The 72,089-nt window shown below is 39.7% G+C and overlaps 3 protein-coding genes and 1 pseudogene across 9 annotated transcripts in view; 3 read left to right on the forward strand and 1 right to left on the reverse strand.

Annotated features, from left to right (window-relative positions):
• The first annotated feature begins 11,240 nt into the window (after positions 1-11,240).
• On the forward strand, positions 11,241-12,200 carry LOC145657637 (nuclear factor 7, ovary-like; annotated as a pseudogene).
• A 2,275-nt stretch (positions 12,201-14,475) lies between these two features.
• On the forward strand, positions 14,476-19,417 carry trim35-14 (tripartite motif containing 35-14). Its single transcript, XM_027004063.3, has 6 exons — positions 14,476-14,944; positions 16,978-17,073; positions 17,184-17,414; positions 18,058-18,080; positions 18,295-18,410; positions 18,526-19,417. The coding sequence occupies exons 1-6, from the start codon at positions 14,549-14,551 to the stop codon at positions 19,032-19,034; spliced, it is 1,371 nt and encodes a 456-aa protein (XP_026859864.3). The 5' UTR covers positions 14,476-14,548; the 3' UTR covers positions 19,035-19,417.
• On the reverse strand, positions 19,392-39,175 carry tulp3 (TUB like protein 3). 3 transcript variants are annotated; one of them, XM_027004059.3, is made up of 12 exons: positions 39,103-39,175; positions 32,135-32,176; positions 31,090-31,141; positions 24,597-24,759; positions 23,315-23,503; positions 22,651-22,796; positions 22,275-22,466; positions 22,074-22,186; positions 21,862-21,979; positions 21,673-21,771; positions 21,292-21,463; positions 19,392-21,140 (listed from the first exon to the last, which is right to left on the reverse strand). In XM_027004059.3, the coding sequence occupies exons 1-12, from the start codon at positions 39,117-39,119 to the stop codon at positions 21,007-21,009; spliced, it is 1,437 nt and encodes a 478-aa protein (XP_026859860.3). In that variant the 5' UTR covers positions 39,120-39,175; the 3' UTR covers positions 19,392-21,006. The 3 variants fall into 3 exon arrangements, with proteins under 3 accessions (XP_026859860.3, XP_081568582.1, XP_081568581.1); XM_081712456.1 differs by lacking the exon at positions 39,103-39,175 and adding an exon at positions 33,763-34,956 and having other exon boundaries at positions 23,315-23,500; XM_081712455.1 differs by lacking the exon at positions 39,103-39,175 and adding an exon at positions 33,763-34,955.
• A 12,585-nt stretch (positions 39,176-51,760) lies between these two features.
• The window catches only part of slc38a4 (solute carrier family 38 member 4), a 25,248-nt gene continuing 4,919 nt past the window's right edge, over positions 51,761-72,089 (forward strand). Inside the window, exons 1-14 of one of the 5 annotated variants that reach the window (XM_081712458.1) lie at positions 51,774-51,914; positions 54,837-54,893; positions 63,557-63,844; positions 64,105-64,195; positions 64,567-64,682; positions 65,803-65,876; positions 66,028-66,120; positions 66,418-66,499; positions 66,651-66,733; positions 66,849-66,907; positions 67,211-67,459; positions 67,679-67,758; positions 67,908-68,008; positions 68,225-68,349. In XM_081712458.1, coding sequence (XP_081568584.1) covers positions 63,633-63,844; positions 64,105-64,195; positions 64,567-64,682; positions 65,803-65,876; positions 66,028-66,120; positions 66,418-66,499; positions 66,651-66,733; positions 66,849-66,907; positions 67,211-67,459; positions 67,679-67,758; positions 67,908-68,008; positions 68,225-68,349 — 1,365 coding nt within the window. In that variant the 5' untranslated portion in view covers positions 51,774-51,914; positions 54,837-54,893; positions 63,557-63,632. Of the gene's footprint in view, positions 51,915-54,836; positions 54,894-59,826; positions 59,981-63,252; positions 63,275-63,556; positions 63,845-64,104; positions 64,196-64,566; positions 64,683-65,802; positions 65,877-66,027; positions 66,121-66,417; positions 66,500-66,650; positions 66,734-66,848; positions 66,908-67,210; positions 67,460-67,678; positions 67,759-67,907; positions 68,009-68,224; positions 68,350-72,089 lie in introns of those variants that run through there. The other 4 variants (XM_081712457.1, XM_035534262.2, XM_081712459.1 and 1 more) reach the window with 4 other exon arrangements.

Below are 72,089 nucleotides of genomic sequence, written 5' to 3' on the forward strand. Positions count from 1 at the left end.
CCAGTTGTCCGGCTCTTAGAGCCTGTTGCTTGTATCTGCTCTCAAATGCCTTTGTTTCTGCATTCTCAATGCTTTTAGCTGCTACTGCTGCTTTGTCAGTTTGCTTTTCTTTTGAGTACACTCGAGTCAAGTGGTGTATGAGAATAAAGACTCTTCTGACTTTCACGTGCCTCTCACTCCCTCCTTGCTGCCAATGTCACACTATAACATCAAATCTGCTGTTTCTTTCTTTCACTCTCCCTGCCTTTTCCTCTACAGTGGAAAGGAACAAAGATCAATTCTGAAATTAATCTCCTGCTGGAGGGATTAAGCCTCAGATGAGTCTCCACATCCTAAACTCCCAGAGATATACTGCCAATACCTCACAAAGAACACGAAGTGACAGTGGGGGTTTTCTTCCTTTTTTGTGCTATTTGTTCGCATATTCCACATTAACACTCTCATTAACACATGTCCTTATGCTCACCTGTCCATACAGAAGGAGAGGATAAAACAGAGAGGCAGCTATTGTAAGATACTATATATTTAAAACTATATCTAAGATTTACAAAAACAGTAATAAAATTTCCCATAGCATTAAAAAAGCTCTATCTATCTATCTATCTATCTATCTATCTATCTATCTATCTATCTATCTATCTATCTATCTATCTATCTATCTATCTATCTATCTATCTATCTATGTCTGTCCTTCTATATCTCTAGATTGTAAGAGGTATAATTCATTCTATATAAACTGATCTGCATGATCTGTAAAGTTTTTCAATTGTACAATTGTTGTTGTTTTTGTTTCGTTTTTTTAAGTTTATCTTGACCATGTTTTTGGGGGCACATTTTAAATGCCATATTATTAAAATATAATTACAGATATATATTAGTCTCTCTAAAATTGCATACTCAGCGACAGAGAGAGAGAAATAATTTCCATAGCAGCATAAAGTTTGGCCTTACAACTAGATGCCGTTATATCATAAAGAGAGGGCAAATTCTTCTTAAACCTGTATTTGAGTAGAAAGAACCAAAGGTTCTCCTTCTCATTTTGTCATGCCCAAATATGAATGACAGAGGTGTAGTCAGAGCATTCCGTAGACCCCCTGTAGCTAGACTTAGCATGAGTGTAGTAAAAGCGGAGTAGAAAGATTTACAACAAAACATAACCTCAGTAAGACAGAAATACCTTCATTCAGTCATGCAATTACTTGCAGAAACTAAAATCACTACAAGACTATGAATTCTAGGATGATACTGTTTAATTCATGAATAAAAATATGAATGCAATAATCCCAAATGCCTTTTCAAAATTCCAACTGCCTTTTCACCATAATGAAAATCTGTTGGAACTAAAGCAGAACTGCAGGGCTCTGCTTTAGGCTTACCTATTCATTTCTGTGCTCATTGCCTGACTGCACATGAAGCAAATCCCTGGAGGATGATGTTTTGGTAGTCAACCCTATATGTTCATTTGTACTGACAATCGATCTGAACTCAGAGGTTCATGTGATTGAATGCATGATCATATAAACAAGAAGCCCCATGGCCCAGTTCTCTGTAATGTCTAAATCTCTGACCCTTAAAATCATGCTTATTTTTGTATTTGCAAAATGGGGGGAAAAAATCAATTTCTGGAATAATGGATATGTTCATGTAAAGTTCAAGCGTAGCTTCAGCACAACCTCTCTGCTAGGCTATACCCGAATTGAGGTAGTGGATTTCTGTCTCTGCCTTTTTAGTTGCCCCTATTTTGCTTGGTTTACACAAACTGTGGCCCAGGGACTGCACTACTGCACCTAACGTATAGCTAGTATTTGCAATTATCCTACTGATACCTATAGACTACACACACAGGGGTAGCACAACTCAGGCATGTGTTTAGATGTTAGCATCTCACTAGTGAACTGATCTACCAATGGATTATACTTTCCTCACACATCGAAACTCAAGTCTCGCCTGATCTGACACAAGTGTGCCTTCCCAAAGGGGATAGTTGAGCTAAACTGCAGTATGCTCCTCCAGCCTACCTCAACAGTAGGCAGGAGAAATGGGAACGTTCAAATATGCCTCCTGGTTTTATACCTGGAAGCATGTTTGTATGTGTTTGTGTCAACGTGAGACAAATCCAGAGCGAGAGATATAGATTGTATGTGTAGGCTCCACTAATGAGGCCCAGAAAAGATCTACTTCTTAACATCAACGGTCATGATCATGTGAACTTTAACCGGGCAGTGATTCATCTGGAGACTCTCAAACAACAGACAGTCGGAAATCTCTAAACAAATACCACACAAACACATCACTTGTGCGCCTGAAGGGAGAAGAAGGGAGTGGAGATGAGGACATGCACGTGTGTGTGTGTGTGTGTGTGTGTGTGTGTGTGTGTGTGTGTGTGTGTGTGTGTGTCCACATGTGTGCAAAGTTTCTAAGTTTCAGAGTCCATTTAATTAACAATGATCTATCTCCAGTTATTTTTCCACTGTGAGTAATCCATTGAGGGCGCTTCACCCTTCCCCGCCAATGCGAAATATGTGATCAGGGCAATCTCTATAATCAATAGTGCTAATATCCATAATAATCTTCTTATGGAGAGGGGCTCTGCTACACATTCAATAACGTGTGACCTTCAGTGAGCCCCAGACTGACTACCAACACCAACAAAACAATTATGCCTCTCACAGGCTCTCACCTAACCACGCAGCCATTATGAACAGAAGGGAATGTAGCTGCTCACCAAACAGTGAGCTGTACAGGGATCAAAGCCCTGCCCTCATTGCATCCAATTAATAATTACAGAGCTGGCCTTCACATTTTAAAGTCTTTGTCACTCCCAATCTCATTCTCTCTGTCAACAGAACTAAAATAAAGAACATAGGTAAACTAATGAACTCCAAACATTCATTACAGGGACAATGCTTTCCATAAAAGTAAGTTGACTAAATGCTGTCACGCTTGTCTAAACATTTCAGTATTTGTTTCCATTCCTACAAACAGCAGACACGGATGCAGTGGGCCAATTTACTATCTCAGAGGCTGTCAATTCCCCCTCATCTCCCAACTTCAGTCTTGTTGTATTTTGGGAGTTAGAGAAATGGTATTACATTACTAGGAACACAGCAAAATCTCCAGTGCTCAAATAACTGGTATACTGCTCATGTATGTCGACCTGGAATTAAATGAGCACTATAGGGATCAATTCATTAATCAAGATTTTGCTGTGGATCAACATGCATTGTGCATTATGACAAACTTATAAAACATCCACAATTCATATTACACCAACACTGTTACAGTGTAAATGTAACATTAATTACAGTGTATGCACTGAGTAACCATGCACTAGAACTCTACTCTGTACAGTGTACACTTCAATACTTTATCATTATGTATGTTCAAGGTATTGAGGCACTGTTACACACTATTACACCACTTCAATACGTTATCATTATGTATGTTCAAGGTATTTGAATTTGAAGTTGTCAAAGGCTGATGAAGTATTTTGAAGCATGCATCAGTGTATAAGTACATTCACCACAAATCATAAGAAGGCTCGGATCTAACCTCCAAGGTTCACACAGTGAATCTTAAGATTATACATTTAAAAACCATTTGACTGTTTGGATATTTTTTTCATTCATTTAGCTGACACTTTTATCCAAAGCAACTTACAACTATGACTGAATACAACTTGAGCAATTGAGGGTTAAGGGCCTTGCTCAGGGGCCCAACAGTGCCAACTTGGCAGCAACCTTCCAAGAACATGTGAAGTACCTTAACCACTGAGCTACCACTGCATAAGTTTTAATGAGTGAGCCTTGGAAATTACATGAAATTATTTGGTATAATATATTAGAATTCTATTCCTTGTGTGCTTCTAGATATGATTGAATTATCTGAATAATTTTCAGGCTGCAACATTCATATCAGTACATCATTACTGACGCCCACGGGGCTGGAACATGTAGCGCCTGAGGCCTAACAGATGTAGCATTAGGCATATTGGTTTCCCCCATTTTGAAGAATCGTTATAAAGACAACATTGCCTCTACCATTCATAAAATCAACACTAATTAAGAAAGATCGATATGCCTGCTAATTTCATTCCAAGGTAGAAACAGAATAATTAAGATTAATATTTTAGAATCTTACATACTTTACCAATGAAAGCAATTAAGATTCTCTCATTAGTTGGTTTATCGGGGCTGGCAAGTGTCATGGAACGCTCGCCTCCTGCGAGGCATGTGGTTTGTTCATAGCCACACCTGCACACACCTGTATTGTGTTATTCTTTGTGTATTTAAACTCTTGTCGTTGTGTGCAGTGTTGTCGGTTATTGTTGGCGTAATGTGTGAACGTTAAATGTTTTTCTTGCCGTTGTTAAATGTAATCGTGTTTGTTTATGTTTCAATTAAATGTTTGTCCATGTCGAAGAGAGTCTGTGCGTCCTGCCCCTCGCCCTGCGGCACTCGGGGCACCACACGTTACAGCAAGAAACTAATATAGCAACTATGAGAGCTACTATCTAATCTAGAAAACTCATAGACCAATTTAATCAGAGGTCTTTCAATCAGAAACATTAGGTTTTCTTTAACCATAAAATGTTTCTGGTTAGAAATCAAATTTAGTACTTTGCCTATCACTGCAACATGTTTTGTCATTATCTACAAAGGACAAAGAAAAAGTCAATCCCATATTCTGTAATTTTACACACATCTGGAAATATATAAGGCATGATCATGAAGACATGGGTAAAAATAGGACACAACACCTTTAAGACATGTGGGACAATGATCAGGTGATAATTGAAAACAAACTCCAAAATGCCCTATTTATAATCAGTATGGGATATAAAGGAAAGTAAACTTAAATGTTAAATGTTGCTATAGAGGCCAGAGAAGGGGGAACATTATTAATAGGATCCAGTCTAACTTAGTTGTAATGACTAAGTGGTATGAACTTATACTGAATTTGTACTGAACATATACTGAAAAGACACCAATTACATTTACATTTACAGCATTTAGCAGCCGCTCTTATCCAGAGCGACATATATTACATATGTTTAATGAGGCGCTTTCTCAAATCAAGGAGCCTCATCAACAGATCCTGTAAAAAAATCAGTAAAGAAATATAAAGAACCTGCTGGACAGCCAGATTGATCCTCTACCAATGACTCTTGAATTTTGTTTTAGGGACATCACTGCTGTTCTTCTTGCTATTGCTAAGATTGTACACTAACTAATTAGATCCCAGACAAAGTCACTTCACACCATCACACAGTGCACTGTGTCTACATTATAATATTGATATATAATATAACCTCCTATTTTTTTCTTTCTGTTCCTTTTCTTTTTGCTTTCTTATGCTCAGTTTTTACAATGGCATACCAGGAAAATCAATTTTAAAATAATTAATAAAATAAGGATTGGAGGTCCTTTTCTCTAAAGAGCAGAGTATATAGCAAGCAATCAACAGTAAGTGGTTCTCATTGTTTTAATAACTTTGAGCCTCTGAACTATTTATTCAATCATAATATACTTCTCTTTAAATATGTCAGAGGGTATTCATTTAAGGACTGTAATTAATGTTTTATGTTTGAGTACAAATAATGAGAGTCATTATTAACCAAAGGGTTAATAACCTTGGAACTCCAAGGTTTCGGATGCTCAATCCTCTCTCTTGTAATTATACTTTCATATTAGTGTCAATATAGTTGATGAATAATTCATAGTACTTTCTGAATCATATGGCATTAGACTAATAACTGATAAATAACTTAAAAACAAACCTGGAAATGAAGAGGATAATGTATTATTAAAGCCCTGGATGCATCAACTGTCCCATATTAATTGCTCTCCTAGATTAAAAGGTATTAAGATACAGAAGGTAAAAACTGACTTTAGATCATTTGGTATGATCTTTCCACTCGCCCTAAATGCAACAAGCCAAACAAATTACCGAACAAATTATCCATGTAATACTGTGTCAAGCATCTGGGAACCATACTGGGAGCTTTAATTGGGAGCTGAGACATTCCAGTCCAGGACCCCTGGCAGCGTGTCTCTGTTTCTGCCACACTATATCCGCTGACGGGGACGGTAACCATCCAGTTACCTGAGCAACGACTTCCCCCTCTATTCATCGGTGAGAGAGGCTGTGAGCAAAGAGGAGCGCGAGGGTGGTGGGAGAGTGAAAGGATTGTGAATGGGTCTGCCTTCAACACCGGCAGAAGCCACTGTGCTCAGTCCCACACACAAACAGTCCCATTCAGTGGTTCTCTTTACCCACCCCCTCCAACACTGGCCCCACTGTTCACTTAATAATACCTCTGTATCTGCCCCACTGTTTACCAAATAATGCCCCAGTACCCCACCAGCACAAAGCTGAATTCTCTGGCTAGGGTTCTGCATGACCACCCTAAGTAAATCCGCTGCGACCACAGCAGGAGTTTCCGGAATTCTCAGTCCATACTTTAGCACCGACCTGCACATTTGCACACAGCTCTCTGCACTGTGCGAACGACGGCAATTACAGTATGTGTGTTTAATATTTCAGAAAGCAATAAAGCTGACCTTCATTAGACTTCACAGGCACTTCAAGAAGTCTTTTTCTTTTTCAAGGTCTGTCTGCAGGAGTCGACTACAGGAAGAGATGTACCACGCTGCACTACTCTGATGGGACCTCAGAAGCAGTGTGCACAGGAAAAACCTGACAGTCTCCCCAGTATGAAATAACAACTGCAGTGCTAAATTAACACTTACAATACTCATTTTTGTCCAGCTGGGCTTATAAGCTCTGTAGGTGTTAATTCAACATGGGGATTTTGCTGTGTGCCTTCTTCAAAGGCACAGCAGCAAGGGGAAAGGGGAAAACAGCAGCTCTCTAGAAGCTACCAATCAATGTCCCTGCTGCTCCATCTGAAATTCCAATCAGCAGCATCTGGTTCTTGATGTGTGAAGTCTGAATCTACGGAGCTTCTGCCACCAATCCACAGCCACCCAAACACTCCTCGCGCCGCCCTGGTGAAATAGCACAGGGTATCATTATTTTCAGCATGCATGCTGAGTAAAGTCAGTCTGAGTAAAGCATGTTAATTTTATATCAAAAGCTTGTTTTAGCTTAAAAACAATGTCGGTTGTATCCAGTTCCCACCCACACCACAGCACATTTTCAAGCTGCCAATCATGCAACATAGCAGGGCAGCACAAAACTCGCAGAGATGTACCAGTCCCTTTCAACTGACTAAGGTTGTCCTATATCTGCTGAGGACTATGACATACTTCACAGCAAACTACCACTGCTCTTGTGGCCTGTTGGCCAGTGTCAAAACACAAGGTCATGATTATAAAGCAGAATGTAAAGCTGAACTATTTACAAACCCCATAAAGTGCAGTTATTGTTATTTAAAACTGAAAGTATCTTAAAATGACATTCACTAACCAATGCTTATAGCACCAGTTGTATTTAAAGCTGGCATCTCTTTGGTTGTCCCTCTAGGAACATGACTGTGTTATAAACACTATAGATATGCTAATTTTAAAAAAATAAATAAAGAAATGTTATGTGGTTGATCATTCATTTAGGTTAAAATAGCCTGCTATTAATGCTACTAGTAGCCGCTTTCAGTATACTTAGATGTGTTATGCCAACATCCGTACAAAAACTAACTGTACTTTCTTTTCACTTGTCATCTCCACTGCTCCCGCCATCTTTGACAAGTCGCTCCAGACCATTCATGACACGCAGCTGGCTTGCGGAAAGGGAGCCAGCTACAGAAACATGCTCACCGCTCCGCCACCCTCACAAAACCGCCAGGTCACCTCGACATCCGCACTCCTAAAATAACCGGCAGCACTGAGTCACACGGCCCAGCCGCATTCAGTGCCCACGCGCTCGGTGAGGCGTCTGCTCTCCTGTACGAGCCTCCTGTGGGCCGCAGAGACTGAGTGCCGACTCTCCTTCTAATGGAGCCCAGTCTCACACAGCTCTTGGAGAACACACTCATCTTTACATGCTGACAGCGGACGCAGCCGCCTTCTGCTCAGATAACATCACCAAAGAGAGACAGGTGGGGAACTAATAAAGACAAAAACAAACCAGGAAGAACCATCTGATGATTATTCTGTATGTGTGTGTGTGTGTGTGTGTGTGTGTGTGTGTGTGTGTGTGTGTGTGTGTGTGTGTGTGTGTGTGTGTGTGTCTATCTATCTATCTATCTATCTATGTCACTGTTTTAAAAGAGAGATGAAATGGCACCAAAGAGTGGATGGGTTTGAATTGCGCTGCTGTTCCGGTCAGCTTCAGTTTATTCATCTGAGGTCACTCCCTTAATCTCTATTTGAAGTATTTGGTAAGGTGGGCGGGGCTTGGGGAGGCTTGTGGGAAAAGAGCACACCAAGTAACTTGGCTGTAACTGGAAGTATGGAAGCTGGAAGTATGGAAGCTTGAAGCGTGTGACTCACAAATCTGGTTCTCATCCAACCACCTAGAGCCTCCCCCAGACTTACCACTCTCCCCCCACATGTCCCTCTGCATGTGTGCATGAGTGCACACCCTCCCACCACAGAATTACAATTTTCAATTATCATGTTTGATCAGACTTCTGGTAAACCTTTTAAAATTGCTTTAGAAGGAACTTCTTAGAAATACCATTGCTTATTAGTGCTTTTTTCCTGCTTGTTCTACTTGTCCTTGGCTCATCAGATCTATCTGCCTTTGGGCAACATTGTGAATCCCTCCTCAGTTTCCAGAACTAGAACATGACTGCAATGGAGAAAATGGATCTTTAGTAAGCAGGAGCAGGTCTTGGGAAATTGTGCAATTAATCCAATTTGCATGGAAGTCTGAAATAATGTAAGATGCAGAAAAGGCAACTTGGTCTGATCAAATAGACATTTAGTTCTGGTAAGTGGGTGAAGATAGCCGTCACAAATGCTGAAATGCACAGAAATAGCATATCAATACGCTCCAATACATTTGCTAATGAGAGTTGCTTTGAATATTTCATCAGAGACTGAGTTTTGATAAGACCAACTGCCACGCCATCGCTCAACTACTAAATTAAGTACACTAGTGTGAAGAGAATCAAGAGTACACCGGTGTGAAGAGAAGCAGTTCTAGTTTCTAGTTCTAGCTCTAACCCCAGTGTATCAATAATTCCAACCATATAAATTACTCTAATTTAACTAAAGCCAGTGCATATTTTCCTCATACAGGCTTGCAGTCAAGGCGTGGCATACATTACTTCTTACAATGATCAATTTCTTCCTCTGTAAAACTTGCACTGTGACAAAATAAAAGTCATGTCATTTGGGAGGGAAAAAGAGTCAAAAGAAAATTAAAAACAGTGAGACACTGAAAGTAAACTGTGAAATTAGCCTGTGCCTGAGCGGGTTTACTCTGGGCACTTGGGGTTCCTCCCACATTCCAACGACAATGTGTTTCTAAATTGGCCTTGTGTATGTGAGTGTTCTGCAAGTGGTTGTTCTGGTTGGATCCTGCATGTGCTTCTGGGAAAGGCTCTGTGACCCTGAATTGGATTAAGTGGTTTAGAAGATGAATGAATGTGTTAGTAGACACCTCTTTCTCTGTTCACTTACTTCCTGTTTTACTTTACCTTTCGCTCCATAGGAGCAGTGCAAGTATACTACAGTTACGTAATAATAACTAAAATTGTAACAAACCTTAGTGTTACATATTTATGAGAGATGTATGCACAATAAGACTAAAGATATAACACTACCATTATTGTATTGACATTTTCTAGATAATATGTACACCCCGCCATCACACACGCACACAAACACATACACACACACACACACACACACACGCGCACACACACACACACATACACACACACACACACATACACACACACACACACACACACACACTATGTGGAGACCTTTTTTGATGCCAAATCAAGAGCCATTTGGCATGGATACACACTGACATCTAGTGGACTTAAGAGTGGTGGTTTGAAGAATACAAACCCATAAGGTTTCTTATAGCAGAGGCCTTAAACTCATGAATCCAATTTCTAGTCATGAATTTTGTTATTACTGGTAGCTAACTGAACATTTATTCTAATTCACTGCCTACACTGCCATCACATCTGACTCCTTGGTAAAGACATAAAGCTTAGTTGTTGTTGTTTTTTAATTCAGCAATAAAAGGTTAGACTGTAACAACTAGAACAAGCATGTACTGGAGCAAAATGTAATATGCAAAAGGTTATAATGCAACAAGTTAAACCAGAATGCTTTTCCTTTAAAAACAAATAGCCAAGTCTTCATGGTGAACAGGCAGACAGCTTTTTACAGATGGAACATGATAATGTTGTTTTAGTGGCCAGTTTTAATGGCTGCACAGAGTTGGCCAATAGTGGAAAATGTCTGTGAAGTTCATTTTTGGGTAATGAAACAGATGCTCTCAGTGGGGTTTAAATATAGACCTTGACCAGGATGAAACATCAAATTTATGGTTCCTTTCCTTGGTAGACCATTTGCAGATTTGCAGAAGTTAAAAAAAAAAATAGATTGGTCATATTCTGTAAGCAAGGCTTTTTGCTGATACTTTTGTAGACCCATCAAAGTGAATCAGTTCACCATTACCTTTAGTTAAAAACAACCCCATATCATGATGGCACCTCCATCCTGCTCTTCAGTAAATGGGATGCAGTCCTCCTTAAACCTTTCTCCTGCTCTTCAGAGACATCTCATTGATAGATCTCTCTATATCTACAAGCTTGACACATCTGTCCACATATCTCTGGTAAACCACTCTGGTAAAAACATTCAGATTCTGCTAAAAACTGCTATCATGGATGATTTTCTTTTACAATATGGGTTTCACTATACATTTTCTGAGCACAAATAAAGCTTTGGATATTCTTCCTGTAGTGTTCTTCTAGAAAGAGGCCTATTCTTAGATATGTCAAAGACTGTCTCTCTGTCTGTCAAACCCATGCATTTCAGCCACAGTCTAAAGTAACAGGTATTCCTTGGACTTCTAGAGCTTTATCAAGTACAATATATCTTTTTTCCTGATTGCCTAGAGCATTTTTTCTTACTTGCATGTTGCCTTGCCCTGTTTGGTAATGCTTCCAGTAAAATGAAACCAAAAACTGTACAGGGTGGGGATTTTTGCTATCACTATCCAGCTACTATTATAGAAAGAAAATAGATGGAACTGAACTCAATCGTGCTTTTAAAACAGCAGATAAGTACAACAAATATTCTCCAGTAATGGCAGAAGGACGCTCACTCCTGGAGGAGGAGTTCAAGTGCCCTATATGTTGTGACATTTTTAAGGGTCCTGTGGTGCTGAAATGCAGTCACAGTCTTTGTGAGGAATGTCTGCGGGAGTACTGGGGCACTCAGGCCGTGTTGCAGTGTCCCGTGTGTAGGACACACCAGCTCACCAGACGAGCCCACCAGGAGCCTAGCTTTCACCAGCCTCAGTGAGAACTTTAAAAACAGATAATGTGCATCTGCGGCAGTTGACATCTGCCCTGAGCACGACGAGAAGCTCAAACCCTTCTGCTTTGAGGATAAACAGCCCATCTGTGTGGTCTGTTACACTTCAAAGAAGCATGAAAATCACAAATGTTCTCCTGTCATCGAAGCAGTCTAGGTACTGAAGGTGAGGAATTTTTGAAATGAAACTGTGGTCTGCTAAAAACTGATCTTGCATATTTTGTCAATAATTCCTAAGGATGCTGTTTATGATTCTAGGAGAATTTCAAGGAGCAAATCGGGACTCTAAGTGTAACCCTTGATGGGATGAGTGAAGCACAGGACAGTTATAAAGAAGAGGCTGAGCAAATTATGGTGAGTAGGGCTATCAATTTAGGTCCTAGCACTATATCATCAAGGTCTTGATAAATAAGGCCAACAGAGCGAGTGATAATCTTCTAAAGTTGCAGGTAGTCTTAGATTCATAGAATCTCTTTTTTTCAGGGTGAGATAAAGATAGTAGAATACAAAATCAAGATAGAATTTGAGAAATTTCATCAGTTTCTCAGAGAGGAAAAGGAGGCCAGGATCACTGCACTGTGGAAAACGAATAAAATAAAAAACGGGCACATTCAAGCCAGAATTGATAAGCTGTCCAAGGACATTTCGGCTCTCTCTGAAAATATTGTATTTCTCTGGCAGCAGATGAAGTATGAGAACATTGCATTCCTGAAGGTATTACACAGATAATCAGTGAATATGAATTAATTTGCTTCCTTTCCAAGGATTATGAAAGCACCAATGAAACAAAAAATTATTTAATCTTCGCATTAGGAAATAAATTGTCCTATCAGAAGTAATCATGGACTCTGACTAATCAAGCAAACCAAAAATTCAATGAGGGCATGTGTTCTAACTGAACATCAAAAGAAAGGGCAAACCCACAAAACCAGTATTACACTTTATACACTACTCACATGCAGTCTGACAGCATGCACCCACTGCTTCTCATTGATTAATTCATTATGGCTGGACTGCCCAAATAAGCTGACTAATAATTTTTCTCTCCTATTCTTCCGATACTATAAACTGAATGCAAATTCAAAAAAGCAATAGAGTTTGGATATGACATAATAGATCTTACATAAGTTTGATGGCAGCTTCAGTCCTCTAAAAAATCTTTGACTGATGTCAATTTATGGTATTTAAAGTTGCATTTTTACTTCGTTATGTAAAATTTGGTGACACCATGCTACTGACATTAAAGCTTTTTGTTAATGCAGTTTCCACCAAGCACACAAAATGTAAATGTATTCTCATATAGATTCACAAGAGCATTGTAACCAATGCATTACCGTTACCTTCCAGACACATTAACAGCATACAGTAGTAGGCAGAGTATTGCTGAAAATCTTGAGTTGATGCATGAAGGCCTAACATTGCACATTTTCTTGTATTTTCATGTTTTTTAGTTCTTGTAGACATACTCTGAAAACCTTAAGAGGTAAATGTGTTATCTTCTGAACAGTGCAACTGAGTACATTATTTTTTGTCTGATTTTTGCTTGTTCATGAATTTTACAATCAGTGAGAAACATAATTAATTTCAAATTGATTCATTTCTTAGTCTATTTTGATTTTAAAAAGGCCTACCTAACATTTACATATTTAATTATTGTTACAGATTAGAAAAGCCTGTACCTCTCATGCAAAAACTGGATTCAGAGACAAAGATAGATGAGATGAATTACATTCAAACCCTGTTCTTCTCGGTTTGGGCCAGAATGCAGAATCTAATTCCAAATGGTAGGTGTCTTTCACACTGTATCCAGTTTTCATTCTTTTGCCCAGTTCTTAGAAATCAATTTAACTTTCTTTTGCTTTTTACACACCACTTAAACTAGTTTATATTGTTTATATAGTTTATTTTATTGAAGTGATTTTATCAAGAGTCAGTCTCTCTCTCTCTCTCTCTCTCTCTCTCTCTCTCTCTCTCTCTCTCTCTCTGTGTGTGTGTATGTGTGTGTGTGTGTGTGGGTGTGGGTGTGGGTGTACTCTTCATACATGTAGAAAGAGATGGAACCAACATCCAAGGGGAAAAGGTGCATATTGCAAAAAGGCCTGATATTTTAAAAGAGTCACTATATGTGGTTGTGAAGTAATTCCGCATTTTTAATCAAGCACTAGTGTGTCTGCCTAGTTGCATCATTTAAGACTTCCCTCAAGGACCACTAAGCACCATATTTTAGAGACATTCCTAATGTTTAACGTGACTGCATGTTCAATGGTATTGTAATAGACGTATAATTTAAGTATGTGGGTTATGCTGTCACCAACTTTGATAAATACAGGAAGGTCCAGTTTAGTGGCAAGAGTAACCAGCACCACACCACAAGGTGTGTTGAAAACGTGGTTTGAAAAACGATCAAAATGTATTTAGCCTGTCCTGTCACGCAGATTTAGACGCTTCGATCTCCTGTAGTTACCTCTGCCACTAAAATCACCTTGGCCATTTTTTTGTTTACCAGTGTGTCTCTTGACTTCACTACCAGAACGCAGAATTTTGTAATGGATGTTTGAAGTTGAAATAGCCTGACCAGCTATTCGTGCAAAGAATTACCAATTATGTGGCAGAATTATACTCCACTTCTCTAATAAATCTAAAGGCACTTCTGCACTGCATTTTTGTAAATCGCTCTCGATAAGAGAGGCTGCCGAATGTCATAAATGTAAATGTAATTCAAAGGTTTATCTTCATTGATATAAGGTCTCTTAAACTCATTTTGTATTTTATATATTTCGTTTGATATGTTTTTATGCTTGCATTTCTACCTGCCTAGAACACTGAATAATTACCCTGTGTAATAGAACTGTGCAAAAAAATCTGGCTTTCTCTGCTTGGTAACGCTTCCGGATAAACGAAACCCGAAATTGTATGGGGCGGGGTTTTAGCTAGCCTATCGGTAAGGGGTGGGGGTTTGCTAGCCTATCAGGATCTAGATTTTGATGTTTCGTCACACCTTTCTGTTGGAGAGGAAGGGGAAGTGTCCTGCTCCTAAAAACCAGCTTTCAAATAAGTACAACAAATATTCTCTAGTAATGGCAGAAGGACGCTCACTCCTGGAGGAGGATTTCAACTGCCCCATATGTTGTGACATATTTAAGGGTCCTGTGGTGCTGAAATGCAGTCACAGTCTTTGTGAGGAATGTCTGCGGGAGTACTGGGGCACTCAGGCCGTGTTGCAGTGTCCCGTGTGTAGGAAGGAGTGCTCACCAGACGAGCCCACCAGGAGCCTAGCTTTCACCAGCCTCTGTGAGAACTTTAAAAACAGAAAATGTGCAGCTGCGGCAGTTGACATCTGCCCAGAGCACGACGAGAAGCTCAAACTCTTCTGCTTTGAGGATAAACAGCCTATCTGTGTGGTCTGTTACACTTCAAAGAAGCATAAAGATCATCACTGTTCCCCTATTGTGGAAGCAGTGGAAGACTTAAAGGTGAGAAAGTTGGTTAAGATGCTATACCGGCAGATGGACACTTTGTACATGATAGAGGCATGTAGACCTACATGGTACTTTTGTAAGCAGATGCAAAGGTTTTGTGTTGGGAAAAGGCATACAGCAAAAGAAAACTGATGACGGACCAGAAGTTATCTTGGATTTATTTTATAATTATTAGCTGTTTTCCAATTTAGAATGTATTAGGTTTGTTTATAAATTACGGGTTTGAGTGACTAACACAAAACAACTGAATGGTGGCTAGAGAGTCCACCTGATTTTATATGTTTATACACTCTTTCCCTGACTCAAGGTTCTGGGGATTATGAAATTAGTTGATTAGTTAGGCTATACTGTCCACAGTAGCCTGAATTTGTGCATATGTGTGTCACCCAATAGGCTTTCTGGCTGCTGCTGGTTTGTTAATTTTGAGGTGAATGATTACTTGTGATATATACCTAATGGCTGTGTCAACTGAAGGCCAGGGCATAGATCCTGTTTGGTCTTGTGTCTACAGTTGTGTGCTCTAAACCTGCAAACCTCTTAGGTCCTAATTAGTGAGTCACTCTGTTTAGATGCGTCTATATAGGGTTGGCCCCAAAACTCAAATACACTTGGCTTCCAGTTGAAAAGTCCAGTGTTCTAGTATGAAATACCCATTTCACTGCTAGTACATCTTGTGACCAAAAATGAATGACTCCAGTTCCCACTCTCTTGACCATAGAGGCATTAACTCCTATCTGCCAAGGGCTGATGTGGCTATTGGTTTTGTTCCAACCATCAAGGACACACCTGGTACAACTAATCTACTGTTTGAAGACTAAGATTAACAGATGAAGCAAGTGGATCTAGGTGTACTTCAGTTTGACTGGAAAGAACCTGTTGTCACTGGCCCTTTGCTAAATAAAATTGGCACAGTCCACATGTTTGCTCTGTGTGTGTGTTTGATAGTGTGTGGTAGTGTGTGTGCATGTGCAGGTGCAGTTGGATTTAAAATGGGTTTGTCTATATACAATGCATATTTCACAATGTGAATCTCACTCTCAGCAAGCTTTGCAACCCCACTTATTTATTTATAATTGATTTGATTTATTTATTTTTACTTGGTTGTCTTTACATATAAATAACACCCTCTCTCAATTTCCATATTGTACTTGAAAGTGACTTCAATTAGTGGGAAACCAAGCACTAATAAGGGGTAAGATAATTTCATATTTATTGTACCAAAATATAAATACCAAATAAAAACCTTAGAAAAATAGAAGAGTGGATGAATTACTTCCTCAAGTACTTTCAGAAACAAGATTACAAGTAACTATTTCACACAAGACAATAACAATTAAAGCTTAATTTAACAAAGCTTCACCAACAATAGTTGCACTAAAAATCAGTGAAATCCTTGACTCTAAAATTTGCATTCCAGTAGTGGAATTCAACCAGATTTTCAGAACATAATGCAAAGGTATACACTCCTGAATAAAATGCAAATATTAATAATCCCAGTTTTTCCTGCTGTCTCTCTAACAAAACGTACTGTGAAATATAGTAGTAATGTTCACCACACTTTTACACCTAAAGAATTGAAAATGCTAAATTTTTAGAGCATATTACTCAGTATGTTTCCAAACAAAATATTCTAAATGGGCTCAGTATCCTAACAGGACTGCAGCAGTCAGGCATTCATGTTAACTACTGATGTTTTGTAGTCTTTGTTTTGTTTGTAGTAAAGAGATTAATTAAAATGGAGTAAAAAAAAAAAAAAAAAACTAATGAATTTGCACCTTTTTTATCACTTATCTAAAGCCACTTAAAATTGTGAGTGAATACACTATGAGCACCTGAGGATTAAGGGTCTTGCTCAGGGGCTCAACTTGTCACTGGTGTGGCTTGAACCAGCAACCTTCTGAGGAGTAATCACCTACCTTAACCACTGAGCTACTGCTGCCCTGGGACCCTCTTTAATCAAAGTTATCAGATTAAACTTTTAGTATAGTTTTTTAACCATGAGTCGTGTGTTTTATGCCTCATTACAGGCAGAAGTGAAGTCAGGCATTTCTGGTCTGCGGCACAACCTTCAAATTCTGAATAAATCTAAAGCAGAATATGAACTCCTGGCAGAAACTATAAAGGTACCTGCAGTTAAGATTTTATTTTACACACACACACACACACACACACACACACACAAACAAACAAACAGGTACTTAAACAGAACCATGTCTGCTGCTACTGCTTTTAGGATGAGAGACAGAATGTGGAGAAGATGCTTAGGCAAGAGTTTGACAGCCTTCATCAGGTCCTTAAAGAGGAAGAGGAGGCCCGAATTTTGGCCCTGAGAGAGGAAGAGATGAAGAAATATGAGAAGACCAAAAAAAGAATTGAGAAGTTGTCGTCTGAAATCTTAAACCTCTCTATGACCATCCAAGTGTCCAGCCAGAAGATGGAGATGGATGAGATCACTTTTCTCCAGGTAAGACACAACTGTCTCTTAGCTAGTTCTCCTCTGGCTAGAGCATGGCTTACTGCATGTGCCTAGTCAGTCAGGTTGGACTGCAATCAAGATATCCATAGGAATTAACATCCTACTTTTTTGACCGATTTTTAAGTAATAACCATAATGAGGCCCTCAAAGCATTATCATTGCAACAGACATTCAGAGATATTCCAAATTAGTTTTAACTGTTGGTTTGCATATGGAGTATGCGTAAAGGTCATGTGGAAGAAATGATACATTATGAGGTGTCTGAAGCAGGTCTTTTTATTCAAATATATGAATGGGAGCTTCTCTGACAGAGCTGCTCAACCAAGACTACAGAGCAGAGGCTTTAAATACTACACAGGGCAAAGGCACAATGTGGTGAAATGACAGATTAAGTTGCATGTATAAGATATCCATTCAAGCCTCTTTATCCAAAGTCCCAAATGTAAGAGGTGGACGTGTAGCAACATCCGGTCAGTTCGGAATATGTAAAAGAGGATAAGAAGAATGTTCCTGCTTCTGGAATGGTAACAAAAGAAATGCACAATCTAAATTTAAAAATTGAGCAGCATTGGGGTTGTTTCCCATATGTAGTTTTAATTACTATATTTTTTCTCTTTTTTCATTATTTCAGCACTATGCCAACAATCACTATAGGTGAGTAGGGTTTATCTCTTCTCTAGTCGCTCCTTTGTACTTTTCTCTGTCTGCAGTATATTTATTCTGCTTGTAAGAACAATTTGACTACATGATGAGTAGTCTAATTTCTTAATAACTTGACATCAGACTCAGTGGCCTTACTTCAAGCTGCTCGGTGGACTAAGTTGTCATGTGTGTTGGCTACATGTGTTCTGTTCACTTTGTGATTTAGCCCAGCCAAGTACATGCTCCCTGAGCCTGACATGATCTCGGGAATAGACACAGCAAAACATCTGAGATTCCTGAATCTCAATTTACGGGCAAAGATGTGTGAACTTCTCAAAGACCGTGAGTGTCAGCGCAATGATGATGCACAACTGCTTACATCTCAACTGTTACAATTCATCCTCTAGTACAAAAGTCTAAGAGCAAATGAGGATTAATCCATGTGGTCTCTCATCAGCTCCCCAGTTGGTGACTCTTGACCCAAACACAGCTTCCAATAAGCTGGTGGTGTCTGAGGACATGTGCAGTGTGTTCTACGTGGAGCAAAAGTTGACAGTGCCTGATAACCCAGAGAGGCTGTATGTGGGGGTGCTGGGCTCTCAGGGCTTCAGGTCAGGCCTGCACTGCTGGGACGTGGAGGTGGGGGACAATGACCACTGGACAGTAGGTGTGGTCAAGGAGTCCATAGAGAGGAAGAAGCTACTGAAGATGGACCCGTGCAGTGGAATGTGGAGTATTCGCTTCACCAGCGGGAAGTATCGCGTCGGGGTGAAGGCTCGGAAGGAGCTCAGCCTGCCAGAGAAGCCACGGGTCATCCGAGTCCTGCTGGACTGTGACAGCGGCACAGTTACATTCTCTGATCCCTCCAAAGGGCCTTCTGTGTACACCTTCACTGATACATTTACAGAAACACTGTTTCCTTACTTTAATACTGCGAGTACTGTTTGCCCACTGCGCATCTCCTAACCAGGAGGCCTTACTACATTTTTTATTGGTTTTTATTTGGCTCTATTGCATCAGTGCTGTTTTTTGAAGTGCCACAAGATGGCAGCACACACAGATTTTGCAAGTGTTAAGAGAATGCAAGCCCTACTATTCCAGTGTAAACCTGAAATTTTAGATGTATATAAAACAAACAGGAATGGCAAGCAAATTGCCATTGTCCTTTGATATTACTGAAAAATCTATACAATAAAGGTGAAATACTAAGTAAATAAAATCCCCAATTCCCAGCATATACACTTTCTGAAAATGACTTCAACATGAACTGATCTGAGTAAATGCACTCAGTGATCTTTAAAATATAATTTCAGAAAATATTACTTCACAAAATAGGGCTTTTTATTTCCAGTAAACTTCGACTGATTAATCACATACAGTACATAATGTAAACACACACAAACCAGGATTACAGGAGTTCACTAATTTAAAGGGAAAGAACCGTGCTTTAGTTCCCCATGATGTGGACTCGATTGTCAATTATACTGCATCCAGGCACTCTTTGCACTACACTTACAGTTAAGGCCATTTTTAAATTATATTTACCAGCCATTATTACCAAAATACTACATTTTCTCATTGGTATTTACATTTCATGAGGGAAACATTGCACTGTATTTTACTGATAGAAAAACCTATCAAGGCCACACGAACATTTAAAGGATAGATCACAATTTCACTCTGCAATATTTGAGGCTGTCACAAGTTAACATAGGTAAATAAATATATTAAGGGGGCAGAGGGCATAAACAGGCTGTGTGTAATGGCCAAAAGAGGAAACACATTTAGTTCTTCTGAAGGTAATATTCCTTACAATTACAATTGTGGGGCATAAGGCGTCTCTATTAGATCCATTCACTTCAATATATGGTATAGGAGCTCTTCAGGCAGCAGAGCTTGGACACTGAAATGGCCAGGAGTCATGGTTTGTAAAGGGGAGAAAGTAAACAAAGGATTCCAGCATCGCAACACTTTAAAACAGACAGCAAAGAACTAGCAAAAACCACTCTGACACTGATGTAAAAAATGTCAGTCTTTAGAAAAGGAGTACATTTTAAAAAACAAATGTAACTTAACAACTATACAATACCATTTAAAAGGTTTTAAAAAACATAAAAACCAAACCAGTCACAACCTGAACTCTACATTTAATGGTCATGCTTTCATTTCTGTTCCCAGGAAAGGTTATTGTACAACCACGATAACCATACAAGAGTCAACACTGGTAGAAGTGATGACATTCCATTCTCTTAATTTTTGCAAGGAAACACAAATCTCTCCCTTTTTGCTTTTGACAGTTGATCATCTTATTTCCATTTTGGACATTATGCCTCTATGCCTGATTGTATATCAATAGGAACCACCCTTCCCAAGCTGTCTGAACAGCAGGACATATTTTTTTACTTTCATGAAAAGTTGACTTTTAGGAGAGTTTTGTGCTAACAGTACAGAGAGAGAAAAGGTGTGCTCTGCTGGACCGAATCTCAGTGATGACTGGGAGGAAAAAGGTCCCTGCTAGGAAATATGTGGTTCTGTGTTCAGTTGCATAAAACCTAGGAAGAATGTTATGGGGAAAGTTAAGTGAGTTGCACAAAAAAAATGATCCCCCTTATATGTTTTGTTAAAATATTCCCTTAGGTTCATCACACGGTAGCAAAAGGTTAACCTACAAGACCAAGGTCTCCATAGCAACAATGTAACATTGCTGATGACAGGGAAAACAAACTTAAACACTGAGAATTGAAAGAAACTACAGAATAACACCTAAGGAATACATTTCATATGCTATAAGCAACACACTTATTTAATTACTTTGAATGAGGGAAATGTAGCTCTTAACAAATCATCCTAAGTAAAGATGATGTTTTATGCAACGGGCCACTGTTGGTCTGTGTAAAGGAGTGTGTGAGAGTGAGAGCGTGGAGGTGGCTGGTGTGTGTCACTCGCAAGCAAGTTTGCTGTCAAAGCTGGACAGGCCTATGGCAAAGGCCTGCAGGGCGCACATGGGGTAGTTATAGTCCAGCGTGAACACGTCCTCTGCCACACGCCCAAACTGCATCACGATGTAGTCCGCTGGGGAGACACACACGAAGAGAAGAGCCTTCTCAGAATCCAAACAGACAAGGGAATACTTTAGAGAGGAAGACGGATGGGGAGGGACAGAGGGAAACAGCCATATGAAGACACTACAAAGGGGCAAATGAGCAAGTGTTAGTGAACTCACGATCGTTGTCGTGGACAATCTGAAAGTTCTTCACAGAGGCCTGCGTGACCCTTCCATGGAAGTTAAGCACGTAGGACTGAGTGTCATCGTTCCACACTGGAGCCTTATTGTGCAGCTCAATCAGATTCTCCATTGCCCGAGTCTGCCATTTGCTCAATAATGACTCCTGATCCTATTAACAATAAATACATATAGGAATTATGAAACTATAATTTAAAACATAATCTCTCATACTGAATTTGTCAAGAAAAAAATCTGGACCATTTGCCACACCTGAACAGCCATGAGAAGAGTGGAGAGGGTGGAGAGTGTCTGTGTGAGAGTGGGTGATTTGTGCCCATCCACAATGAGGAATAGAGCCTTAGTGTATATTCAACTCACATTAGTGGGGCGAACAGGAACGCGCTCAAAGTTCATATTCATGCCAGGGATGATGACTGTCATCTTGCGTGGCCCTTTAAATCCCAGCACATTGGTCTCCTACAGAGAAAACATGAGGCACATGTGTTCATTCAGCTGAGACACTGGGCAGTTTTGTGTGTGTGTAAGTGTGTAACTACATATACTCACATAGCAGATAGCTGCTAGCTCTTGCCTTGTGTTGCTCTCCTCCAGTAACGCTCCTGGGTTCTTGCTAGGGTTTGTTCCATTATCATATACTGTGAACTTGGTCCCCATCAGATTCGACCTGTGGTGGAGAAGACGACCCATGAGATGGTCCGTACACATTGAAAGAGGGAGCAGGTAGAAGGTATTTTACTTTGGCAGATTCCTGCACTCACCTCAGTTTCCCCACAAAGCTCTCGCCTTCACGAGAGAGGTCCGTGGCATCCACAGAGATCAAATAGTTTGAGGTCTTGCTCTTTTTCCTTTTTCTACCAGCCAACAGGAATAGCTGAGAGAAAGAGAGAGGCAGACAATGTGAGAATAAAAAGGCAGAGCAGCCCGGGTGGCACTTCTTGACTACTGCATGCCCCTCTGACCTTCTTGCCATCCTCTCGCTCCAAGTGCATGAAGTAGGTGGGGTACAGGCCGCGGTCCATGCCCTTCTTATCTCTTGTTATCCGGCACTTGACAGTAATGCCCCGCGGGGCCGGCCGCAGCACAAACTCCTCCAGGTTGTCCACCTCAATGGAGGGGGCCTCCACCATGGGTGAGCCCACTGCCACACACTCCTGATGGAGGCAGAAACAGCAGGCTGAATCACCTCACAAGCATGAGAGTGTGTTTAGGTATATGTGCCATGTGGGTATATCCAGTTACATACGCACACACGGCAGGGCTTTTGTGTGTGTGTGTGTGTGTGTGTGTGTGTGTGTGTGTGCGTGCACGTGCGCACAAAGAGACACAGGGTCTCACAGTGCTGGACTTGGTGCTGGAGGCGGAGGCAGGACGCATGGACTCTGTGTTAGGAGAAAGTGAGCGGACTCTATCTTCAGACTCATCATCATCATCATCATCATCACCATCACTGACTTCATCATAGTTCATACTACCTGAGAGTCCTGAGGAGGGAAGAAGTTGAGAATGACAAAACACAGAGAGATTCTCTGATATATGCCACATCAGTGCCATATATCACTCTTAACCTCAAATATTAGAGCATTCGAGGATAATAATTTTAAAGAAGCTAGGTGGGCTTCAAAGGACAGTCTCTCTAATTTTAATCCATGGGAAACCATCCTGAAGGTTACATTTGTTTCTGCTAAAGTTTTAAACCTAAGACGATTTTTATATTAATGCACTAAGAAGTCTTTGACTGGCAGTTGCCCAATAAAAATTAAACTGCCCATATAGTGTCATATGGGGAGTATTAGGATTGAGCTGTTCACTCTGAGTGTCCGCAGAGCAGAGCTGTGTAAATGGCAAACCCAGCTAAATTGACTCACTCTGCGTACCCACAGCAAACACTGGCGGCTGGGCCCTGCAGGGCTCTGTGAGCTTCTGTGTATACCAGCAGGAGCATGGACTAGCCATTGTGTGTGTGCTGTTGAGGCATGCATGTGTGCGTTTATGTAGTCACCTCGCCTCTGTAGTAGTGTGTGTATGTCTGTTTTGGGCTCCAGCAGCGCGTCTGTGTCTCCGTCTCTCTCTGGCTCCTCAGCTGGAGGGGGAGAGGGCTTCTCTGGTTGGCTTACTGACAGCACCTGTATATTGGTCCCTAGATCAGGTGCTTCTGATCCCAGGAAGGTTGCTGGCCCATCAATACCTGCTGGAGAAGTGGATTGTTTTAACACCACTGCCTGGGTTCTCATTTAGCATAGGAGAAAGGTGTGTTCCTAGATTGATTTGGCAAACACACTAATGTTTTGATGTTCTTTTTTTTTCTTTTTTTTTACTGCTTTCTGTGTATGATTTGTGTGTGTGTGTGTGTGGTGTAAGCTTTAATATGCCCTAATGAGATAAGCTAGGAGGATGTAGAATCCCCTTGCTTGCCTGTACACTCTGCATCTCTTTGACTGGTCTGATGCCTAAAGCCTGCCAGCCAAGGAGTCTCCTGCACTACAGTAACCACCCTACAGTCCACATGCTTCAAACGTTCTCATACACACAATAGCAAAGACAAAACACCACCACACACAAACAAGCCTGTCATTTAAAGATATGTGAATCTGGTGGCTCCCACTGAGATCTCAGTGTGACGCAGATGCCTAATCAACCTCCGCTGGGCTAAACACACTCACAACCCAGACTCACACCACCATGTTCATTCCTGTTCATACCCTCTGGCTGCCGCCTAAGGCCACTTTCCTCTCTCTCATATCCCACCTCTAATATCTCTAACGTCCGAAGTTGTAAGTGGTATGAGAGGATCCAGGCTGACTTTGACTCCTCTCCTTGCTGCCTGAGGGTCCAAGAGAGTCCAGATATCCTCACAGTCCCCCCACTCCATGCTACAGCTGTGATCCTCCCCTGAGAATGGCCCTGCTCTTGCCACAGGCCTCACACCTGTCAAACACTCAGCCCTCAGTGCAGGACCCTACACTCCTCCACCCTCTACTGACTGAACATTTCTGACAATTTCAAGTCATCTCGAATAGTCTAGATATAAACACTCAGCATTATGAATATCATCAAATCATCCTAAGACATCAAAGGCTCATCTAATAGGCCCTGATTGCTGCTAGTTCATGAATGGCATGGTTTACAGATTTTGAGTTTGCTGCCATTATCATCTTAGAAAACAAGCAGCATTCATGCATATGCCATTAATTCTACCTTATAGCATGCACTACAGGTCTTCATTCAGTATTTTTGAGCTATATACAAGTAACACCTTCTTTAGTCCCTCCCCTGTCTCTCACCATCAAGGATGACATCACTGGTGACGCTGAGGCGCGACTCAACAAGTGGTGCCTGCTCCTCACTGCGGCGGGGCCGAGAGCGTCGCGGACGCACCTCTGGGTTCGGCTGCACCATCAGGGGCTCCTGGCGTTTTCGACGTTGTTTCTGCTCCAATAGCGCCCGCTACACACCGGATGGCAAACAGACATTTAACACATTAACACTCTTGTGACAGTGACGGACTGGGACCAGGCTCCTGTGTCCTGAGCACAAGGTATATACACAAGGCAGATCCTGTTTGAGAAAGCAGTGTTTAGTGAGCTGACCTAATTGTGATGTTAAGGGGAATTCTGGTTTATTTGCCGGAGACACAGCTGAAAGAGGTGTGAACCCTTATAAACCCCAGTAACCACAGAAGTGCATTGCCACGAGTCATGAGAGTCTAGAAGTATGCTGAAAACCCTGAGCTGATTCCTCTTACGCTGATCATGCAGGTCAGCGTGAGTGGAAGAGTTATGTGGTGGCTAAGGATAAAGCAAAATAGGGCTATATAAGTAAATAAATAAATAGCGTTTGGGTACATCCCTTCAGAGGTAGTACTGAAAGCAGGTACATGTTCCTATGGGAACAGACATGGAAGACTGTGTGTCTCCTTGAAATACTTTTATTTCTCTTCTTAAATATCGCTCTCTCTCTCTCCCTCTCTCTTTCTCTTTGCAAGGGCATAGTTGTACACTGATGGCCACTGCAAGGAAGTCTAAATATAAATATAGTACAACAAACATCAGGACTCTAATTCTCATCTTCTATCATTACCCAACTATAGCTGTGTACTGTGAAATCACATTGCAACCTTTGTAGCGCTAACCTAAATACTGTGGAGTTCACGGGGATTTAAAATATGGCTGGTGATTTAAGTTGCCATTATTATGGAAAATCAATAACAGTAGATTGGAACTATGAACTAATTCAGTCACAGTGAGTGGACAGGCCTATTGGGGCATTCAAGGTGTGTTGCAATGGTTTCCTATGAAAGGGATCACCTGACAGTTTTTCCACTAACGAGCTGGACTTATTCCTGGTTAAATATGCAACTTAAGACAGAAGGACAAAATTAAATAGATTGAAAGCTTTTTAAAAGTGCCTAACTTTTGTAATGTATAAAATAGAATATAATCTCCATCTGATTATCACTGTAAAATTATTTTCTCATAAAAAGTCTTGAACAACAAAGGTAAAAGATCCACATGCTCTCAGGATAAATCTCATTAATGGAAACTAAGATAACCAAGTCCATCCGGAAGTTAGGTCACAGAAAGCTTATTATTTTCAATAAAACTAAAAGAATTTAAAGTAAATTAATGAGACAGAGATGTTAGCTTCACAGCTCAGGAAGTGTGGAACTCAAAATAGAACATAAAGCAGTATACACATGCATACAAACACACTGTGCACGTTTACTTCAATCACACACACACACACACACACACACTCACCTGATTAATTTTAACTTTCTTCTCACATACACACAAAAAAACTGGATGATTTACAATAAGATGTGCAGTGTATACATGAACGCACCCCCCCCCAGCCGTATGACTACATAAACCATCTTTTCCCACCACTCTCTTATTGAACAAGCACACATATTGAGATTTGGAGAAGTGGACATCCTGTGAGAATCAGACAGGACTGCAGGAGTCTGTCAGGCTGGTGGCAGTGCTGCGGTACGCAGGGTTACAGCCAACACTATTTTTATGTCCCCAATCTACTGAAGTTATGTCCAGCTATGCCTGTCCCTCAAATCAGCAAAAGCAGTCTTTTCCATCAGCAATCTCATGCTCTCATATTCATAGGCAGAGAGAAAGAGAAAGAGAGATGGCTTGAGAGAGCGTGAAAAAGCAAGAGACAGAAAACTGAGTATGTGAGAGAAAAAGAAAATTAATGTGGGTGTGTGTATAACTACTGTTGGCAAGCAGAAGAAAAACGTAATGCAAGCAGTGAAAGACAGAGATACGATAAAGACATCTTAGAGACAGCACGAGAAAGGAACTGAGAGAGAATCTGAATGAGAGTGAGAGCGAGGTGAAAGCAGGGGAGATGGCAGCCTCAGTCTTAGGCTGTACCATTCCAGGCACACAGGGGAGAACTAGGGTAATTTCAAACAGGAAAAGGATGCCTGCATGCAGTACATAATCAGATTAACAGAGCTGGAATATTCAGAAGAATTTACAGCAATTTCACATTCAAGCATGTATGGCTTTTGTCACTACGTATGCCTGTCTAGGGATGGTCTTTCTTGTGTAATTGTAGGTGGCAGAAAGACATGAGTCTTTTACAGGGACACTTGATGCACAGCACCAGAATCAAATATTATCAGAGAACATAAAGGGCTGGGCATGATTTAATAACTTAATTACTGGTCCAATTACATTATTCCATATTTCAATATTTTTATAAAGAATTTAATTAGTAATTGCAGTAATCACATACAGCTCTCTACAAAGCTCACTGTTATTGTAGTGTCCATTGTTGGCCAGAAGAGGATGCCCTCTTGCCACCCACCCCTTTTGAGTCCTGGTTCCTCTCAAGGTTTCTTCCTCATGCTCTAGGGACTTTTTCCTTGCCACTGTAAAGGTGCTTTGTGACAACGGCTATATAAAGACATTTAAATTATAACTTGCATACACAAACACACCATCAGTCCCTTAACTGCCCTTCACATCCACTCCAAAATCTACAAGCAAAGCCACACTCAGCAAGGATATCATTACACAGAGAACACAGATAATAAGGCATTATCACTTTAGCATACCTGGAGTTTATCTGAATTATGAAGATAATATTAAAAATTAATAAACATCATGCTGATTGTACTGTTATAGGTGCAAATGAATAGCATTTATAAGATCCTTAAAGAGCCAGCCATACAAAAAATAACCTTGGTCGGATTTGGTGTGAATCATATGAGATGATAACTGCCAAAAGTAAAAACCCACATGGAGTTAACTTTATTAGGTACACCTACTCAGTAGCTATATCCACAGGCTACCTTTTTTCCCTATTCTTTTTTTGTACGTTCTTTTTACTTATAAGTTAACTGTCTGCAGCCAACTTTATGGCTTCAAAATATTTTGCAATTGAGGGTCAAATATTTTGAGAACCAAAAAGTAGAATCCATAATGAAGAAATCAAAAGCATTTTCATTTATATCAAGAGTTTAAAAATAAATAAAGTTAAAAATAAATAACGTTTTGTAAATCAAATATTTCATTTCTAGTATTTTGAATCCTTTTCAGTTCTACATGCGTCTCTCTGTGTCTCGTTTTAAGTCCAATAAGTTTCTTGCTTTTGACCTGCCTTTGACATGAGGTCAGGACCTAGTGGACACTAAAAAGTGACTGATGGCTCAAGGTAATGTGACCCACAACCACGGAGTAAAGGTCATTACACACCAAACATAATTTTCCCTTGTGATTTATTTGGGCGATGTCAATTCGATTGCATGTATAATGACGGTATCTTAAACGCTAATCGTAATTTTTCGGACAACAAAAATGCGATAATTTTATTCGCCCTCTATTCGAACTTTCACCAGCGACAAAAAGTCATTAACCAATCACCATCGCTTCTGGTGTTGGCATAGCAACATACAAAGAATGCAGCTGGTTTTGATGACAACAAGCTGCTAGTCGCAGCTCTGGGTCTACAGTCAAAGGTTTTGAGACTCGCACAAATTTCGGTTTTTACAAAGTTTTTTTGGTGACAATTTGCATTAATTCTAGATTGTGAAGAGTGATCAGATGAATTGCAATTAATTCCTGCCATGAAAATTAACTTAATCACAAAAATTACTGCATTTCAGCCCTGCCACAAAATGGCCTGCTAACATAATTTCAATGATCATCTCGTTAGCTCAGGAGAAAGTGTTAACGAGGACAAGTTAACTGATATCACAGTCTGGTTGCTTTAAAAGGGTGGTGGTCCTTGAAGTTTTCTTCTGTTAACCATGGTTACCTCCAAGGAAACATGTGCAGTTATTACATTGCATCAAACACAGGCAAGGACATTGCTGCTTGTCAGATAGTGCCTAAATCAACCATTTATCAAATCATCAAGAACTTCAAGGAGAGAGGTTCAACTGCAGTGAAGAAGGCTTCAAGGCACCCAAGAAGGTCAAGCAAGCGCCAGGACCAGCTCCTAAAGAGGATGCAGCTATGGGATCGGGTCACCACCAGTGCAGCACTCAGGAATGGCAGAAGGTAGGTGTGAGTGCATCTGCATGCACAGTGAGGCAAAGGCTTTTGGAGGATGGCTTGGTGTAAAGAAGGGTAGCAAAGAAGCCACTTCTCTCCAAGAAAAAACATCAAGGACAAACTGACATTCTGCAGGAAGTATAGGGATTAGACTGCAGAGGACTGGGGTAAAGTCATTTTCTCTGATGAAGCACCCTTCAGACAGCCGGACAAATGATTGTCCGGAGAAGAAAAGGTGAGCACTACCATGAGTCCTGTTTCATGCCAATAGTGAGGCATTCTGAGATTATTCACGTGTGGGGTTACTTCTCATCCAAGGGAGTGGGTTTGCTCAAAATTTTGCCTAAGAACACTGCCATGAATAAGGAATGGTATCAAAACATGCTCTAAGAGCAACTTCTCCCAATTATCCAGGAGCAATTTCATGATGAACAATGCTTTTTCCAGCATAACGGAGCACCGTGACACAGAGCAAAAGTGATAACCAAATGGCTCGGTGAACAAAACACTGAAATCCCATTGAGAACCTGTGGTCAATCCTCACAAAGAGGGTGGACAAACAAAAACATGGAAACTGTGATCAACTCCAAGTACTGATTAGGCAAGAATATGTTGCCATCATTCAAGATTTTGCCCAGAAACTGATATCCAGCATGCCAAGGCGAATTGTAGAAGTCTTTAAAAAATAAGGGTCAACATAGTAAATATGAAATCTTTGCTTAAACTGGATGCATTTGTCAATATAAAGTTAAAAAAAAAAAAAAACCATGAAATTCTTATAATTGTACTTCACTATACCATATAAACATCTGACAAAAGGATCTAAAAAAACTGAGGTAGTAAACTTTGTGAAAACCAAAATTTGAGTCTCAAAACTTTTGGCCATGACTGTACAGAGACAGCAAAACTATCCTTGTTTCTTTTTTTCCCCCCAAAATCTGATGTACCCAGTATAGGCATGTTCCTTTTTCTGTGAGCAGGAAAATAACGTCTTCATCACGTTGATATTTTGTTCATCTTGGCCATTTTTCTCCCGGCGAAAAAAAATTAACCAGACAGCCAAATTTCCCAAATAATTTGCGATGCGTTCGCTGTGTATAGTTTGTAGACTAAAGAATTGTGTATGAATATTTCACATTTTCGCTTTGCTTTTTCACTTCACATTCAGTGTGTAACGGTCTCGAAATTCACACTACCCATTACGTCAGCACCAACTTGCCACTTAAGACTACTGGAATGACAAAAAGCAAGCACATGAAATCTGTCTGTTGCTACTTACATAGGAAGCATTCCTTTTTTATTTTTAATTATTAATCAATGATACCTGCAACATTACCTCGAGGAAATGCACAGAACCTTGGCCATCACCAAGAATGAGCTGTAAATTAATATTATTATATAAGATGAAGTATCTTTAAATTATAGCAAACTAATAGAGTCCCCATTTTATTAGTCAAAATATATACAAAAACAACAAATCATGTCCACATGGTTACTGTGTGAATATTTATCTTACAAGCCTAAGTGTTTGTGTATATTGTAAAAAAGATGTACACAGATAGGGAAAACACTAAGTAGAATCTGAATACTACAACTGAGTGTGCTGGATTACAGTTGGAACTAAACTTTGCATTGCAACAAATCTCCTGCATCAGATGTAGATACCACTTTTATTTTGTAAGAATCGATAAAGTTCGCCACCTACCTAAAGACCTAGCTAGCTTTAATATATTAGTTTTTCTAATATTTTAATTTGTACAAATAACATATTAATGTATTAGTATGGCTTACAATGCATTAATTGCTTTTTTAACAGCTGATTGACTACCTCTCACTTTTTTAGCAGCTGGTTTTAGCATCTGATTCACTAATTCCCACCCATTCTGTGAGAAGGCAGACCAAAATTCTAGCAAAAAACATTTTGTACTGAGAAAAAGCAAGTCTGAAAAACACATGTATGTAACTGACAAGGATTCATCCAAGAACAAAATTAATCATTTATGTGAGTAAATTACAAAATGAGTGGTTCAACACAGAAAATAATCTATTTACAAACCAACTTTTCAAACTCTTGGCATAGATAAATGCCCTCATTTACAAAGTTCGCGGTTATGGATTCTGTTCAATATAATCTAGACTATTTAATCAATGACCTGATCACAGGAAATAAAAAAGGGCTGGTGGTGTCTGTATATTTTATGTATATATAGATCTGATCAGTAGATCCAATCAGCGTTAATGGAAAATAAATAAATACCTGCTTCTCCAGCTTCTGCTGTCTGAGGCTGTTGCTGTCATCATCCAGTGCACTGCAAACACAAAACCTTCATTAAACATTTAACTACACTTAAGTTACAAATGCACATCCTGTGACTGCCAGTCATCTATGTCTTATTATGATGTAGTCAGCAGCACAACAGTAAGTCTTCATTGTCTTCAACTGCTAGACCACAACAGAGGATCAAAAGCATCCTCAAGCATTCATAAATGTTTACTTTCAGACCTTCTGGATTTCAGACCTGCTGAATTAGTAATTTAAAGTCTTGAAGTTGTAGAGTTTATAGGATTTGTGAGTGGGGTGCAGTTTTCAAGTTGGTAACATGTTAGTGACATGCCAGTTCGGTTGCAGGTACATTTAAATGGGGATCTATGAGTGTGATAAAAAAGTGTTTGAGTATTTGAATGTTTTTGCGGTGTTAGTGGAGAAGCCTGAGCTTGATTTGAGGCATCATGAAATTGCTAGGGAGGACCGTGAGAATGCCTGAGGATGGCTGATGTATGGGCTACAGGGTGTTATGGAGTGTTTATGTTGTTATGATCATGTCAATCAATAACAGAAAGATAAGACCAAATCATCATTCTACATATAAAACAAAACCATCAAAAAACCTGACAAGCTTACAAAGTAATACAAACGTAAAAACATAATAGAGAATATTATTTCATTAGGGAGCTGACCAGTCAGTGGAGCTCTAAACTGACTTAGTGGTACTTGGTAATGCTAGTAAGTCGCTCTGGATAAGAGTGTCTGCTAAATGCCGTAAATGTAAATGTAAATGTAGTAAGCGATAGGTTTTAGCATAAGTGATAACAGATGTTACATTAGGGCATGAGCATAGAGACCTGTAACTAAAGGCAGTAATTATTTCTGGCCTTACAACCCTCAATACATCATTTTTTACAAATCATATTTGCTAATTACAAAAGGTGATTATAAAGAAAATAAAGAAGTTAACTCTAGCTGTTCTTTAACTTTTAACATGAATGAGTCGGTCTAATGGACAGGTGTGTTTCTATCTCACCTGGCTGTAGAAGTAGAAGAGAAGCTGGAGGAGCTCGAGGGTCTTTGTTCCCAACGTAATGTCAGACAGACACAGAATAGAGAACACAAAATGATAGTAGGTTAGTCAATCATAGGGAAGCTATGGTGAGTATCTGTCACTTCTTGGCCCTTTCACTGAGGCAGCAGGACTGACATCGCCCTGTACCTCTGTGCCTTCTGTTCCAAGTCCAGCATGCTGCTCCTCAGGATGGGACTCCCCTTTAAACCTGCAGCACTAAGAGAGTCGCGTCCTGACTTAAGTCTCCGATGTCTAAATGTTTCATGGTGTGTGTGACACAGGCAAGGTGGCAGAGCACGTTCCTGCTGGTGTGGCACCTACTTTGCAACAATGGATACCCATGTCAACATGTCAACATTCTGTGCAGCCAGCATCCTCTAGCTCTGACAGAGCTCTGACAGCCACTTACTTTAAACACAACACTACCCATACACCCACTCACACACTCACCCACCAACCTTTACCTATTTGCTCACTGGAAGACTAGCCAAACATTCCACAGTCATTTTGTATTTTATGGTCATTGTATAGAAAGAATAGTGAGAGTTCCAATCATTCGTATCACAATATCCTGTACTGTAATATGCCCCTATCACATATACTCTCAGTTGTACTCGGAATAAATTGTAGCCAGGGCTGAACAAAACTTCCCCTCTTCCCCTCAGCCTAGGTGATAAGCATAATAATACTGACTGATCCAGAGAGAACCACTACATTTTAGGACTAATAGTAATAGGGAGGGGAGGGGAGAGGAGAGGAGAAGAGAGGAGAGGATGAAATGGACTGTGTCCATATGTCATTGAGGCAGTAAGATGCATCACAGACAGCACTGACAAACTTCTCACCAACGCAGTGAACCTCACACTGCATGTAACCCCATAATAGTAGAGAGCGAAACCATGAGCATCCAGTGGTTTTAATGACTCTGGTACCATGTTTTAGGATAGATATCCCTTCAAATGTTATATGTGAAGACTACATTTGACCCAATACATGACCTGACCCGTGACAGTCACCAGTATAATATAGGCTCATAATTATAGTGCCAGTATAAGGTTTTTGCATTTTCCCTGCAAATAGTTATTATCCGTTTTCACATATGTAAGTTAATACAGCCAAGTGAGCTTTTCCAAGCTGAAAATGATGACTGAAGACTGCATCGTGTTGATCTCCCACCCAAAAGAGTCACAATACACAAGCATCAGTGACACAATCACTACTAAAGTGAAGACAAAGGCTGCATGTTATTACACAGAAACACACAAAGACACACAGCCTCCACCTACCCACACACAAGATCAATAGCTGGAGCTATAATCTATAGCTCCAAGTCATTAAATTCAAACTTCAAATCTCACTGTCGCAGTTAACTAGAGTGCATAGGTGAGTAGACATCTGACACCTGCGTAGTTACAGCAAACAAGTCCAAACCTGACACAAGTTTAGTATCCTGGTCCAAAATAAGGGACGTCGCACATGATACATGGAGACATCCAGTAAGGCAGCAATATCACATCACCCCAATCTACCACCTCCCTCTGACTCAGCAGCATCCCCCACCACACCCTGTATTGTGTATGCGGGTGTACCTGTATGACCAGCGACTGTAGACAGGCTGAGAAGGAGTCTTCACAGAGTCCATGGTGTGTGTCAATATGAGTGTGCCAGCGTGTGGAGACCTGATATGCACTCAGACTGGGTGAGGCAGTTCCACCTGTGCTCAGGTCCACCCACACCCCTACCCCTACCCCTGCAGGTGAGCTCTGAGATCTGGCAGTTGCTATGGCAACAATGCCTCTCAAACATCCTTTGAAAACCCAGGCCACCATAGAGCAAAAAGCCTTTGGTCTGGAACTGTGAGTGTAGCGAATACATCTTGTTCAAACAAAAACACATCTGACAATGCCTGTCATATTCCAACGGTCAGTTCAATAATAAAAATAGCAGGACTCAGTTTTCATGATTTAGGCTTATATCCAGTGGAACTCTGAGTTGGTGTGTGTGATTGTGTCCTTTATTCATGCTCATCATCAGTTAGGCAGCAATACCACAGGTTAGCTGTAACTCAAAGTAAATTTCAAATCAACGCCATACTCTGCCTTCAGCTATAGGACCATTAAGAGTTTACTTCTCTGTTACCTCAAACAACCTGCTATAAACCTGAGATCAACTGAAGGACAGAAGTTCTAAAATGTTTTTTTGTATCATCATTATCTAGCATATTTAGTTTAAGCATTTGTCAAATATCCAATAGTTGTAATTCCATTCATTTCCATTTAAGGAGTGCCTGAGGTTACACACAGAGGAGTGACGACATCCATAGAAGGAAACCATCAGAGGGAGCTTCACGATGTTGCTGGGATACCTGGACTTCAGGGAATATCTTTCTGCGTATGAGGTTGCATATCAGTCAATTTTTAGCATTACCTACAGACAGTCCCCTCTGGAGATAATTAACAAACTCTGTTCAAACAAAACAAGACCAAAAGGAAAAACATTCCAACAGCAGTCTCAGCAGAGTCCAAGCCTGTGGCCCCTTTGCATGCTGCCATAGCATCAGTTCATAAGAGAGAAGAAAATCAGGCTGACAGAAACTAACATAAGAGTTTCTTGTACAAAGTAGACAAGAGAGGAAGCACTCTAATCAAAGGCTAATCAAAGTATTCTCTGTTTGGTTAACCACAGAACATACTCAGATACATACACAAGCAAACTTGCTGGGCGCCACTAAGTGACTCAAGTCTGTTTACTGTACTTGTTTGGCTCTCTCACAATAGACAATGTCTTATAGCATACAGCAAATTGAAGCTACAGTGGTGTGAAAAAGTGTTTGCCCCCTTCCTGATATCTTTTTTTTTTTTTTTGCATGTTTGTCACACTTAAATGTTTCAGATCAAACTAATTTAAATGTTAGACAAAGATGACACAAGTAAACACAAAATGCAGTTTTTAAGTGAAGGTTTTTATTATTAAGGGGAAAAAAATCTAAACCTACATGGCCCTGTGTGAAAAAGTGATTGCCCTCTAAACCTAATAACTGGTTGGGCTACCCTTAGCAGCAACAACTGCAATCAAGCATTTGCGATAACTGGCAATGAGTCTTTTACAGCACTGTGGAGGAATTTTGGCCCACTCATCCCACCCTAACCCCCTGTTAAAACATAAATGAACTGTGGTTTATTACATCCTTGGAAAGCTAAGTTAAATTTCTCTAGCCACACCCAGGAATGATCACTACCACACCTGTTCTGAATCAAGAAATCACTTAAATAGGACCTGCCTGACAAAGTGAAGTAGACCAAAAAATAAATAAATAAATAAAAAAATTAAAATAAAAAATCATCCGCAAAAGCTAGACAGAATGCTGCGAGCCAAAGAAATTCAGGAACAAATGAGATAGAAAGTAATTGAGAGCTATCAGTCTGGAAAAGGTTATAAAGCCATTTCTAAAGCTTTGGGACTCCAGCGAACCACAGTGAGAGCCATTATCCACAAATGGCGAAAACATGGAAGTGGTAAACCTGGCTGACCAAAAGGGGCTGGCTGACCAATACTACCCCAAGAGCGCAGCAACAACTCATCCAAGAGGTCACAAAAGATCCCACAACAACCAAAGAACCATAGGCCTCACTTGCCTCAGTTAAGGTTAGTGTTCATGACTCTGCCATAAGAAAGAGACTGGGCAAAAATGGCCTGCATGGCAGAGACGAAAACCACTGCTGAGCAAAAAGAACATAAAGCCTCGTCTCAGTTTTGCCAGAAAACATCTTGATCCCCAAGACCTTTAAGAAAATACTCTGTGGACTGATGAGACAAAAGTTGAACTTTTTGGAAGGTGTATGTCCTGTTACATCTGGCATAAAAGTAGCACAGCATTTCAGAAAAGGAAGATCATACCAACCGTAAAATATGGTGGTGGTAGTGCAACAGTCTGGGGCTGTTTTGCTGCTTCAGGACCTGGAAGACTTGCTGTGGTAATTGGAACCATGAATTCTGCGCACTTGGGTTCTGCAGCAGGACAATGATCCAGAATACACCAGCAAGTCCACCTCTGAATGGCTTAAACAAAATTAAGACTTTGGAGTGGCCTAGTCAAAGTCCTGACCTGAATCCAATTGAGATGCTGTGGCATGACCTTAAAAAGGCGGTTCACGCTCGAAAACCCTCCAATGTGGCCGAATTACAACAATTCTGCAAAGATGAGTGGGCCAAAATTCCTCCACAGTGCTGTAAAAGACTCATTGCCAGTTATCGCAAATGCATGATTGCAGTTGTTGCTGCTAAGGGTGGTGCAACCAGTTATTAGATTTAGGGGGCAATCACTTTTTCACACAGGACCATGTAGGTTTAGATTTTTTTTTCCCCTTAATAATAAAAACCTTCATTTAAAAACTGCATTTTATGTTATCTTTGTCTAATATTTAAATTTGTTTGATGATCTGAAACATTTAAGTGTGACAAACATGCAAAAAAATAAGATATCAGGAAGTGGGCAAACACCTTTTCACACCACTATATAACCAGTTTAGGTTACTTCAGTCTAAAATTCCTGCCATCCCTCATCACCACAGATTAGGTTTAATCATTCTTTAATTTCCTTCTTTTTTTTTACTAATGATGTCAACAGGTTTGTGGAGTTAGTCATATCATTTACATTGTTTGCAATAAGAATGATTTCATTACATTTAATGGCCAAAAACAGCCATGTAGCCACTAGGCAACCAGAAACAACAGCATGATTAGAATCTATCCACTGTACTAAGAAACAGAATTAATATCCAGTCTGTAGGACTGACTGAATGGTGAGGCATGGACATTCTGGTTATTAGTTCTTTCTGACCTTATACTTAATGAATAAGGTCTGAGCCAGCCTCTCATCTAAGGCAGCTTGGTTTACCATTTCTCATTCTCTAGATGATGTTTTGGGAACTCCTACTACTCAGCTGTATAGGCTGGACTACATCTATCACTATGTCTGCTCTAAACAAATTTGAAGGTGGTACTACTGCAATGTGAGTCACCATATCAGTAGGAGGAAAAAGACAGGGGGTGGAAAAGTGGTTAAAAAATAAGACTTTTTCATGGCACATATAACTGTGCCTCCTTGGACATAGAGAACCAGTGGAGATGAAGGTGAACACGGTTGAGTGTGGTGCTATAGAAACCTCCCCATCACTTGCTCATGTACATTACTGTTCTGTTCCATACTATGAATGGACTGTCTACATAAACAGAAATTCTGTACAATTAACATAACTTTGTGCCCCTTCGTATGTTTGGAGTAAATAGAAACAACTTTCTGATGTTCTAAACAGACATCACTGCAGTTCCGATTCAAGCTCCAAGGCATAAACACTTTCTTTCGGATGAGTGTTATTTAAACCTTTTGAGCTGAACAACCAGATTGTTAGCGGGAATACACTGCCAGCATTCATGTCTAAATCATTACAGATGGGAAGACTCTTGGAGCAGAAGTAAGAAAAGGTCAAGGGCTCCAAATTTTCACAGTCCCCTTACAGGAGCTTGGACAAAGGACAAGGACCCAAATAGGGATACAAAAACATTACTTTCATGACCACCCCTGATTCTACAGATACTATGCAACATTCTCTGGAATACAAAATGGTGTGTTTCGAAAAGGCAGGGGCAATGGATAAATTCAAACCACAGCCTGCAATTAAAATCACTTTCAGCTATCTTGCATTCCATCGCCCTTCATCAGGATATGGTGTTTCAATTTTTTCCAGGACACAGCCATGTCAAAGGTAATCTAAGGACCAGCAAGAAACAGCGGCAATAAAGCTAAACTTCCTCACAGAACAGCAAAATGCATTCAGAAAATAGATACCACTAAACGGTATGCTTGCTAGCCATCTAGTCTGCTTTGTCAGCTACAAGTACCACAAGAAAACTGAATCAGGTTACACAATCATAGTTAGCTATCTTAACACACTAACCGCAAAAGAAATACAGTAAGATACTAGTTATCAAAGCACACCTATGTTCTATATTATACCTACCTGTTTCTGTTGATGTTCTATCAAAACAGCTAACCCTAGCTATCTTAGCGTTACATATTTCAAGTCATTTTGTAAAATTACAGACCAAAATATTTTCAAAAATGTTAAAGCGCAGCTGGTAATAGCGGAGCTTGACGCAACATTTTTTTGTCAGCATCTATGCTTGTATCATAGCTAGCTATGAATATGTATTAAACCAGCATCGCATTTTACAGTAATAAAAGAGTATAATAATAGCAATATGATTAACTTCTAAGTTCATGGTCTAGCTATAGCTATCTGATCTCGTTAAGTCAGACTGTTCTTTTTATCAGCTAGATAAATTAACCACAGTCAGATAGAATATCTTAACAGTCAGCTAGCTAACCAACAGTACCTGGGTTGCAAGCTATTCGGCTATGGGACTGGACGCGAAGTACCTAACCTATCGCTATCTATTAAACCTCGTATTTATAAATAAACAAATAGATAGATAGATAGATAAATAAATAAATAACAGAGCATCAGGTCATGCATGTTCGCTGGCTATCCATATGTATTTTTCCTTTCTGTACCGAGTAAAATACGTTGTTTCCTTAGCTATTGTTCTATATGTCTACATATTCAGGAATATTTGTTCTCACAAGTTATCTAGTTAACAACAGAAAAGGGCAAAAATGCTTGTAGGCTACCCAGCTAACCTAACGTTTACTATGGTTAGCGAAGTAGCTAGCTAGCTAGGATAGCAATATAGCTAGTTTAAGGTTAGCTGGACAAGCCGCAGCTTGTCGAACATGCAATAGGACTCACTGAAAAAGTTAATAAATCTACTGTAGCTATTAAGTTAAATCTCGTGATGACTCCTCATTGTGCTTTATTTTATAAGTGTGCGGAAATTCCACTCTCATCAACAAATTTGTCAGCGTTTACCTGATATAGTAACTCATGTTTATCCACGGTTGCTATGGATCCCCAGCTGTTGCCTTTCCCCTCCCAGTGCAAATAACTGTCCTTGTGAAAAAAAGCCGCCAGTTAGCTCTACTCTATCAGCAACACATATTTACAAGACACTTGGCCATTGGCCGTAGTGGAGTGAAAGACAAGTTGATTGGTTGTAGTGAATCTGTTGCCAGATCAACAAGAATTCCATATGTATTGATTCCATTTAAGATTTTATTGGGGAACATGAAAAAGTAATGCTCTTCGAGTTTTCTGGATGGAAATTATCTCAGGAATGTAGCTGGTTAAATTATAGAAAAATGGTTCAGGCTTATTTGTTATTTCACAGTAACGTTTTGTTGACATTATATTTTCAAAAGCATTTACTCGGTAATTTTTACTAATTTGGCTTAATATTTGCTCTCTTTTTTACTGTGCATATTACAGTTACAGTCTGAAGATTTCTGTGGCTCAGAAGAAAAAGGGTGAAAAGAAACTTTTTAACATTGCAAAAAATGAACCAGCTTCACGAAATTAAATGGATCCTGGTGTAAGCTAGGTGCTGACAGCATGTCCCGTTAACCCTGAGGTTACCAAATCTTTTAAACTAAAACTACCTTTCTCTCGGCACAGCTCACAGTGGATTTTAACAGAAATTTGACACAGTGATATTCAAATTATAAACTGATCAAAATATGGTCATTTTGGTGTAATTGTTGTGCATTTTGTTTTTCAAAAGTGTTTGGGAAGACTGACATTCAGATTTGTTACTCTGTTGTAATATGTGCAGCAGTCCTAGGAGAAGTATTAGAAAAGTAATAATCATAATAATTAAAGCATGATGTATAGCTAGTTTTTGTAGACTGGAGAACTCAGCACAAACTACTAGTGCTTCTTCACCTTAACAGAGAATAATATGATATTTCATCTAAAAGAATTAAGTCAAAAAGTCATGCATGACAAGTTTTCTATAATAGAAGATATACAACTACTGTTGTATGAATACAGTTGGTATTAATTGCAACACCTAATGAGAGAATACTGCTTTCTGTCTGATGACGGTACAATTGCTGATTTGAGTCTCTGGGCAAAAAAGTGTGTTCTTTGAGACTACAAGTAAAATGCAATAGGAAATGTAAATTATAAACCCTAATTCTATAACATATGGAAAGATTTTATGTTATCTGCTTTGGATTCATCACTAAACATTCAACATTCAAAATGAAGGGAATAGATGAATGTGATGAGGATAATTTAGCTGAAGGGAAACGAGGAAGGCTTATGTCTAACAAACTGTTAGCTTTCACACTGCAGGACATGCACAGCCGCTGGAGGTGAGGTGATATGCTTGTTTGTATGCCTTCTGAAACTACGCAACACTTTTTTTTTCTATTAAAATGGTGGCATAAATAATGATAGAGGTTCATGGCATAGATAAAAATACAAGCAATTACCTTGAAGCTGGAATTTTGTCTGGACGTTTGCCTATTTTTATACTGACTTTGTGAAAATTTGTTTGGGAGTGATAGCTAATAAAAGACCCTACGGGCCCGAGTAAGACCCAGAATTATTTACAATAAGAACTTGATGCAGTGGGAGCAGGCAGTATTATGGCTTTGAATGAAAGGTACCATGATACAATGAAATTATTTAGACACTAACAGAGCTCATGTCCATTCCATGCTAGACACTTGTATAAAGTGTAATCAAGGACATTAACATCATTATCATGGTTTTAAAGATGTACTTTATTGTAACTTTGCATATCACTACTGACACGTGACTGCCACAGATATAGCACAAACACACACCCACAAACTGCAAAACAAATACAAATTCTATTAATTGTTCTACATCATTCAGTGGGAGGTGTAGATAATTTAATGCATGCATTTGATGAGGGATAGTATGCAAAGGTGTGTTGATTTACTTACTTCTTTTTATCTCAATTTCATTGTTATGCCAATTCTCACCTGTTGGCTATTTGTCACGGTAAGCTGGCAGTCCAGGAGGAGGGACACACCCACTCATTCACTCACACACTCAACATACCTGCCATGGTCCCATCCACCTAACCTTTTAGATGGAACACACCTGTTCCCCATTTCTCCCACTTTTGTTTTCTCCTATATAAGCCCATAGGTTCCTACTCTTTGAACTTTCTCTTGCGCCCTCTGTGCTGCTACTGTGCCACAACACCTACTGACCCTGGAGGGTGTGACAAGCACATGCATCCTCTGAGACACATGAAGCCAAGCATCATATTTTTTCTGAATGGCTGACCACCATATCACATGTTCAGAGTGCACTTGGAAGAAACCTCTAACTGCCTTGGAGGGCACAAATACACATATGTCCATGATTAGCTGATGTTGCTGTGATTGACAGGGACAGAGTAATGCCATCTCACCCACATCTCACCCACCAACAGTACAAGCAGTACCATTCTTGCTCTCTTGGACTCCTGGCCATAGATGGCTGTGGCATCATTGGGGTTCAAAGCAGTAGACTCTTGATGGTGAATGCTTTTCTGTTGCACCACTTGGGAGCCACCTGCTTTCTTATTGTGTAGAGAGCAGATGGCTGGAGTTATAGGACCTGAGTGTTGATTGCTGATGGGATTGGTAGTTTACATTTCCTGCCATGACTGGCACAGTGTGGTCATGACAGGCCTCAGTCAGTTGTGGTTGACCAGCCAGGGGTACAGATCTAAGTTCAGTGCCATGATTGACATGCATTTTGTATTCAGTTTGTCGGATATCTTTTCTTTTATTTCCTCTATATTTATCTTTTGGCACTGCAGCTTTGCACTGGACTAGGAAAACAGTAAACCACCAAATGGCATTAAACATTTTTAATGTCCTAGGTTTTTAATCATTGCTCAGTTATCTTGTAACACTTTGGTATCAGAAGTGGAATCGGGCCTCAGCTGAATGTATGTGAGATTAAAAGAACTCTTTGCAAAATAGGTCAGCGAAACATACAATCCAGCAAATATCAGAACTTGTAGTTCGTGAGAATGGTGAGCACAGACATGGCAGTGTTGGTCAAAGAGCATGGCAAAAAAGAGGCAGCCAGGTTGGCAGAGGTCTACCTTTCAGCACAGGAGGGAGTTCGTGGCAACAGTTTCAACCAGTGGAACCCAGAACTAAGTAGCAAATTTGTTGGGAGTGATGGGGGGGTTATGGTCAAGCCTAAAGAAAATCCAACATTTATAGCAGGCCGTCAGACAGATTTATCAGACAGGAGGAGAGGTGTTACTGTTGCGGGGAGAAGAGACACACCAAGCCATATGGTCAAGTGAGGAAAGTGAAGAACACTGTTGCCTGGTATGTGCCTACACCAGACGTATCACATTCAGCTGAACCCATGTCTAAGAATTTGATCCAAGTTCTTGTGAATTTTCAGGCAGCTCATGACCTTGTAGATACTGGATGTCCACAAATTCTAGTTCTAAAGAGCTGGTATCCAGAAGCAGAAGAGAGACCAGACCTTAGTTAAAGTGTGTTGTGTATATGTGGATGTGAAAATGTTCCACACCACAGAGGTGTTTTTAACAGTTAACAGTCAAACATTTTCCAAACAGAGACAAAGAGTATAAGGGACAGTCGGTGTGAGTTGCCTTTCGCTGAATCAGTGAATGAGAATGAGCCAGGGAAGTCACCTAAGTCAAGGAAAGAGAGACACAGGAGAAGGTTGGTGGCACTGAATTAAGCCAGTTGAAGGTTTTGGAGGTAATTGCCTTATCTAGCTGTTTTCCATAGTTGGTGTACCAAGACACATAATCACTGATCAGGATATTAATTTCCATTCAGAGCTTTTCACGCAGGTCTATCAGCTGCTAGCTATTAAGGGTATTATCACCACCCCATATAACCCCCAAACATCTACTGTAGCATCTATTGTATTCTACTGTAACAGCTGTTGCTGTTGCCAACCGGGGACTAGGAAGTCACCAAATGGCATGACCCATAGGAAGTTCTTCTCAAGACAGGGAAGGTGACTTATGAGATCTGCATGCCAGAGAGGGCTAAGTAGAAACAAATATTCCATGTGAACTTTCTCAAAGAATTCCATCCTAGAGCAGAACCTATAAAGAAGAAGAGTACTTCTCTACTAGCAACAGTCAACAAGTAGGAGATGTATCATCTAGAAACAGATTAGAAACAGCAGTTGAAGGAGCTACTTGATCCAGACATGACCTGTTAGACAGCAGGTCTGGATATACAAGCCTGATCCAACATGACCTCAGTCTTACAAAGGATGCCCTGCATGTCAGAAGAGCTATCACAGCCCTGAACGAATGCTGACTGCCTTCCTCAAGTAAGTGGTGTAGTCCAGTGGTGTTGGTGACTTAAAAATATGGGACCATCATATTTTTCATTGATTTCAGACACATTATTGCTGTTTCTATAATCAATCCCTACCTCATGCCCCACATTGATGAGCCTGTGGAGTAGCTGGGGAATGCAAAGTATATCTCATCTATGTATTTGTGCAAAGGATACTGGCAAGCACCACTGAGCCAAGATGGAAAGAATTCACTGCATTTAGGACCTCTTATAGTCTTATAATCTTTTTTGGGTTTAGAGTCTATGGCCTGTAGGGGGCACCAGTGACTTTCCAGAGACTGATATATAGGTTGTTCCAAGGCAGCAGTGTTTTATACAGCAGTATATGTAGGTGACATAGACCTCTTTAATGAGTCTTGAGAAGATCTCTGTAAGCATCAAAAACAGGTCTTGGGATGGATTAAGCATGCAGGATTGACCAGTAATCCGAAGAAATGCGCCATTTCAAATAAACAGAAATTATCTGGGCTTTATTATTGGGGCGATCTGTCCACAAGTATAGCCCAACAACAACTAAAAACAAGGTGAGGTCTTTTTTGAGGCTGGTGGGTTTGTATCACAGGTTTTTACTTAATATTTGTCCCAGAGCCTCTGTCCTTTCACATCTCATCAAATTCACAGCACCAAATAAGGATGTATGGACTGAGCAGTGTGAAAGGTCTTCTGGTACTAATGATATGGTGCTGCTAAGCCCAGACTTTAAGTATTCATTTATCCTGCAGACACTTCAGGTGTTGGCCTTTGAGTGGTGTTGCTGATTCCCAGGGAGACACATTATTCAATTATGGAACAAGAGTGTCTAGCTATTAAATGGGCACAGGATTCCCTGAGATACCGTCTCATGGTGAGGCACTGCTTGTTGGAAACAGATCACCAGATACTGCAGTGGCTGGAAAAGATGAGACTGAGCGGCTGGGGTACATATGTAAGTTCAGTGCCATGATTAACATGCAGATGTATTGAGATTGTCTTAGTTTACTGGATATTGTGACTTTTATGTCCTCTTTATTTTAGATATTTATTTATTTGGCACAGGAACTTTGTACTAGACTGGGGAAAATAATAAGCAAGGCATCACACCTTCTTTGTCCTAAACTACCCTGTAACTGTCACTCATGACAGCAATATATTGTATATTAGCATAAGAAATGTCATGCACATAATGAAAGGACTGTTATACCTATTGTGAAATATGCTGGTGATGAATTGTTAAAGTTTAGTTGCAGCTAACTCCAAAACCCTTGTAAATATGACCAGTTTAAACATCATGGAAATTCTGACCAAATCACTGTTTACATAAATCTTTTAATGTGATACATGGGGAAAAAAAAAACTATACAAAAGTAGTTGACTAAAAACTAAAGCAAGATCTAAATTGTCAGCTCATTCTTTACTTATACCCAATTAAAGACCATTGTGTAAACTGAAATAACATTCAGCACATGAAAGAAATGTTAAATGTTTTGATCATTCTGTATAGACAAATGGTTCAAGATCCCTCATACCAGCATGCCACCAGATTTGGAGGAAAATACTTGCTACTTGCTCAAACACATTTGACTTATTACAAAACAAAAAAACAAAAAAACAAAGCTTTGTGCTTAATATGTTCATACATATTCTTGTATATATAATTATCAAGAAGGCCACTCTTTTATATGCTGTATATAGGCCTGTAGAACTGCTTATGGCACCATGTGTCTGACTTCCTATAGCTGCAGGCTCAGTTCAGAAAACAATTTTCTGAAAAATATGTTTTCTGAAAACAACCTCTTTCTGTTAACTCCAGAGTGGAGCAGCACCTGTGTACACGCACTGTGACATTTTGATTCCACACCAAAAACAGTGCAGCTCCAGGGATCTTCTACCACAGCCTGCTGGAGGCCAACGACACCCCTCAAAGTTGTTATCTGGAGGACATGAGAATTATGAGGTTGAGTGCAGATTTGGAACAGTGAGAGGAAGTGGCCAGAGAGTTTTTGGGGATGCTGTTACACACAGATGACACACAGAAAAACACAGATGCTGTATGTCCCCTAGAGTCCTACTTTATTCACTCTGGAGTTTATTTGTGTAGCTATCTTTTTTTTCCACAGTGAGGCAGTTGAATTGCTGCTCCTCAAGTCCTACCTAAACATCCTTGTTAAACATTTGTGGGTATGTGAATATTTTCCCACAGAATCACAATTTTCTAATATTTTCTAACCTATACACTTGTAGGTTCCTACTATGTACCATTATCCACAGCACAACAGCACCAACAACAGAGAAACACTTTTATCAATTGTTTTTGAATAACAGCAGGCCTTAATATCACATTTAATTTTCATAACTGCCTTTATTGATTACAGTATGTCCAAAGCATTTGCAAAGTCAATACAGTGTCACAGAAAGGCTGGGTGGTGACCTAAGAGCATGTTTTCCTAAGCGCCCAACTCTGCACATACTCACAGAGAGAGACATATCAGTTGGTGTTTATGATTTGATTCTGGAAAATGACCAGCATATGACAGTCACAGACAAAGTCCCAGTGTGTAGGAGACCTCACAAGGTAGTGAGGTTATGGTGTTCCAAAAGCAGCTAGAAAACACAGCATTAGTAAAACTACAGAACTCCTGTTAGCCTGGTTAAATCACTGCTGTCCTTAAAATCAAGGGCACTGTGACTCACAACACCTTATTATGAATGAAATCCAGATCAATAAGCCATACTCTAATGCTAGGAAGGATATTTCCTAAACAAATTCTATTACAGATTGACTATTACTATGATTGTGGTTATTTCAGTAAGGCTGCTTTTTTTGAGGTCTGAGGAAAACTATAGCCCTTGTGGGCAGTAGTAGCTCAGTGATTAAGGTATATGACTAGTAATCAGGAGGTTGCCAGTTCAAGCCCCACCGCTGCCAAGTTGCCACTGTTGGGCCCCTGAACAAGGCCCTTAACCCTCACATGTTCAAATACAATTTGGTCATACTTGTATGTCCCATTGGATAAAATTGTCATTTTAAATGAAAAACTGAAATTATACTAACAGTAATGCCAGTTCTACCCATTCAATTTTCATATATAGTAAACATGCAAATTTACATGCAATTTTAGTTTCAAACAATATAATCACTATGACTATTGACTATTCAACAATTTTTTCTATCGAGAACAGCTGTAGCCTACTTATAAGACATCCACGGAGCGCTTGTGGATATTGCTCATGCCTAAAAGAAAACTCCAATATGAAGAACCTGGAGAATGCAGCAAAGCCCAATGAAACACGCTAGCATATGTTGTACACTATTTTCATCAGCATGAATGACCTACTCTGCTGCATTTTATCTAATCTCTGAAGTAAGGAATTCCATTAAATTCCTTGAATTGCAATTAAAGGACATGATGCACTCAGGTAACAGCTAATCTGCTTGGTAACTTAGATAATGTTAGCTAGCACAGTTAAATTTTTCTAAGTGTTTGAAAAAAATGTATGCATTACATTTGTTTATTTGCTTGCTTGCTTGTTTGTTCCCACCGCTTTCTTTCCGCCTTACAAGAGGTGTGACCACTATGGCACACCAGCATTTAGTAAAAGTTTAAAAAAAAAAAAGTTAGCATGGTATCCAACGGGGTTCTTTTAAGTATTCAGTTCTATAGCATTTTTGTAGTGTAAATGTATTAATCGCTTAGTCATTGATGAATGTAGTATAGAAGTAAGCCTACACAACTTCAGAGATCCCCTGTCTCATGTTAGCTTTGCTATTTGCTGGTGCATATGTTTTTTTTCTAGAATTCTAGGACATTATAGAATAATATTATGGAGACCAATCTGGGACACAGAAGACCTGTGGCAGATGACCTATGTGTTCGGGCAGCACAGCAGGGGTGCAAGAGCTCAGCTAAATATGCTGGTACTAGACCATGTAAAGACTTGTAGGTCAGCAGCAGTTTAAACTGCATGCAAATTGGAACAGGTTGCCAGTGTAACCGGAATAAAATTGTGGTAGTATGGTCTGATTTTTTAGAGTGGAATTCTAGCAGCTGAGTTTTGCACAAACTGCAGAGAGTAGATCGTTTTGTTTTGGATAACAATGAGAAGGGAGCTACAGTAGTCTAAGCAGGATGATATGAAAGCATGAACCAAAGATTCAGAGTTTTTCATGAAGAGCAATGGGCAAAGACATATTTACATTACATTTCACATTTACATTTATGGCATTTAGCAGACGCTCTTATCCAGAGCAACTTACAAAAGGGCTTTGTCATTTACTCATAGAATACATCCTAGCCAGTAGAGTAGGTTAGAGTCCAACATACCAATGATCTAGAATACTGTAGAAATACAAGGATCACTGCTGCTGCCTAGAAGTACAAAATACATAAGGTCTATCTTAAACAATGATAAGTGCAATAAACAATAATTACTAGAGTTTGACAGACAACATCAGTGTAATAAACAATACCCCACAAAAAGTACTAGGTTAGTCAATCAATATAGGAGCACGGTCAGTGGTCATTTACATGTTCCACGACTAGAGGGGTCTGTGTTTGGAGACTGCTAGGGACTTGATGTCTGGACAGCAAGTGGAAGTTCATTCCACCATCTGGGAGCCAGGACAGAGAACAGTCTCTATGCTTGTCTTCCATGAGATTTGAAGCATGGTATTTCAAAGTCGAGCTATATTTTGAAGATGGAAAAAAATATTTTGACCAGAGCACTAATGTGAGGTTTCAAAGAAAGTGTGATTACACATCAGTGTAATTATTCTTCTTAGAGGGTCATTAGCGAAAATACTTTATCTTCTCAATATCATCAATGTTAGCTAACATAGCAGACAATCAAAAGTATGATACAAAGAAAAAGAGAAAAAGCTATCAAATCATAACATACAGATAGGCTGCCACTTGCTCTATGTTCATGCTCTCCTGCATGTAAGGATGGATTGGAAATGTACATCAGTTTTTTGGTTCAGCACACTGTAGCAAGAGTTTTTAATGTGACATGTCAACTGTCACATTTTGTTCTGACTTCTACCATTCATGCCTAGTAAACTGAATTTTTGATCAGGGAAAGAATGTGTTCCAGCTGTGCTTAGCTTTGCCATGCAGATCACACTGTTGCCGGATGGTTTTTTGTTTGGATATGATAAAGAAATGCTTGACCTGACTATGTGTGTGTGTGTGTGGACTTGCATACATGTGTTAACGTGCATGTGCATAGGCACACACTTTTGTGTTGTTTTGCATTAGCTGGAATAGATGTGTGTGTTTGAGGAACAGTATGGATCAAGCTGTATACCTGCTGTACAGAAATGAACAGGGTGTTTTTCCTGTCTGTTCTTGGACATATATCTTTTTGTCACAACAGCAGGATTACAGTTAGGAAAACTAGTTCATTGTCAAAAGGGTATCAGGTTGAGGCTAATACATAAATATAAACTTGTTATCTAGTATTAACCCATTTTTGTAGATTACACTGGTTTACTTTTTGATAAAAGTCTAACCTTAACCAAAATTAATTTAATGTTATCAATTACTCTAAAGTCTGCTGCTTTGAATATAGGCCTTGTATTCAAGAACCATAACAAATAATCTGGTTTTGGAAAACGTTTACAGCATTCTCTAGCATCATATTAGGACAAAACATGGTTTCTTTGCTAGCAAAAATGTTTACATTTCTTATTTCAGTCATTTTGGACTGCAATACGTAATGTCATATTAATTTCACTAAATGAATGCCCTACACCACTTAAATGTCCCTTTTAGTTTTCCAGCTCAAAAGGCTTCTTGTTGCAGACCTAGAAGTTTGGGTACTCTTAAAAATGTTCTCTCTAGTACTACTTCCATTTCTACCCTACAACTCTCATTCTCACACCATAAGATTTTATTGGTGGTAATTTTACACTTAAAACTGTACATCTACAAATTTTTAATGACATTTTTTCCAGTCTGTTGAATATATTATCCATTAAACATTTACAGTGGTTCAGAAAGGTAAGAACAAGCCCACCTATTAATAATTTTTATTTTCAACATGCTTAAACAATAGGTTTACATAAAAAGTGTAAACATTCACAATAAGAAGTAAATCAAATAAAAATAAAGAACTATGAATATTTTTACATTTCTTAATGTAAATGTAGTCTTTATTTTATTTAACACGTTATTTTTCTGCTAGTTCCATTGATACATTTGGAGACAGTGTTCATTGAGTGTTTTTCAGCCCCTCAGGGCAAATGTGTACCTGAACCTCACATGTCTGCTTGTGTGCTTCTCATCAAACAGATGGTTGAACATATTGTAATTAATTAATGAGGCTTTTGTTAATGAGGGCCCTCATCAGCAGAGCAGGAGCAACTACACCTCCCCAACCCAGCCAGCCATTGTCTCCTCAGACAACACACTGCAGAAAAATAACTGTCTTAAAAATATTACATAACATTACTTACATAATGGGGGAAAATACAAAGAAATCAGGGAAACAGAAGAATCACAGCAATGGACATTAGTTGCTTTCATGTGAGATGTTTCCATCATTGTTAAATTCTGACATGTGGCGTTGCAACTCTGTGCTTTCTGATTATCATCTAAGATGGTAAAAACAAAACATATAGATACTTAGAGACCTGCTACTTGATATGAGAGACCAAAAACTCATACGAACACAAGTTTGTTAACTGTTTGTTAATTAACTTTGATAGCTTAAGACCTTTCAAACTGCCCAAAAATGTAGACAGACTTAAAAAAGGGCAACTATCAGGTACTGATTATGCAGAACAGACAAATGGCATCAACACAGAGCATGCAAAGTGCAGACACAAAGTGATTCTTTTTCGCATCAAACTGAACAAGTGTCATGAAGATGGCGTGAAATACATCTTGATGATGTCATCACTGTGTTGATCTGATGACAACATGTCATGGTGAATTACTATAACAAAGAACTATGACTCTATCTCATGTTTCACCCATGTCAAGAGGACAAGGTCTTAAACCCTGTATACAGAGAGATATGTCTCTCTGGAAACAAGGAAACAGGAAAATTATGACAAATGTATCTAAACAAATCCTGGAACAAAAAAAAAAAAAGAATATTTAAGATATACAAAATTCTTTGTAAATAAACCACCATAAGTCAGAGCTGTTAAGAAGAGGTGTGATGTGCATGTAACATCTCAGAATACATTGTGCCAGAATTTCTAGGAACAATATAAAAATGTGTTTTTTCACTGTAGTCACTGTAGATCATTTTGTTTATGGCTGTATGTACAATGTAACGTTCAGTGTGCAATAGCACCATAAGGCTCCACAAGAACAGTACTGAAGCTCCTACACTACTTAAATGCCTCATAGAACAAGTGGATACATGCACCAATGTCATTGAAATGAGGAGCATATCTCATAAGAAATTATTCAGGACCATAGCCCAATCCCTGTCGGTTTTCATGCCCCAGGGATGAAAGTCTACTTTTGTGAACTAGGACGACATAGCTAATCTGCCAAATGAAACCTCATCCACAAATAAAATTACTGAGCCAAAATATTGCATGCTGCTATGTCATGCCAAATGTCAGTAGAGCAGGTATGTAACAATAAATGAAAAGGTCACTTTTTTTCCCCCCACTTAAATTACCTTATAGTATAGCATTTACAGAGCAAGATGTCTCCAAGAAGAATTTTCAATAAATTTGACTTAAATGGTGATCAAATTAGAAAAAAAAATATGGAAGGGTTGTAATTCACAAACTTAAGAACTATGAGCTTTTGTAATGGAGGGTGCAGAGACAAAGTTTTATGTGAGCAAAGCCACAGAATAAACTTAATGCTATCACAAAGGAAGGCACATATAGGTTCCATAAATACTCTGGTCCTTTACTTTAAAGGCCAGTTTTCATATCTAACCATATATTAAAAGAGCCAGATTGTTATTTACTTTACATTGTAGTCTATGGGAAAATGCGCTCTGGCTATGCTGTATTTGTTAGGCTACCAGAGGCTTATGCTTAGGAGGGAACTTCTTACATGATAACGGTATTGCAAAAAACAAAATAACAAACTTCTGCATTTTGTCAGCTGTGTTACAATAAAGATAACTTACGATAGGCCAAACGCGTACTCCACTGAAGGCCATCAGTTAACAATTAACACTGATAGCCAATATGAAAACACAATTCGAACATTTAGTAGCAAGAAGCTAACGAAGACACTACATAGTCAGTCACCTCTCCCATTACATTTCTTCTGTCATGATAGACAAGCTCCCACAGGCGACCACTATGCAAACGGTCCCGTCAAGTGCCCCCTGTCTTTATGGTGTAATCTGATGCTCGAGGGGGTTACCATCACATGGTGGAAATTTCCACGGTCGCGTCTCCGTTAAATGGGTATGGGCTGGAGGACCCAGTATCAGACGTCCGCCTCTTCCTATCGCTTCTGAGAGATTTGGAGTAATTTACCGACGAATCAGGTGGGTAGTCACAAACAACAGTTTATTCAAATGTCAGGAGACGTAGTTATATCTCTGTGCTACCTCAGCAGATGCATGCAAAAAAAAAGTGACTCAATTTACTGCAGCCCAGCATTACCCACACAGGTCAAAATAATATATAACTTGAAATATATAGGTTGTCCTGTGAAATACAACAGTTGGGTTTTAACGAAGTAAGTTCATTTCAATTACTTGTAACTGGCAAATTATCTATAAAAGTAGCCGTTGAAGAAAATAACCTTATCTGTCTAAATTACTCAGGGGTGTAACCCCGCAGGAGGTAGAGTAGACTACGTTCTAGTGTTCCTAAATGCAAACACTTCTCATAACTTATGTAAATAGACTATGTATAAGCGTGCAGCATTCGGGCTAAAAGGAGGTCGAATGCTGTCGCTGGTTTAATTTTTATTTTATAACATTTTGACATTTTGTCTTCGTACATGTAAGACACAAAGCATTGTATATTACAGCGCGCGTGGCAGCTCTGAAATGTTTTACCTCGTTACATCTGTGAATCATTTATGCATTAGTTGCCCAAACAAAGCTACCCCATGTTTTATTGCCTACATGTACATTGAAAAAAATGGATTTGCAGAAAGTAACAATGGCCAGGGGGAAAATTTTTATATATATATATATATATATATATATATATATATATAATATATATATAAAAAATATTAAAAATTGTAAAAGAAAGTGTAGGCTACCTAGGGCTAGGGGCATTTTAGGGATAAAAGGTTTGATTTTACTTCTGTGGAGAAAATACTGATCATCACTAAAACGCTGAATCCGTACCTTGCGTGTGTGAATTGTTTTAATCACTTTTAATGCATTAAAGCAGGTTTATACATGTCGCGAGCTTCAGAAAGGTGGGGGTGGGGCTATTTTTGTAGATTCGCCCGCGAGAATCGTACTGTCTGTCTATGCATTGGTCAGTAAATACGTCTGGTTGCTTAATAAGAGTATGAATTAGCTTTTTGTTGTAGTGCGTTGTATTGTGCAGGTGTACTTTAAAACTATGCTGGTGAAAAACACTGGATTTTCTGACGAGGATTGTACCATTTCAAATGTTTTCTCCTTGGTTTTTTTTTTCCTCGCCACATACGTGTGACACAGCTTATCCACAATAATTTAGCCTAATGGCCATTATACAATTAAGGCTATTTCAATGTAAAATTCGTCTCTAGTTTCTCAGAAACGAAATTAGCTTAAGTTAAATATTTTCTGGTAGCTGATACTGTAGTAACTTTGGACAGTCTGGAACATTCAGGGAATAACAGTGAAAGTATAAGACCCACCCACTGGTTAGCATTTCTCTCATGGATTCTCACTGTAGCTGACGTCATGTCAGTAACATTAATATTAAATGAGTTGTCGATACGTTTCGATTATATTCATTTGAATTTGTTCACCTCCCTAGTTATAAATTAATCGGAGTTTAGTTTGAAGGGGTTTTTTTTGTTTTGTTTTTTTCCTTTATATTTTTGTGGTGTATCTGTTTAAATGTTAAACCAAATTTCCACTCCTGAAGGGTTTCTTAGACCTTTTGTCTTCCACTGTAATTTGGAAATGTTAACAAGGATAAAACTGCAATAGTACAATTGGTTTTCACAAATGGCACCACTACATTTTAACAAGGTTGCTCTTTCAGATCCTTATTCACTAAATAAAGTAGATTCAATCTTGACGAATTGCTGGAACTGGTATTTCTGCCATTCCGTGTTATCTAACTGTGAATCTGTGAATAAACATTGCCGCAAGATATTGTGTTCTTTAAGGAAACCTCAGAGAAAGAGTTATAGGCACAAACAAGCTGAAGAACCTGTCATCTTCAAGTACAGCCTTGCCTTTTGAGAACACCCTTGGGTGACAAGACATCTGGAAAGGGTGCTCTGGCTACAGGTTTCTCTATTCAAGTGATTGCCAAAAACAACCACACAAATACAGATCATACATTTTTCACACTTTCTAAGATGAGCTCTGAGCGAGCCAATCAGTGATGGTGCGCTGTATATGTGCATCAGATAACCCATGGAAGGGGTCCTGGGCTTTATTCATAAAGTGCCCTTGTGTATTCTAAGATTTGCTAAATCCAGCCAATTTTTAGATCAGTAATAGCAAGTCGCTAAAAGATACTAGTAATTGCTCATGTACATTGTCTTGTGGCATCATCATATCCATACTTTCACCCAGAGCTCTCAGTAATTGTCGTTAAGTGGCCTCCATAAAGTGGGCCAAACCTTTGGTTGGATTCAGTGAGTGTCAGTTTACCCAAGCTCATCCAAACCCACAGACCATCATGAAATATTTAGTCACCGATTGGGTAGGGGTATAGTGTGTAAAGCTATATATAGGTAGAAATGTATATCTAATGGCTTTCACATATCCAATGTGTATTTCATCTTTATCTCAAAATACAAGCTAAAAACACATTCTGTAAAACTGTTTTTGCTATTCCAACCAACAGTCAATCTTTAAATATAAGAATGCTATTAAAATCCATATAAAGTATTACCGCTTGCTGTCTAAATGTAGCCTTAATGCAGAAATGGTTATGTTGTACATATTCCACATTCATGTCAGCACACCCCAGACCTCAGGCACCATTAGGGAAGTAGGAGGAGGTTACCTCTCTACACTTAACCATGACACAGACCGCTCCAGAAGGGTTAATTCAAGTGAATTTTGGGAATGTGTTTGTCTGCAAAGTTCTGATCTTTAGCTGGTACAGAAATGAGCCAGACTCATGCCTGATCTTCAAGAAATAGACTAACATTCAAATTGGCAACCCGAGTTTTGCTGGAACCAGCTTTCAGTACTGAAATAATATTTATTTTTTTGTTTCAGTTGCATTTCCGTAGCAGCATCTTATTAGGAAGGTCCTTTTCTGTTTCTCAGGTCTTTCAGATGAACTTCAGTGTAGACCAGATGGTAGATGCAGTTAACGTGACAGGGGTGAGTCATCAAATACTGATCTACTTAAAACTGTTAGCTCAGAAGTATTTGTCAGAGCTTAATTAGTGTTTTAATAAGTTATATTTAACATTATTGATTTTTACATTTTTACAAATTAGGCCCTAGTTAATCATGAAGTCTGCCACTCTCAGTCCTGTGTTTTTTCTGGTTAACAGAAATGAATATATATCGGTTATTAAATAATGTGAGCAAGTGTGATGCTTTGACTTATCTCTGCCATGTAATTCTATTGAGTGGACTGCAGAGATTTTTGGGAAATGCAGGCCTGGTTTGTGGTTGTTTAGGCATGTAGTTCAAGGTTTTATTAATAACAGAGCAAACATGGTTCAAAGCTTGGTGTATGTAACAAACAAGGTCATCCAACTTCATATGTGTAGTGGGTGGGGGTTGGGGTTTTGTGACATGTCTCCCCTAATAATTCCTGCTCACACTACTCATATGTTAGGTTTGCTGGTGTATGCAGTGTCTACAATACTATATGCTATACTATGTTAAGTTCAGTAGCTGCATAATTTCTAATCTATAATTTCTACTGAAAATTTAGATTAATTTAACAATGTTCAAACAAACACCTATAAATTATGACACCGATTTGTACTTATTTGCTTTTGGTTTTGTAGCTCTGCAGTACAGGTGAACTGTGGTCTTATTATGATTATGGTGACATCTTACTCATGGCATGGTCAGAGAAATGTATTTTCATATGGACACTTATTTTTTTCTGAACAGTAAGCACACTGTGATGGCTAAGATTAAAAGACCAATAGAGGGTTGCATGGCTGCAATTAATATACTGTAATATTATTAACATTACATTAATTGTTTTCATTAAAGGTTTGTGTAAGATACTAGTGTCTGTTCTGTATTTTAGTTCCATTGTGGTATTTTATAGAAGAGCCATCTGTGAGTTTAACCTGTTGCTGTGTCACTGATCCTCCAAAAGAGAAGCAAATCAATAAAGTCCAATAAGTTCATGGCCAGAGCTCTTGCAGTCCTATGCATGCCAACCCTGAGGAAAAGTTCCTCTCTTTTCACAATTCAAATTTAGTGTTAATATCCTTTTTTCTGGTACTTTTTTTTTTACTGCTGATGTGTGTTTTTACAGTATTTCTTGACTCATATTTGCTATTAACAACTTGTCTGATAAGGTATCTGTATAGCTGGACTTTTCTGAAGCCAGTATCCCACAGTCATGAAATCAACAATGTCACCTGTAGAGCAACCTGTTCCAGTCTTGGAGACACTTGCTCTCTACACACCTGTTAGACTATTTGAACTAACATTTATCCTAACAACTTGTGACTGTGCCAGTAACCAGGCCCTGCTATGTATTATTTTATGCACTTCAATTTCTTTAAATATAGGACTAAAAATTATGCTTGCTGCTTCTGTTTCGATTAACATATTTGTCACTTCTAAAGCTGTTGTGATCATTTTAGATATTTAATAATCATAAGTTTGGTAACAAAGTTTGCACACCAAATTATGCATTTTATTTCCGTTTTTATTTTCTAAGAAAATCATTGGGTCCTATTAAAGAACAGTACCAATGACCTTCAAATGTTACTGTTGTCCTTTATTGTTTCCTCAGAGAACATATGTTAAGCAAAAATGTAAACTCCTACTGGACCATTAAACCCATCCATTTAGCCTAGGGAGGAGACAGTGTTTAACTATGTGCAATGTGTTATCTGAGCTCAGTCAAAGCTGCTGCATCAAGCAGTATTTGCTTGTAGACTGCAGAGAGATGCCAGCTAACATGTAGGGACTTGTAACAAGTGTGCAATGGGAGCATCTTTTCATCACCTCTATCACAAATCGTAAAATAAGGATTTTAATAGGGTTTATAATTAAGTTATGGGTTTTGGCACTCAACCCTTTAAATAATAGCCCCAGAGATCACTTCAGGTTTTTTTGGGGTTTTTTTTGTTTGTTTTTTTTGGATACTCACACCTATGCCAGAATAGTAGTAACATTTTATGTGTAAAATGTCTGAAAGCCTTAGCTCAAAGCAGTGGAGACGGGTCTTGTTATTGGTGTTTAGAGAATGTGAGAGTCCACAAAAAAAAGAGTACTACCTGGTTATGAGTACACTCTGCTGTTTTTAACCAGTCTAGTTTTAATGAACATTACATTCATGGTCCCTTAATGTATGTAAGGCTTCATGTTCTGAGATCCACCCCAATTGGTTTGCTTAGTGAGCGTGTGACTGTGATCTGTAGCGACTGGCACCTGAGTTGAGCTTGACTCCCAGTATGTTCTCTTGTTGCCTGCCAATTTGGTTCCTAACATGAGGCCCTGCTGCCCCTTTCTCTGGAGTCCCTGATAAATGGCCACCATTAGGTGCCGCACAGAAGCTTGTGTTTACTATGGAGTCAATTACATTTACATTTATGGTATTTAGTAGATGCACTTATCCACAGTGACTTACAAAAGTGCTTTGTCATTTACTCATAGTCATAAAAGTTTAATTTACACAATTAAAATTTTACACAATTTGTTTCTTTTTATGGTCACAAGACAGAACCAGACATTCTTAGACTGCTACTGGGAATGGCTGAAAATTATATTCCTCCCTATGTGGATGAGGACTGATCTATTGTTTTTGAAGACTGAATTAAGCTTGACTTATGGTTGGCACATACTATCCTACTGCAGGTGTGGACAAGAAGGGTGAAATTTGGCAGATGTGGAACGTTGCATTACAGTGAGAAAAGTGGGTGCTCTGGATCAGTCTGGATATGAATTAAAACCCCCTTTATGTCTTAAATTACTATTACTAATTGCTGCTTAGGGATCAGCTTGTTGGATTATTTGCAGGAAGATTATTTGAACAAAAAAGATACATATGTCTGTTCGTCTTTTCTATTTGGCTTGTAGTCCAAAAAGTGAAAAGTTGTAATGTGCTGCTTTTTTGTTTTAATTTACTCAGTAATAAAACATGTCCAGTAAGTAACCCTTTCTTAGTCTAGACACCTGGCTGTTAAGAGAGTTGGTACCAGGGCCAGGTTTGCCAAAAGCAATCACGTTTCACACTGAACTCTATCATTTAAGATGCTGTTAACACTTCTATGTTTGTAGTTGCTTCTACAGTGAACTCCAGTGGTAAATGAGGCCCAGATCCTCTGGCAGAGAAAGGATTACACTATTAACCCTTTGAACTGGCCTTTAGATATCAGCATAAACATCTTCACTCACACAAAACTCATACCCTCCCTACTCATACACACACTGCTACATTACATGCTTTGTCTAATGATTCTAAAGCATACAGTGTTTTTTGAAGGTTTTTTGTTTGTTTCAGGATTGTGGTGTTTACTCTTGCTCCTCTTAGTTTCTTCAGCATTAAAGAGCAATCTCTATAGTCCTTCCATATGGGCTTTTGATTCCATATACAAATAACAATGCTGTAAACTAGGTTCAGAATGTTCTTCAAATGCTGCTTTCATTTAATTTAAAACCACACAGTGTATTTTTAATGCTGAGCAGAGAAGTGGAATTGAGATGTTATTTCTTTGTAAACCGACAGGTGTACTCACCATATATTTGGAATTAAGATGAAATTGTGACCTTCTATCCAAATCACCCTCATTTGGAGAGAAGGCCCATTTATTCTTACAAAGTTAGTTCAGAGTGGTGTTTTCTGTTCAAGGATTTAAAATTAAGAAAACATAGATTATGCCTAATTTTGGCCCGTAGGGCTTTATCTACACTGTTTCTTCTATGAAATCAGACTGCAGAGCAATCAGAGCTACCTTCCATCGGCATGCGCATGTTGGTATGATGTTTGAGCTTGCTTTACTGCTGCATGTGTTGGCTTGACTCCACTCTGGTGAAATGAAAGATGTCGTTCTCTGCACCGTGCCCACACTGGGACCTTGGAGATGGTTACTTTTTCAAATGTAATAGAGCAGGTTCTTTTTTGAACAGTGTCAGGTGTTAAGGACAGCACCCAAAGAAAACTGTAATATCAATATGTATGTATAATAAATGTAATTTTGGCCATAATGTGGTGTGCTAATATTCACCTTTCACCTCCCCTCACAGTTTCACAGATTTCATGATCTGCCCCTTTGTTCTGAGTGAGGCAGCATGGCTAGCCATAGGTTACATGCGTGTGTGTTTGCAGAGTCTGGTGTGGTTTTGGGGCCATGTGTGGCACCTGGTGAGAGTTTTGGCATGATAACAGGGTGAAGTGTAAATTCACTGCTTCGTTTTTGACCCTTGAGCCAAAGCTAGTGATTGGCTCTGTGTTGTACCCTGTGGTTTGGAGAGGGCTGTCTCCATATAAGGAATGACACTCAGCATAGGAAAGCTCTTTCTCCTTGAGATGAGAAATGCATCTGCATCAACAGTAAGAGGGAATTTATTTGACCAGATAATTGGATATTTTACTGCTCAGGATTGAGATTATTTCATACAGATTATATGATGGATTGTGTAGATTTGAAATGGTTTGTCACTAGTTACTTGTGTGATTAGACTGCTTGTTTGCTTGTAAGGGTATTTGCAAAATTGTAATGTTTTACAATATCAGATAGCTTCAAAATGATTGTTGGGTTGTAAAAGTGGCAGTTGTCTATACACATCTATTTGCTTTCAGTGGATGCTACAATGTCTTTTAGTTTCTTTTGACATTAACACATTTCATAGAATTTGCCAACTCCAGCTTTTAAGTAGTAAGTAGTTAGTACTGTCGCATTTACTAAATCTCAAACAACACTTTTTCTGAGATTTGTGATGTTATTCCTAAAGATGATAAGTGGTTAATATATGCATTGAGGGAGAGAGTATACAAAAAGCGCATCCCTCTCATCCCAGAACAACAGAGCAAACATTAACTGATGCAATGCATGTTATCTTGTCCATATTTTCGGATCCTGTGTGTTCTCTGTCTAATGACGCAGGTGGGGGTGGGGAAGGAGCATTGAGGCAATGGCTCACACTAGAGTAGCCCTGATTGGCTGAGAAGAGCCCTCCCTCTACTCTTTATAGCTGCCACTCACCTGAGGTAGTATAAGCAAATTTCTTCCTTCCTCCTGTCAGCACGGAACGCTAGCCTGATTGTGAGTACTTTTAAAAGCCATTTAACAGCTTCGTTCACACTGTAACCTGCCACATTCACGTGATACTGAGTTAAAAGCCATTTGGAATTCAGCAGACCCATGTTGTTTTCATGTCCAAGACTTTGTGTGTGCAGCTGTTTGCTAATTCTGAGTTCTGTTAGAACGTGTGTCTTCTTGCCCCAAGGGGATTTGCGGCTTTGTGGTTGGTGTCAGAGCTGGGTGTGAGTGGGGGATATTACCCCTAGTATGAGCTTACATTGAAGAGAGTTTTTTGTTTTGTTTTGGGGTTTTTTCTTGTTGTAAAGCACAGTAGCATCACAAAGATGCCCTTCAGCAGCCCTGCCCTGAAAGTCTCCAGATTGAAAACTTTGGCTTCTCTCCATGTGTGTGCTGTTTAATTTCTATTTTGTACTGAAGTGAGTTGATGTCAGAAAAATGTATTTAGCTATTTTAGTTGGAAATACAGAGGCGATTGTGGCATGCTAAATAGTTTGTTACAATGATAAATTGTTTAAGCTGCAAGATGGATTTAGAAAGATTTTGGCTTTCCTAAAATGTAAAACTATATTTCAGAAACATACAATAGTCAACATAGTACATTCAAACATAATTACAAGTGTATCTTGCAGCTGTATATCAAGAATCCAAAGACTTAATTTAACTGCACAATTATAGCACTATTAGAACTACTGTAATGAAAAATGATGATAAATGAACTTTAAAAGGCTATAAAAGAATATTACAAAACTTATGAATGTTGAGTGTGCAGTTAAAACGAATCAATGCAGCTTGAAAAATGACTTCCACTGGAATTTCTATATAAAAATGAATCACTCAGCTTTAACCATATTTTTTGGAGAAGTGGTGTTCTCAGAGGTCTATGAGTGATACTAGTTATGGAGTGACAAATAAATAATTGCAAAAATTAAGTTAATTGCATAGAATAGTTGAAGTGTAAAGCCAGCGCGCTTCTGTCATAAAGGCTCTGTACTGCAGCCATTTAAGATAGTTTACTACCCGTATTCCATACAATGCTGGCAGGACAGGTTTAACAGGCTCCACAACACAATGCCTGGCAAATATTAGCCATGCAGCTTTGAAAGTTAATTTAAAAACTATTCCTTACTTTCAAGTCTTGTTAAATCTATTTTGGAGAGAAATCCTGACACTCCATGGACCTGCCACTGAGTTCAGACTCTAAACCTTCGTTCTTGTAACTACATACCTTTTTGATATAGGTTTCTCTGTAGTTTTAAAGAATCTGATTTTGTTGCAACAGGGTTCATTTGTTTGAAAGAAACAAAGTATGAAAAGAGGAGGCATGCACTGCTGCCATTTGTCGGAAATTGGGGGGGAAACTACAAAGTGCTAATGATATACAGTGTCACAATGTCTAGGTATATTCATATGCAAATTGACCACACCTTCCTCACTTCTCCCACATATTGTTTTGTTTCACCCAGTGATGTTTATTCAACACATGGCTGCCTCTCTTATGGGCAGGGAGTGTCTCAGTGGAAAGTTTTCAGCTCTTGGTCCAGAACAATCCTGGCTGCACACGTTAGTCCTATCAAAGAAAGCTTTGTGTGAGGAATAGGAGAGTTGTGTGTAATTTGATGTACGACTGTTTGGCAATGTGGTCCCATTTGCTGTCTCATAAAGTGTTACATAATGCTTTCCTCTTTCGGCACTGAGGGGCAGGAGAGAACGTTTTGTGGTTGACCAACAGTATACCATTTTGACTCCAAATTACTCTTGCAGGGCTTGAGTTTTGATAGATTTCAGAATGGTGTCAGCAGGAATGATCTTCACAGAATCTGTGAGGTGGAGGGTATCAAACTGGTGAATTTATGGGTTATATAATATACTTGACGGTGTTGCATAATATTTTATGTTGTGATGGTTTTTCAGAATTGCTAACAAGGATTTCCAATTCTGAATTCACGTTTTCAAAATTTCAGTCAAGTCTATAACATGCACCTTGGTACAGCAAATCATATTATGCCCAAAATGCACAAAACCTTCCAGGTCAGGTGTTGGGCCTCACCTGCCTCCTTTCCTCAGCTGGCACAAGCTTTTAAAAGCCTTCCATTATCCAAGAATGAAATTAGGACTATTATCTATCTCTGGGAATGTTCAAACCAGAATAAATACTTATTTATTATAAAAATAATGTGTCTGTATAGTCTGTGTCTTCTGTTCAATGCACAGGTCATCAGTAGTCTTGGATAATGTTTTATCAGGGCCCTAGGTGTAAGGCTTACACTTCAAACACTTTAAATACTGACAGTGTGTTTGCAACGATCCTTATTTTAAAGTATTGTCAGAGATGACACTTCTCACTGTGGAGCTTTCCAACGTAGCACTGAAAATTCCTGCACCTCCCCTTGAAGTATGTAGCTAATAAGCTCTGTGCTGCAGTTTGACAGGCCTCCCTCAGTGACTTATGAGATGGTCTGAGCTTGTGGTCTTCCACCATGTTGAATGAGACCACGCATGCATAATTGAACAAAATTTCCTTTCTTCTAGATGGTCATGAAATTCCTCAGTACTGAGGTCTCCTCAATAGGTCTCCAGCTGAGACAGGAATTGCCTATGATTGGTCAGATTACATAACAATCAGTAGTTTATTTATAACCATTATAAAGTTTTTTGTTTTGTATGTATTTAAGTATAGTATTTGTGACCTATCAAATTGTTGTCTACTTGAGCACATACCCAAGAGTATGCAGACATTCACAACAAATACAACAAAACTGGAGCAACTCCTCGAAGCTCTGATACTAGAAAAGTTCTTGAATTATATTTATGAAACAAACAGGAAACCTACTCTGGTAAACTAACCTCCAACAAACAGAAATAACATTTTAATAGCTGATAAACACTTGCTATAAAATTGGGTGATTTAGAAAGTGTTGATGTTTTTTAATTTAAATTCAGCGCATTGACATCTCAGGGGCTGTTCTATTTCAAATGCTGTATAAAGTCTCTGTATGGAAGACTGCTCCTTTTTTGTATAAAAATTTACACTGTATGAGGAGTTGCAAATACAGTAAAATAATCGCTGTACAATGTCTGAGATTACTTCCCTGTTTGGCAGTGTAACAGTGCCATAGAAACAGCAACATCACAGCTTGTCAAAAGCCTCACACCATGGTGACCTCTGTTTGAGGATGTGAAGCATGTCATTTGTACAGTTCAAAAATCACTTTTAAAATGCTACCTTCGTTACCTGTCTTTTAGCGATCATGCTTTAGGCAACCACCCCGCCTGCCTCCCTCTGTTTTAATTGGTGTAAGTATGAGGCTGCCTCTGCAGCTGCACTCTAGATTTTTTTTTCCTTCTGAATGTGGATACAAGTTTTATATTTTGATCTGTTTCCTACTTGCCTATAGACGTGTCTTATCTGGTATTTCGAGTTCCACCCATGTGTTGGCGCTTGCTTTTTCAACGCGACATGTAACCACAGTTTATGCTTTTGAACACATCTGGAATAAATGTGCACAAGGTTTTCCACGTAATTGCTCTGGTCTGGGTCGCAATCCCTGACCGGTGTTCCTGTGTTCTCTTTCCCAGTGAGTGGTTCTCCCCCCTGCCAGGACTACGAGACGACCCTCCCTCTGCACTGTAGTTTTCCCTCTATTTGTGTGCCATGGACCGTATGGAACTGAAGCAAGTGAGCACAGAGGCGGACGACGACAGCAATGCCAGCCTGGATGAGCGCCTCACTGAACCCATGGACTCTGAGAAGACCACGATGAGCAGGTCAGCAGCCACACTTACCTGCTACCCATTCCACAATAAACAGGTCAGCAGCCACACCTACCCGCCACGCCCAGCTGCTACCCGTTCCACAATGAGCAGGTCAGCAGCAACGCCTACCTGCCACGCCCACCTGTTTCCTATTCCTCTTTGGGTTTAGCCTTTATCCCATGGCCTTTATTCCACGCTGTTAATTGTATACGTCATGCCTTCCTAATGCTTTCCAGAACCTGTGAGACTCACACAGCACTATAATCAGATTGTCGGTAGCTAGACACATGACTTTCGTGTCCATCTTAAATTCTCTGTGTTCAGCCTCTCCTCGCTCCCAAAGTCACCCGCTTTCAACTTCCTTTTTGCAGTCAGTATATGGATGAGGAGGATGAAGAGAGTCAGAAGTTCCTCACCCATGGAATGATGAAGAAGAAGTTTGAGGAGTATCATGAAGAATACGTAAGTACATGCCTCAGTGCCGAGAAAGAACTAGAATTGGCTGAACTTCATTTTGCAGTAGTGTAATCAGTTGATGATTTCTGATATGCTGCAGGCAAAGCATATTTCAAACACAATTTAGTTGTTTGTTCTACTGAAGAGATTAAAAACTCGATGATACAGGATTAACTGCAGGACCACAGCCAGTCAGTATTTTTGTGTGGTAAATACAACCAACCCTAGTGAGTCCACTCTGTACCACTGTGAAATTGGTACACAACCAGATACTTGCATAATTACACTTAAAGCAGCTGTAATCAACACTTTGCTTATTAGAATTGATGGTCTATTTGTGTCTTGACCACCCCTCACCCCCTCTCTCTTTCCTGCAGCACCCAGGACATGCTTCTTTTGGGATGTCTGTTTTTAACCTCAGTAATGCCATCATGGGGAGTGGGATCCTGGGTCTGTCTTTCGCTATGGCCAACACTGGCATCGTCCTGTTTCTGTAAGTGTGCTACTTACTGGCTCCCGGGCACAATATGTATGCTCTGGATGGGGTTTCAGAGCAGCGCCCAGTGGGCTAGTTGGGGGTTGAACTCCCACACTGCTGTGCAGGCTGGATGGGTTTCTACTGTGAAATGTGTAATGTAGCTGAGGCAGACACCAGTGCTATTTTTGCTGGTGGAACTCCCATTCACTGGCCTCTTTCTATAAACTGTGACTGTCTGCTGAGGGGCTAGGGTCATTGAGTGAAATATATCTACATGTATGTGCGCGAGGGAGCCTGCGAGAGAGAAGAAGAGACAGAAGAGTAGAAAGAGACTGAAGTAAAAAGAATAAGTTAAGATGACTGGAGGTCGTTTTCTTTTGTTTGGACGTAGTGACCCCGGCCCAGCTGAGTGACAGTGGGCAGCTGAACAGCTCAGCCTCTCTGACCTCAAATTCTGCCCATAGCGTGAGGATGAAGAGCGCATCTTTCTCAGGTCTTGCGTCATCGTGCACAGATCAGTGTTCAGTCCCACATCGGCCACTCAGCTCTGGCCTCTCACGGCAGGCGCTATTTCTGTGACACTGGGACTACAGGTGGCCAGTGTCCGATGACCCATCAGCAGTTCGAGCTGTGACGACCAGATTCGGAGGATTCCCTTTATCGCTCCTTGATCTCTTTATTCCTCTTTCATGCTCTCTCTCTGTTTTTCTTGCTCCTGCACACTCTCATACTGTGACAGGTGGGACACAGTTTTGGGACACAGTGGTGGGACATGAAAGTTGACAGGGTCTAAATGGAGACATAGACAGGCTGTTTCTGGTAGCTAGATTTACATGTACCTGCTCTGTTTGCCCTGTTAGACAATATACAGTATGTGGAGTGTAGGGAGGACTAACGGCAGACTGATGAACCCGTAACGCCTTGGTCCATTGTGTGTCACCTCACAGACTGTGACTCGTTCTTTTGAGACACGGACCCAGACACCAGGGGAAATTTTCAGTCGTCTTCAGAATTCTCGAGAAAAGCCGGGAGGAAACCCAGAGTGCACTAGGCACTTTGCAGCATGAAAAATGACAGGTACATGTTCTCATAAACAGTAAATATTGCCTGAACATGTTGTGGCTTTGCTTTGCAGTGTTCTCCTTTTGGGCGTATCTATTCTGTCACTCTATTCCATTCATCTGCTACTGGTAACAGCTAAAGAAGGAGGTAAGCATCTCAGTGATTTACTCTTCTGGAGGCAGGGGGAGTGGGTTTGGCACGCACGTATGTGCAATGCAAAGAGTTTATAAATAGTACTGTAGCCTCTGTATGTATGTATGCATGTATGTGTGTGTATATATTCTCCTCTCGTTGTCAGGTTCCCTAATCTATGAGAAGTTGGGTGAAAGGGCATTTGGCTGGCCAGGGAAAATAACAGCATTTGGATCCATAATCCTGCAGAATATAGGAGGTGAGGAGAACTGGCAAATATGTAGGGATAGCTTTTACTCTTATTTAAGGGGTGTGTACGTGTGTGTGTGTGCATGTGGTGTTTTGTACTGGGAGACAAATTGCTTCTGTGTATGTACCCTGCTCATCCTGTGACCCCATGTGTCAGCGTGTAGTAATAATTAGCTCCTATGAATACTCACATGCTGTTGAATTGACCTCTTCCAGTACTGATGGATGCAGAAGGTGGGAGTGTGGTGGAGACAGTTGAACTGTCCCATGGGAGCAGGTTGTGATTGAATGAATTGTCTCTGTTCAGCCATGTCCAGCTACCTGTTCATAGTGAAATACGAGCTTCCTGAGGTTATCCGAACCTTTCTAGGGCTAGAGGAGAACTCTGGGTAAGTGCAGCATGCTGAGTGTGAGGGCATGCATTTGTTTGCCATTCTTTTAATGACATTTAATTGGTCCCTAATGAGTGCAAGTTTGATTAGTTCATGTGATTGTATGGGGGGGGGGTTTTGACATCTCTGCTCTCTGGCTCCTCTGCAGTGAGTGGTACCTGAATGGTAATTACCTGGTGGTGTTTGTGTCTGTAGGAATTATCCTACCTCTGTCCCTGCTCAAAAACCTTGGTAAGGCGTGTGTATATGTGTGTGTGTGCTTGTGTTCATGTTTTTCTGAGGTATATGATTGTGTGAATTTATTGTGTTTGTATTTGTGTCTTACATTTCTTATACTCTTGTGCAGGCTACCTGGGCTACACCAGCGGGTTTTCCCTCTCATGTATGGTCTTCTTTGTGGGGGTGGTAAGTGTTCCTTTGCTCTTTTTTTAATTTATATAGCTTTATATATAGCTCAAGGTGGCTTTACAGTTGATAGAAAACACAAAGTGCAGCAGAGATTCAATAGTCGTGCTCCAGTGCAAATCTGTTACAGGTGAGCATTCAAAATGTTAGTCGAGTCAAGCTATCCAACAACATTAACTGTGTCAGTCGGATGGTTGTGGATCCGCTATTACTTAGGGTTCTGTATCAACCCCTCTCTCTCTTTCTCTCTCTCTCTCTCTCTCTCTCTCTCTCTCTCTCCATCATTTCCTCCATGACTCTTAGTTAATTTATAAGAAGACTCAGCTTCCATGTCCTCTGCCATTCTTTTTCCACCACGCATCTAACATGAGCCTGAACGGGTCAGAGCTGCTGGGGCCATACGCGCTCCACAATGGCTCCACTCTGATCGGTGCTCACTTGGACCCCTACCCACCTGCCGCTGCCACCCACGTCTCTGGGGACAACTACATGTCCCACCCGGATGACTATGAGGACGTATGCACGCCCAAATACTTTGTGTTCAACTCGCAGGTGAGAGCAATGGGTATGTGCTTAGAATGTGAGGTGTGAGATGTATACATGTCCAAGTTAGATGATAACACTTATACTAACTGAAACATTTGCATTTACTAAAGGTGCGTGGTGAAGTAGCTTAGTTCTAGTGTAGCAGCAAACTATTAAAACGAACTCTTAAATTATATAACTTGAATTGTTAAAGTGAATGGGTTCTGTCATGGTCTTTTCCTCTAGACTGCATACACTATTCCTATTCTGGCTTTTGCGTTTGTGTGTCACCCAGAGGTCCTTCCCATATTCAGTGAACTGAAGGAGTGAGTAGAATAGTTTCCCATCTTTCCAGCAAAAAAGTACACAATAAAAAATATAATTCATCGATTTGTCAGTTTAGTGTTTGTTTTGTTGTTAACTGTTGTGTTACATGGTGTACACCTGTTACACGTGTTTTTGTTACACATTACAGTCGCAGTCAGAAGAAGATGCAGAATGTATCCAACTTGTCGATCCTGGCTATGGTTATAATGTACATGCTGTCAGCGCTGTTTGGCTACCTCACATTCTATGGTATATTCCTTCACCTGCACAGACAGAAACATTCACATAGTCAGCACACTTCTAAATGCCATGCTAATCTCCTTTATCAAAATGTTTAATGTCCAAATGTTTAAGGGCTTCACGTCCAAAAACACCAAACTACAGGCAAATTAGACAGGAGCTGCATGTTGATGCTGTGCTGAGTTTCCATTCCCAGTCCTCTAACACATCCACTGTGGCACTCAGATAACGTGGAGGCCGAGTTACTGCACACATTCATCAAGGTGTACAAGTTTGACACCATGCTGCTGATGGTGCGTCTAGCTGTTCTGACTTCTGTGACACTCACTGTTCCCATTGTCCTCTTCCCTGTGAGTACCCCACACACACACACACAAACAATGGGATTCATAGCAACATATAAGAGCATTGTGTATTCCCAGTTACAGTTTTATGTTCCAAGATCATTCCCCTAATGTTCCTTTTAGGTTATGGAAACATTGAAAAATATTGTTCTGTAAACTTTCGCTGTGTCCAGTTTTCTTCTGTTTGTGGAATTTTTTTTTTTTTTTCTTGGTTATCAGAACATTCCTTAAAACATTTCTGTGATGTTATAGGTCAAATGTTCTGGGAATGTTTTTTGCTATCCAGTTTTACAACAAAAAAAAAATACTGAAAGGGACATTCTAATAACGTTGCAAACAGTATTTAACCATAATGAGCTACCATTTATCAAGGAAATATAAAATTAAAAGGATTCCTTTAAAATTATGCTCTTTTAAAATTGAGTATTTCCCCCTTAATATTTTGAGAACCATCATATAATGTTGTGTAGGGTTCTGAGAATGTTCCATATTAGTGTGTGTCAACATATTTGTTTTAAGCAGCAATTTCTTTGTCCAAATTATCTGAATTTGTTAAACAACACTTTATCAGTTATACAGAGTAAAGAAAATCTGAGCTCAGTTGATGTTTAATGAGATGTGATGATGAGATAAAATCAATGCTATCTTGCAGTCATAACAACCTTTTATCACCATTTTACTGTGTGCACACACATGCAAACATTTACACAACAGGAAAAGTACTGCACTGAATTGTGCTGAGTGCTGAGCACATTGAAATAGGCTACAAGTCAAGCGATCTAATTTTTGGGTTGTTGGTTGTGAATGTGCTATTCAGTACTGCCCGGCAGTACTCTGGGCGTTCTACTGTTTTCTCAAACTCCGTGGCCAGCCTGTTAAGTGCTGTCCAAAAGCACACGCTGTTCCTTCATGAGGTCACTAAATAGTAGCAACCTGAAAAATCCTCAGTGGAATTAGTCTCTTTTGACAAGTCAACCTCTCGCTGCTCCACCCCTTTACCGCTCAACCTCTCGCTGCTCCACCCCTTTACCGCTCAACCTCTCGCTGCTCCACCCCTTTACCGCGCAACCTCTCGCTGCTCCACCCCTCACTGCTCCAGCTTGCGTCCAACTTCCCGGGACTCCCTATGAGATGCATCAGATATGAGGTTCCATGGCACATCCACGCATTTTTTGGCACACACCCCACGATTTGTGTCGCTGCCACATGGTGCCACGCATCTTCCCTGGCAAGGGTGAGCAAAGGCAACAAGAGTGAGATCTGCAGTAGGGCCCTAAATGGATGCAGCTATATTGGGGTCCTCCATGGGCGCCTCTAATGAGCACATTAGAAGTGTGCCTTGTAGCTTTGGCCCTTCTTGGCTACGGGACATTTTTACACGTGCTCACATTTTCCTGTTTTTTTTTTCACACCTCTTGTCGGAAAGGTTTTTATGTTCATCTTGCTTAGCTGAAGCAACATGTGTCTAAAGGTTTATTATAGCTTATTCTTGGTGTAGAAGGGACTTTAAAATTGTTTGGTGTATATTAGTTAGGAGTCGTGTCTGGGGCATTTTACTATCTGAATTTCTTGAAGTTAAGAGATTGTTTTTGGTTTTGATTAATGGGTTATTCTTTAGCTGCCAGGAAACCTATGTATTAGCCCTTCTCAGACCTGTTCACAGTTCGTTAAGCAAACTCTTTTTGTTTGTGTATCTGACTTGCTGGCTGACTGTCTGTTGTGTTTGTCATTTCCCCAGAGTTCTCTTCACAGGCAAAGCTGTGAAACATTAAACAGTCCACTTGGTGGAGCTGTTGTCTAAAAGCGTAACCCTTACGACTGAATATTTAATGTAGGGAAGAATAATTTAGGCAGGTTACAATTCAGCTCTGGCACCAAATAGCTTCTTTTAAATGTATATATCACGAGCTGATTTCACATACACAAAATCGCGCTTGTCTTCTTTAGCTAGATAAACACAGGGTGTGATCACATATTACTTGATACACATATACACATGGAGATACTTGAGGTGAGGGAAGATTGAGAGGGTGGGGGTGGATGGAATATTCCACTGTACAGAGCTTGTGCGGAGAGCATGACCTTGGGCAGAATCAGACAATGCAGTTCCACTCATCTGCCACTGGAGGGACTTCAAGTAATGACCTCAATTGGCTTGAACTAACTGGAGAGTCTTTCTGTTTTCTGGTGTGTTCATTTCTTTCTTTTTTTTCACTTGAATTCTTGTATCGTATAGTTCTGAAAGTTGGCTCTCTGTTTGTAGTGTAGTATGTCAGAAAGACGGTTCAGAGAGGCCATTTGAACATTGGCAGCAGGACTGGAGGATATACGAGGCATTTTGTGTTCTGGCATTCCTTGCCCTTAACATTTCTAAAAGGTCACAGCTCTTGAGAGACAGAGAGAGAGGGAGAGAGAGAGAGAGATTATATTTGCTTTGTCTCTGGGCTGCAGAGACCTTGGCTTAGTTACAGTAATGCCGTGTGATTTAAACCTTTTTATATTATCATTTGTCAGAACAGGTTCATCTACTGGGCTTTTTCCATTCCATTTCCATTCCAAACACACGTGACCTGAGGCATAAGTTTAGTTTATCACACAACTTGACTCTTGTGATGACTTGATTAGTCAGCATAACTTTTGCATAAATCACATGCTGCTGTGTGTTTTGTAGTCATGGGCTAATTATATGTATAATGTGCTGAACTATATTCTCTAATTCCAATACAGACATGATTCCTTCCACTTGTCCCAGTGACGATTTTCTTAACACACGCACTTTGTACTAAATATAGATTGCTATAATGCTACATTTTATCTAGAAATGTGTGATTAGTATATTTGAAGGCCCATTACTATTGCAAAAGTAAGATTGAGTTGCACAATTTCCAGGAGGCCACTTTGCTGTGAGTAGTGTCAGTGAGGATTTCCAAATGTAGTGGAAGTTCAATCTATGACTTGGAGGTCCGTATGGGCCGTTTTCCAAAAGTATGCTAACTCTGTGCCCTCAGAGCATGCATGCGTAATTACTATGGCAGTAGATTGAGTCTGACAGCCTGCAAGGCTAGCAGTGGAAAAGGTCCTGCTGACAGACAAGGATGTCAGAACATTATATAGAAAGCAAATTCCTTATGGTGTTTAAAACTCTGTAGTTCTAGTGGGAAGGACAGTCACACTGACTCCAAAACTAATTGTCCCAGCAGTTTGCTGTACTCTCACTGCCAGCCTGTGGTTCGGCGCAGTGGCCCGCTACCGTGGTAAGGGGCAGAGCGCAGAGGGCCACTGGGTGAATGTCACGCTCCCTCCCTCACAGCTCACTAGAGTGCTGAATTATTTCATCCATTAGTGCTGGGGAACCAAAATGTCACACCCAGGTAGCAACCAGCAAAAGTTCCTTTATGTAAGAGCCTGTTCAAAGAGTACCCACTAGTATCACCCTACCGTAAATCCAGCCCTAACGCCTAGCAGGAGGAGACAGAAAAAGTGCACTTTGCCAGAGATTTTTCAGTAGATGAGTACACTTAAGAATGTGAATCTTAGGATCTTAAACTAAATAACAGATTTTTTTTTTTTTATTCATTTTTAATTTGAATAAAATTTGTTTCAGATTGGATTATCACTGCATGATTTCTCCTTGTTAAGTGAAGCGCATGTTTACTGTGGCCCATTCAAATAGCACAATTACATTGTGTCTATCAGAAAACCTTTAATTATAAAAAACTTTATAAAAACTTTAAAAGGTTGTTTTA

This window comes from Electrophorus electricus, chromosome 4, assembly GCF_041902795.1.
Source record: "Electrophorus electricus isolate QZ-2024a chromosome 4, ASM4190279v1, whole genome shotgun sequence".
Taxonomy (NCBI): Eukaryota; Metazoa; Chordata; class Actinopteri; order Gymnotiformes; family Gymnotidae; genus Electrophorus; species Electrophorus electricus.

Excerpts from the sequence above, each read along its gene's own strand:
- trim35-14 (XM_027004063.3), top strand. The coding sequence starts at position 14,549 with ATGGCAGAAGGACGCTCACTCCTGGAGGAGGATTTCAACTGCCCCATA. Across the intron at positions 14,945-16,977 it reads AAGCAGTGGAAGACTTAAAG|GCAGAAGTGAAGTCAGGCAT; the intron begins GTGAGAAAGTTG and ends GCCTCATTACAG. Across the intron at positions 18,411-18,525 it reads GTGTGAACTTCTCAAAGACC|CTCCCCAGTTGGTGACTCTT; the intron begins GTGAGTGTCAGC and ends GTCTCTCATCAG.
- tulp3 (XM_081712455.1), bottom strand. The coding sequence starts at position 33,815 with ATGGACTCTGTGAAGACTCCTTCTCAGCCTGTCTACAGTCGCTGGTCA. Across the intron at positions 22,797-23,314 it reads CACACTACTACAGAGGCGAG|GACTCTCAGGTAGTATGAAC; the intron begins GTGACTACATAA and ends TTCCCTCCTCAG. Across the intron at positions 21,772-21,861 it reads AGCTAGCAGCTATCTGCTAT|GAGACCAATGTGCTGGGATT; the intron begins GTGAGTATATGT and ends TTTTCTCTGTAG.